Consider the following 72,089-nt stretch of genomic DNA (forward strand, 5'->3'; position numbering starts at 1 on the left):
CTCATGAGACTTATTCACTACCATGAGAACAGTATGGAGGAAACCACCCCCATGAATCAAATTATCTCCCATTGGATCCCTCCCACAACACATGGGAATTATGGGAGCACAATTCAAGATGAGATTTGGGTAAGGACACAACCAAACCATATCATTTCATCTCTGGCCCCTCCAAATCTCATGTCCCCACATTTCAAAGCCAACCATGCCTTCCCAACAGTCCCCCAAAGTCTTAACTCATTTCAGCATTAACCCAAAAGTCCACAATTCAAAGTCTCATCTGAGACAAGGCAAGTCCCTTCCACCTATGAGCCTGTAAAATCACAAGCAAGCTAGTTACTTCCTAGACACAATGGGGATACACATTTGGGTAAATACAGCCATTCAACATAGCACTGGAAGTCCTAGCCAAAGGAATTAGGCAAGAAAAAGAAATAAAAAGCATCTAAATTAGTAAAGAAGGAGTAAAATTATCTGTTTACAAATGTTATGATTTTATATATAAAAAAACTCTCAGGACTCAAAAAAGAAATCGCTGTTAAAACTATATTGGCATATAAAAATTAGTGGTATTTATATATACTAACAATGAACCATCCAAAAAATTTAAGAACACAACTCCATTTATGATAGCACCAAAGAGAATAAAATGCTTAGGAATAAACATAACCAACGAGGCAAAAATCTTGTACACTGAAAACTATAAAACATTGATGACAAGAATTAAAGAAGACACAAATGGAAAGATATTACATGTCCCTTAGTTGGAAGACCTAATATGTTAAAAATGTTCATACTACTGAAAGTGATCTACAGAGTCAATGCAAACTCTATCAAAATTTCAATGGCATTTGTTATATAAATATTAAGAAATCTAAAATTTATATAGAACCACAAAGGATTCAAATAGCAAAAACAATCTTTTTTTTTTTTTTTTTTTGGAGATGGTGTCTTGCTCTGTTGCCCAGGCTGGAGTGCAGTGGCATGATCTCTGCTCACTGCAACCTCCGCCTCCCAGGTTCAAGCAAATCTTCTGCCTCAGCCTCCCAAGTAGCTGGGACTACAGGTGCGTGCCACCAAGCCTGGCTAATTTTTATATTTTTAGTAGAAACGGGGTTTCACCATGTTGGCCAGGATGGCCTCAATCTCCTGACCTTGTGATCTGCCCGCCTCAACCTCCCAAAGTGCTGGGATTACAGGTGTGAGCCACTGCACCTGGCCAGCAAAAAGAATCTTGAGAAAGAAGAGCAGAGGTGGAGGCACCACTCTTCCTGAGTTCAAAATATATTACAAACTTATATAAACGAAAGCAGTATTGTGCTGGCATAAATACACAGACAATATAGATCAATGGAACAAAATAGTGAGGCTAGCAATAAACCCACTCAAGTATGGTTAAATAATCTCTGACAAGAGTGCAAAGAGTCACAATGGGGAAAGGATAGTCACCTCAACAAATGGCATTGAGAAAACTGAGTCACCACATGCAAAAGAATAAAAATGGACATTCATACCATACACAAAAATTGACTCAAAGTGTATGAAAGACTTAAACATAAGACTGGAAACTCAAAAACTCCTACAAAAAAACAGGGGGACACTTCATTACGTAGATATTGGCAATGATTTCTTATATATGACCTCAAAAGCACAGGCAACAAAAGTAAATATAGATGAATAGAATGACATCAAACTACAAATCTTCACAGCAAAGGAAACAATCAACAAAATAAAAAGGCAACCTACAGACTGGAAGAAAATATTTGCAAACCATATATCTGATAAGTCGTCAACATCCAGAACATATAAGGAACTCCTACAACTCAAAAGCAAAAAAAAAAAAATCTGATTTTAAAATGGGCAAAGGACTTGAATAGACAAATAATACATGTAAGTAGCCAATATGTACATTAAAAAGTGATTAACGTCATTAATCATCAGGGAAATGCAAGTCAAAAGTACAATGATAGGATGAGGAGAGAAAATGGTGGATAGGAGACAGAGCTAATGTGCAGCTTCCACTTGGACATGCAGAACAACGTGTGAAAACTCACACCATGAACTTCTCCAGGAACCACAGCACAAATGTGCCAGGAAGACTGAAAGGGTTCACTGATCCTTTGGAAAAAGCAGCTCACTATGCAAACTCTGTGAGACAGCAGAAAAACTCTGAGTTTTCAAAGTGTGAGAGGGCGAAACTTGCCTTTGAACACACATCCCCACTGGGGAACCTATAGAAGAAGCAGTGGGAAGAGTCCTGTAGGCACTCCCCGTCCCCAGTTTGAACCCAGGGAGGCCATCCCTTACTTTATCTCACAGAGAGGGTCCTTGGGCAAAACAGCCAGCCAAACTAGGGAGGGGGTCGCAGGGTGAAAGAAGCTTCCAACTGAACTTTGTAATTTCAACCAAGCATGAATTTTTGTGAGCAGCATATAGGGGTGAACAGGAATTGCTGCAGGTACCAGCACAGGAGACATGGCTGATAGTGTGGGCAGGTGGGAAGGGGCAAGGCCTGAAAGCCGTGCTTACTTTCTCAGTGGGGAGGCTTTTAGCCTGGGGCGAGGTCTGAGTCCTGCATGCAGGATGCTGGATATAAACACTGTTGGTGAGGCACAGCAGGAAGAAGACTAGCCTCACTGGCTGTGTGGAAGCTGGGTGAGGCCTGTCACTGCCAGCTTTCCGCCACTTCCCTGATGACCTATATGATGCTGGAGAGGCAGCTGTAATCCCCCTGGGAACATAGCTCCATTGGCCTGAGAACCACCTCCCCATCCCCCATCGTGGCTGCAGCAAGCCCCATCCAAGGAGATTCTGAGCTCAGACCCACCTAACCCTGCCCTCACCTGGTGGTTTTTCTCTACCCACCCTGGTAGCCAAACACAAAAGACATAAACTCTTGGGAGCTTTATGGCCCCTCCCATTGCCTGAGAAACCCAAATACTTATTCTGGCCAACTTAAAGCAAGCTTATATCCCCCCTCTAGTAATACAGCTGGTGCTTTCTTGAAAGCACCACCTCCTGGCTGGAAGCCAAACAAATCAAGCCATTGCAGCAAACTTGTAACAAAATAACCCTGCTCCAAGGAAGTAGAAAACAGCAGCGAATTCCTCTGCCTGCAACATTCTGGCTAACCAGAGGTCCTGAGTCTGTCTATGCGACAACTTCACTTCTAGCATAATCAGCATTCAAGAAAACCAGCACGCTAAACGAAACTTCAACCAAGGACTTTCACAGTCTACTTCACTCTCCTGCCACCTCCACCAGAGCAGATGCTGGTATCCATGGCTGGGAGACCTGAAGACAGACCACATCACAGGACTCTTTGCAGACATTCTGCAGTACCAGCCCAGAGCCTGGTACCCCACTGGTGGCTAGACCCAGAAGAGCAATAGCAATCACAGCAGTCCAGCTCTCCAGAAGCCCCCATCCCTAGGGGAAGGAGGAGAGCACCACATCAAGGGATCACCCTGTGAGACAAAAGGATCTGAACAGAAGCCCTTGAATTCCAGATCTTTCTACTGAAATAGTCTACCCAAATAAGAAGAAACAAAAAAAAAGTAATTCTAGTAATACGACAAAACAAGATCCTATAACACCCCGAAAAGATCTCACTAGCTGCTCCCCAGCAATGGATCCAAACCAAGAAGAAATCTCTGAATTGCCAAATAAATAATTCAAAAGGTTGATTATTAAGCTACTCCAGGAGGTACCAGAGAAAAGTTAAACCCAACTTAAAGAAATTAAAAAAAAAATGCAGGGTATGGATGAAAAATTTTCCAGAGAAATTGATATCATAAAGAAAAAAACAATCACAACTTTTAGAAATGGAAGACACACTTAGAGAAATACAAAATACACTGCAAAGTTTCAACAATAGAACAAGTGGAAGAAAAAACTTCAGAGTATGAAGACAGGGCTTTCAAATTAACCCAATCTGACAAAGACAAAGAAAAAAGAATAAAAAAAATAAACAAAGCCTCCAAGAAATTTGAGATTATGTTAAATGACCAAACCTAGAATAATTGGTGTTCATGAGGAAGAAGATAAATCTAAAAGTTTGGAAAACGTATTTGAAGGAATAATTGAGGAAAACTTCTCCAGCCCTGCTAAAGTTCTAGACATCCAAATACAAGAAACTTAGGCTACTCTGCCTATGGAGTAGCCATTCTGTATTCTTTTACTCTCTTAATAAACTTGCTTTCACTTAAAAAAGAAAAGAAGAAGAGGAGGAGGAGGAGGAAGAGGAGGAAAGAGGAGGAGGAGGAAGAGGAAGAGGAGGAAGAGGAGGAGGAGGAGGGGAGGAGGAAGAGGAAGCTCAAAGAACACCTGGAAAATTCATCGCAGAAAGATTATCAACTAGGCTCATAGTCATCAGGTTATCTAAATTCAAGATGAAGGAAACAATCTTAAGAGCTGTGAGGCAAATGTATCAGGTAACCTATAATGAAAAACCTATCAGATTAATGACAGATTTCTCAGCAGAAACCTTACAAGCCTGACGGGATTGGAGTCCTATTTTTAGCCTCCTCAAACAAAATAACTATCAGCCAAAAATTCTGTATTCAACAAAACTAAGCTTCATAAAGGAAGGATAGATACAGTCTTTTTTTCAGACAAACAGATGCTGAGAGAATTTGCCACTACTAAGCCAGCACTACAAGAATGGCTAAAAGGAGCTCTAAATCTTAAAACAAAAACTTGAAATACATCAAAATAGAACCTATTTAAAGTGTAAGTCTCACAGACCCTATTAAAAAATAACACAATGAAAAAAACATAAGATATTTAGGCAATAACTAGAGGGATGAATAGAATAGTACATCACATCTCAATACTAATAGTGAATGTAAATGACCTAAATGCCCACTTAAAAGATACAGAATGGCAGAATGGATAAAAAATCCACCAACCAAGTACCTTCTGTCTTCAAGAGACTCACTTAGCACATAAGGACTCACAAGAACTTAAAGTGAAGGGGTAAAAAAAGACATTCTATGAAAATGGAAACCAAAAGTCAGCAGAAGTAGCTATTCTTATATCAGACAAAACAGACTTTAAAGCAACAACAGTTTAAAAAAGACAAAGAGGAACATTACATAATGATAAAAGGATTAGGCCAACAGGAAAACATTACAATCCTAAATATAGGTGCACCTAACACAGGAGCTCCCAAATTTATGGAACAATTACTACTAGACCTGAAAAATGAGATAGATGACAACATAGTAGTAGTGAGGGACTTCAGTACTCCACTGACAGCACTAAACAGGTCATCAAGACAGAAGGTCAACAAAGAAACAACGGACTTAAACTATATCCTACAACAAATGGACTTAACAGATATTTACAGAACATTCTACCCAACAACTGCAGAATATACATTCTTTTCATCAGCACATGGAACATTCTTCAAGACAGACCATGTGATAGTCCACAAAACAAGTCTCAATAAATTTAAGAAAATTGAAATCATATCAAGTATCCTCTCAGACCACAGTGAAATAAAATCGGAAATTAACTCCAAAAGGAACCCTCAAAACTATATGAATACATGGAAATTAAATAATCTGCTCCTGAATTATCTTTGGGTCAACAATAAAATCAAGATGAAGATGTAAAAATTCTTTGAACTGAAAGATAATAGTGACACGACCTATCAAAACCTCTGGGATATGGCAAAAGTGGTGCTAAGAGGAAAGTACGTAGCATTAAATGCCTACATCAAAAAGTCTGAAAGAGGCCGGACGCAGTGGCTCATGCCTGTAAACGCAGCACATTAGAAGGCTGAGGTGGGTAGATCACTTGAGGCCAGGAGTTTGAGACTGGCCTGGCCAACATGGTGAAACCCCGTCTCTACTAAAAAAACAAAAATTATCCAGGCATGGTGGTGCATGCCTGAAATCCCAGCTACTTAAGAGGCTGAGGCATGAGAACTGCTCGAACCCGGGAGGCAAAGGTTGCAATGAACCAAGATCATGCCACTACACTCCCACTTGGTGACAAAGTGAGACTCTGTATCAAAACAAACAAACAAAAATCTGCAAGAGCACAATTAGACTATCTATGTTCACAATTAGACCTCAAGGAACTAGAGAAACAAGAACAACCCAAACCCAAATCCAGAAGAAGAAAAATAATAATAATAACAAAGATAAGTGCAGAACTAAATGAAACTGAAGCAAAAAAATACAAAAGATAAATGAAACAAAAACTGTTTGTTTGAAAAGATTTTAAAAAATTGATAGACCATTAGCAAGATTAACCAATTCTAATTGTTTCTCAATTAGAAACAAAATGGGAGATATTACAACTGATATAAAAGAAATACAAAAGATCATTCAAGGCTATTATAAACACCTTTATGCACACAAACTAGAAAACCTACAGGAGATGGATAAATTCCTGGAAATATACAACCCTCCTAGATTAAACCAGGAAGAAATAGAAACTCTGAACTGACCAATAACAAGTGACAAGATTGAAACAGTAATTAAAAAATTGCCAACATAAAAATGTCCAGAACCAGATAGATTCACAGCTGAATTCTATCAGACATTCAAAGAATTGGTACCAATCCTATAGAAACTATTCCAAAAGATAGAGAAAGAGGGAATCTTCCCTAAATAATTCTATGAAGCCAGTATCATCTTGATACCAAAACCAGGAAAGGACATACCACCAACAAAAAAAACTACAGACCAATATCTCTGATGAACCAAGATGCAATAATCTTCAACAAAATACTAGCTAGCCAAATCCAACAGCATATCAAAAAGATAATACATCATGATCAAGTGGGTTTCATACCAGGGAATGCAGGGATACTTTAACACACACAAAGTCAATAAATGTGAGACATCACATAAACTGAATTAAATACAAAATTCTTATGATTATCCCAAAAGACACAGTAAAAGCATTTGAGAAAATCCAGCATCCCTTTATGATTAAAACCTTCAACAAAATCAGCATAGAAGGCACATACCTCAGGGTAATAAAAGCCATCTATGACAAACCTACAGCCAACATTATACTGAATGGAGAAAAATTGAAAACATTCCTGCTGAGAAATGGAACAAGACAAGGATACCCAGTTTCACCACTTCTATTCAACACAGTACTGGAAGTCCTAGCCAGAGCAATCAGTCAAGAGAAAGAAATAAAGTGCATCCAAATGAGTAAAATGACGTCAAACTGTCGCTGTTCACCCACAATATGATGGTATACTTAGAAAATCCCAAAGACGGCCAGTCATGGTGGCTCACGCCTATAATCCCAGCACTTTAGGAGGCCAAGGTGGGTGGATGACCTGAGGTCAGGAGCTTGAGACCAGCCTGGCTGACGTGGTGAAACCTCGTTTCTACCAAAAATACAAAATTAACTGGGCATGGTGGCACATGCCTGTAATCCCAGCTGCTAGGGAGGCTGAGGCAGGAGAATCACTCGAACCCAGGAGACAGAGGTTGCAGTGAGCCAAGATAGTGCCATTGCCCTCCAGCTTGGGCAATAAGAGAGAAACTCCATCTCCAAAAAAAAAAAAAAAAAAAAAACTAAAAAACAAAAAACAAACAAAAAAACCCCAAAGACTCATCCACAAAGCTCCTAGATCTGATAAATATGCAGTAAAGTTTCAAGATACAAAATCAATGTACACAAATCAGTAGCACTGCTATACACCAATATTGACCAAGCTGAGAGTCAAATCAAGAACTCAACCCCTTTTACAATAGCTGCAAAGAATAAAAAATACTTAGGAATATGCCTTACCAAGGAAGGGAAAGATCTCCACAAGGAAAACCAAAAAACACTGCTGAAAGAAATCAGATGACACAAACAAATGGAAACATATCCCATGCTCATGGGATGGCTAGAATCAATATTGTGAAAATGACCATACTGCCAAAAGCAATCTATAAATTCAATGCAATTTCCATCAAAATACTATCACCATTCTTCACAGGGATAGAAAAAACAATCCTAAAATTCATATGGAACCAAACAAGAACCCACATAGCCAAAGCAAGACTAAACAAAAAAGAACAAATCTGGAGGCATCACATTCCCCAAATTCAAATATAGTACAAGGCTGTAGTTACCAAAACAGCATGGTACTGGTATAAAAATAGGCATGTAGACCAACGGAAGATAATAGAGAACCCAGAAATAAAGCCAAATACTTAAAGCCAACTGATCTTTGACAAAGCAAATAAAAACATAAAGTGGGAAAAGACACCCTATTCAACAAATGATGCTGGAATAACTGGCAAGCCACATGTAGAAGAATGAAACTGGATCCTCATCTCTCACCTTACACAAAAATCAACTCAAGATGGATTAAATACTTAAATCTAAGACCTGAAACCATAAAAATTCTAGAAGATAACATCAGAAAAACTCTTCTAGACATTGGCTTAGGCAAAGAGTTCATGGTCAAGAACCCAAAAGCAAATGCAAAAAAAGCAAAAATAAATAGATGGGACTTAATTAAACTAAAAAGCTTCTACACAGCAAAAGAAATAATCAGCAGAGTAAACAGACAATCCATAGAGTGGGACAAAATATTTGCAAACTATGCATCTAACAAAGGACTAATATCCAGAATCTACAAGGAACTCAAACAAATCAGCAAGAAAAAAAGGAACAATTCTATCAAAGAGTGGACTAAGGACATGAATAGAGGGTTCTCAAAAGAAGATATACAAATGGCCAACAAACATATGAAAAATGTTCAGCATCACTAATTACCAGAGAAATGCAAATTGAAACCACAATGCTATACACCTTACTCCTGCAAGAATGGCCATCATTTAAAAATAAAAAAATAATAGATTTTAGCATGGATGTGGTGAAAAGGAAACACTTTTACACTGCTGGTAGAAGCAGCAGTGTACAATTGTATACAATACAAGTCCCAGTGCCTAGGCCACAGACCGGTACTGGTCTGTGGCCTGTTAGGAACTCGACCACACAGCAGGAGATAAGCAGCGGGCAAACAAGTGAAGCTTCATTTGTATTTACAGCCTTTGCCATCACTCACATTACCACCTGAACTTGGCCTCCTGTCAGATCAGCAGCAACACTGGATTCTCATAGCAGCTCGAACCCTACTGTGAACTGTACATGTGAGGAATCTAGGTTGTGCGCTCCTTATGAGAGTCTACTGCCTGATGATCTGTCACTGTCTCCCGTCACCGCCAGATGGGACCATCTAGTTGCAGGAAAACAAGCTCAGGGCTCCTACTGATTCTACATTATGGTAAGTTGTATAATTCTTTCATTATATATTAATATTACAATGTAATAATTAAAGAAATAAAGTGCACAATAAATGTAATGCACTTGAACCATCACCAAACCATCCCCACCACCCACTACCCCATCCATGGAAAAACCATCTTCCACAAAACTGCTCCCTGGTGCTAAAAAGTTTGCGGACCCCTGATTTAAATCATAAATCATCCAGGTTGTTTCTTACCACAGCATAATGTCACCCATTCTGATGTGTACACATTCTCTAAAAGATATGACACACACATTATTTAAACCTGTTTGCCAGCCAGGCGTGGTGGCTCACGCCTGTAATCTCAGCACTTTGGGCAGCCGAGGTAGGTGGATCACTTGAGATCAGGAGTTCGAGACCAGCCTGGCCAATATGGTGAAACCCTGTCTCTATCAAAATACAAAAATTAGTTGGGCGTGGTGGTGGGCGCCTGTAATCCCAGCTACTCGGGAGGCTGAGGCATGAGAAGTGCTTGAACCTGGAAGGCAAAGGTTGCGGTAAGCCAAGATAGTGCCACTGCACTCTAGCATGGGTGATAGAGAGAGACTCAGTCTCAAAAAACAAAAACCTCTTTGCCTGTATTTGCTTATTCCTATAGAGTATTTATGTATATAAGTTTATTCCTTTTTAATGCTCAGTAGTATTCACTTATATACAATTGAATACAATTGAATACTACTGAGCATCAAAAAGGAATAAACTTGTACATAATTGCATATGCGTGTATGTGTGTGTATACAGCATATTTTGCTTAGTCACTCACTAGTTGATGGATAATTAAATTGCTTCCAGTTTTCTGAATATTACAAAAAATGCATTTAGAGACATTTTCATATTTTTCTTTTTTTTTTTTTTCTTTTTGAGACAAGGTATTGCTCTGTTGCTTGGGTTGGAGTGCAGTGGTTTGATCTCAGCTCAATGCAACCTTGGTCTCCAGGCTCAAGCAATTCCCCCATCTCAGCATCCCTAGTAGCTGAGTAGCTGGGACTACAGGTGCATGCCACCACACTGGGCCAATTTTAGTATGTTTTGTAGAAACAGAGTTTGTCATGTTGCCCAGGGCTGGTCTCGAACTCCTGGACCCAAGCAATCCACCTGCCTTAGCCTCCCACAGTGCTGGGATAACAGGTGTGAGCCACCGCACCCAGCCAATATTTACATATTTTTCAACTCTAGAATTTCCACTTTGTTTTTTCTAGTAGATTCTTTTTCTTTATTAATAGTTCCCACTTTTTAGCAATTGCCACCACATTTCCTTTAGTTCTTTGAGCATGTGTATACTGACCTCTTAAGTTCTTCAAAGATATTTATCGTATCTAATTAGAAATTTTTGTCTGCTAAATGCAACATTTAGACCCACTCAGAGACAGTTTTCATTGGCTGTTTTTATACTGAGTATAATTTACATTTTCCTATTTGTGTTCTTGCATGTTTTATAAACTTTTGTAGAAAACTAGACAATTCGGATAATATATTGTAGCAACTCTGGATTATCACTTTCTTTTTCTCTGAGGGTTTTTTGTGGGGGGTGTGTGTGTGGATTTTGTTGTTGTTTGCCTACCTGTTGTTTTTAAGTAACATATCTGAATTAAATCTGAGGAGTTTAGAAGCCCCGTGATGTGCAGCTGTTGATGCCTCTGCTTAACTTTTTTATTGTTTTTATTTTTTAACCTGGTCTCTTAGAAGTGACCCCTGGTTTTGCATAATTAAATGGTCCGTCAATGATTGAACAAAAGTTGTGTTCAGAAACGGTGGGCTATAAGGCTTTCACCCTCTGCTTGTGGATCTGTGTTTAGTTTGGGCAGTTTTCAAGTCTGCGTGGCCTTTTGTTGTTATTGTTGGCCCTCACGTCTCCACCATTCATGCACACAGGCTCCCAGGCAGCCAGGCATGTGTGGAATGTTTATCAAGTGCCTCAATTGCTATCTCCCTGCTAAATATCTTGCTGGTCTTACATTCTGTTACTTGCCCCAACCAGGACCATAACCTCATGCTGCAGGCTTTTCGTGTTCACTGCTGGGTGAGATTTTTCCATCCTCCACTCCAAATAAAATCAGTGGCCTCCAGCAGTGAAGGTGCTGGTTTTCATGGCCAGTTGGCCCTGGTAGAACTACTGCATCATCTGAGCTGAGGCAGGGCCAGTGGACAACTTCAGGCAAGAATGCCACAGACTTCCACTGTTTTCCCTAAAATTCAGTAGTTTTTTGTGAATATATGTCTCTTACGTTGTTGTTTGCCTTTTGTAGATTTCCAGAGCTTGCTTTTTTTTTTTTTAACTATTTTTGTCAGTTTCATAGTTGTTTTTTGGAGAGATGATTTGTGAATCTCTTCAGTCCTATATAGCTGGCAGTCCTGCCTATTTTCCCTTTTTTATATCAATGAATTCCACCTTTCACAACACTTAGATGCATATATATATTCAAACCTTTCAGGGTACTCAGCAGAATAAAGGGTGAATAGAGGGCACTTTATTTAACAGGATCCAACTTTTATAAAAGGTAGTTGGGGACTGGGCACCATGGCTCACACCTGTAATCCCAGTACTTTGGGAGGCTAAGGCGGGTGAATCTCTTGAGCTCAGAAGTTTGAGACCAGCCTGGCAACATGGCAAAACCCTGTTTCTAATATGTGTGTGTGTGTGTGTGTGTGTGTGAGAGAGAGAGAGAGAGAGAGAGACAGAGAGACAGAGAGACAGAGAGACTGAGAGAGAGAGAGAGAGCCCGGAAGGTCGAGGCTACAGTGAAAGCTATGTTCACACCACTGCACTCCAGCCTGGGTGACAGAGCAAAATCCTGTCTCAAAAAAAAAAAAAAAATGGCAATTAGAATTTAAAAATAGTATCATTTTTTTCTTTTCTGATAACAATAGCCCTATAAGCATTTCTGGTATAGAAAAGCCAAGTAGACTTGGCTATATGAGACATATTTTTTCCTTTTTATTTATAAATAATGAAAGAACAACAACACATACAACAGCTCAGATGCAGAGCAGCATTTCTTCAAGGCCTTCATTACCTCCGTCCAGAAACACTTTCTTTACTTAACTTCCTCTTCTGTGACTTCACTATTCTTTCTCTCCTCCTGGCCTCTGAATTTTGTGCACACTGCCAGTAAGTACTGGACTCTCTTCTATTCATTTTCTACACACGGACATATTTGGGGGTCACGTCTCATCTCTCAGGTTTAAACACCATCTTTAAACTGAGGCCCGGTTATGCAACCACTTCCTTGACACCTCTACTTGGATCTCCAATAGACAAAATTTAAAATATCTAAAACAAAACTCGTGGTTTAAGACCACACCCCAGATTTGCTCCTCTCTCAATCTTCCCATTCATCCAATTTTTCTGGCCAAAAACCTAGAATTCACCTGAGTTGACTCTGCTCCCTTTCACTCTACAGCCAATTCATGAGCATGTTCTAAGGGGCTCATAATTCAAAATGTATCCAGAATATGAGCTGATCATTTCCCTCACTGCCACCATTCTAGACTAAGCCATCTTCATCACTCACCTGGGCTCTTGCAATCGCCTCTGAAGTCTTTCTGCTCCAACATAGTCAAGTCTCTTTTTGAAAATGTAAATGAAATCTTATAATTACTTGGCTCAATTGTTTCTTGCAGAGTAAGATTCAAGCTTTGCACTATGTACTGGTCTGGCCTGTGCTCTCTGGCTTATTTCACTCCAGTCACCCTGTTTCTTTTGCATCCCAACCTCAGGCCCTTTGGCTTTTACTTATCTTTAAAACAAGTGAGGCAGAAATGGTAACCAGCCATTTGACTCACATTGCATTGGCAAGAATGCCATCACATCACGTTATCATCTGCAAAGGACTCAGAGAAATGTAATCTCTGCCAAGGAAGTCATATGATAACTTGAATTCTATTACTACAACACAGGAGATAATGGAATTTGGTGGACAGTCGGCAGTTTCTGACACAATATTTGGCTCTAGCCACCCCACTGTTTAGATGTAAATTTCCTTCCACAAATGGAACATACTTGTTCCCTTTCCAAAGTAGGTAAGCTAAAGTCTAATTCAGTTATTTCATCCAGCTCAAAGTTCAGGATCACTAGTTGAAACACAGTCCTCTCCACCAGATCAGTATGTTACCTCCCTCCAATCCCCAACCCACAAATAAACAGTAGCAGAGCAGGAATAGGATAAATGCAATATAAGCCACAATTTGGAAAAGGAAAACATGAGAAGCACACTACAGAGACTGATCTAGAGAAGTTATCACTGTGCTGGGTGGGAGTCATTCATCTGTCTGCTCTGGGAGGTGAGTGGGTTCTTGGTTGACCCGTCTGGCTGTCCCTGGTTCTACTCTCTGAGAGGAACTCCTTTGCCTGTGGTCATTGTGGCCTCTGACCTTGCCTTCTGGGCACTTATTTTGTGTCTTTTACATGAATATCAGAAGACTACTTCATGCCTCACGATTTTGCTTTTCCAAATTATGCTGATGGCTAATTTGGTAACGCAATCCATTGAAAACATAGTAACTGCAGGGGTTTTTTTCTTATAATTGATTGCATGTTTCAGTAACCATACCTCATTTTTTTAAAATTTAGTTTTAAGTGTATCTGCTTTCTGACTTTTATACTGTAACTATCTGTGTTAGGCTGTTCTTGTGTTGCTATAAAGAAATGCCTGGCCGGGCGCAGTGGCTCACACCTGTAATCCCAACACTTTGGGAGGCCAAGGTGGGTGGATCACTTAGGTCAGAAATTCAAGACCAGCCTGGCCAACATTGTGAAACCCTGTCTCTACAAAAATACAATAATTAGCCAGGTGTGGTGGTGCATGCCTGCAGTGCCAGCTACTTGGAGGCTGAGGAAGGAGAATCACTTGAACCCGGGAGGTGGAGGTTGCATGAGCCAAGATCATGCCACTGCACTCCAGCCTGGGTGACGGAATGAGACTCTGTCAAAAAAAAAAAAAAAAGAAGGAGGAAGGAAGGAAGGAGAAAAAGAAATACCTGAAACTGAGTAATTTATAAAGAAAAGAGATTTAATTTGCTTATGGTTCTGCAGGCTATATAGGAAGTGTGGTGCTGGGCATCTGAGGCTTCAGGGATCTTTTACTCATGGTGAAAAGCAAATTGGAAGCAGCGGTGAGAGTTGGTGGGGGGGCAGTGCACACAATTTTAAACAACTAGACCTCACGAGAACTCATTCACTATCATGAAGACAGTACCAAGCCATGGCCATGAGGGATCCACCTCCATGACCCAAACACCCGCTACCAGACCCCACCTTCAACACTGGGGATTACATTTCAACATGAGACTTAGAGGGAACAACATCCAAACTGTATGGCCATCTTCTCACACTATCTTTCTGGAAATTTCTAACCACTTCACCTAGAGGAACAAGCTCAGTGGGAAATGTGCTTGTCTTGCAAATCATCACATGTCATATTTTTACCAAATGTTTTCAACACATGACTGAGGGTAACCGTAGTTCCCATCTACTATATTTTGTCCTTTCTGTGTGTTACTTGATTTTCAAGCCAAAATCACATCTTTTCTGTTTTTGTGATGTCTATCTGCATCCCACTTTCAATACCAGTTTCTTCAACATTATGTCAAAAAGCTAAGCTACAGTAATAAAGAGATCCCAAAATATAGTCACTTCTCAAAATAAACATTTATTTGTTTCATATATAACCTAATAGTCCCCAAATGAGCAGTTCAGGGTTCCAAGGTGACTCTGCTCCACATAGCCATCCAGGAATCCAGATCTCTTCCTTTTTTTTTTCTTTTCAGCATCTCAGACTTTCTTCTTAACTTTATGGTCAAAGTTGGCTAGTGAACATATTTGTGTTCAGCTTGAAGAATAGGAAAATCAAGGCCAGCAATTTTCCTTTAAATTGTGGCAGAAATTTTACATATCACTGCTGCTCATACTCTACTGGTGAGAACTTCGTCACATGGCCATAACCAGGCAGTCTCTAACTTCGTGTGTGCAAAACATTATTCCTAGCATGTAAGCGGACTGGGATAACATTTTATTTGTGATAAGGGATTACAACAATACCACAAGGTAGATTATGTTGCATTTGAGGTATACTAATAAAGGTATCACATGTCAATTATCTATTACAGGTCAAGAGTGAGTGGCTGGTTTCCTTTTGACTTAGTTGTGTCTTACAGGTTTTTTTGTTTTCTTTACAATAGAGTCTAACTATTTGCCTGTTTGGACAGTAACATATGAGAACTTTTATGCTCATAAAGAATCCTCCTTTTAAGAATTTCCTGGAATAAGATAAAAAATATTATGGTATCTCTATAGGCCAAAGAGAAAATGAAACTTGGAAATGTATAAAAAATGATAATAACAAAGAGACGTGGAAAAGAATTCTAACTCAAGTTCCTTAACTGAAATCCACGGTTTGACTGTGAGATAAAGCTACCTCCAAGTGTGAATTCACTTCCCCAACATTACAAGACACCATACTGCTTTTAAGCTTGTGAGAATTAAGACACTCTTACAGTGGAGTCCACAATAAATAACAATTCATTGTATGAAATATGAAATATTATGTACCTTTTTGATCATTGTGAAGTTGTTATCAATTTTGCTTTATTTGTAATTTCTTTTAGATTTTTGGTTATACAATGACCCCATGCTGTAATTCTCAAGTATGACTCAGTCATCAGTCCATAGTAAAAAAGAAAAAATAGCAGGATAATCATCCAGGTAGCCTCCTGTTTCAACCAAGTAGAATTAACAATGCTTTGTTTAAACAAGTCTCATTTTCAGTAGTGAAAGACGGTCTTTTCTGTTCAGTGAGTCATACCCAACCAAAGACATGCCAGAATGATGCAGTGACTACATAGAAATAATACAGGCTCTGTCTTACCTCTCTGAGAAGGAAAAACGCAAACTATGTTGGTTAAATAAGTTTTTGATTAGGTGAGACATTCAATTGTCTCACCTAATCAAATGAATATAAATTTCTTCAAAATACGTTTAATAGTTTATTTTCTGATTACATGTGTGGCCTTAGTTCTGTTGAGTTCAACTTGATAGAATGTCAAATTCAGAGAGATTCACAGGTTTATAGTTCTTATGAAATGTCAGATTACGAGTAGGGTTGTTTTAAAACTCAGGGGAAGTAACACATTTTTAAAAAGAATTGAGCCTACTGATCTCTTAAGAGATTCGATTTTTTAAAACTTTCGTATATCAGAATCTCAGCCAGGCATGGTGGCTCATGCATATAATCCCAGCACTTCGGGAGGCAGAGGCGGGCGAATCACCTGAGGTCAGGAGCTCGAGACCAGCCTGGCCAATATGGCGAAACCCGATCTCTACTAAAAACACAAAAAAATCAACTGGACATGGTAGTATGTGCCTGTAGTCCCAGCTACTCAGGAGGCTGAGGCACCACTTGAACCTGGGAGGTGGAGGTTGCAGTGAACTGAAATCATGCCACTGCACTCCAGCCTGGGTGACAGAGCAAGACTCTGTCTCAAAACAAAACAAAACGAAGCAAACAAAAAAACTTCACTTAACAAGAGTTGGCAAAAAGACCAATAATGAAGTAAAAGGTATCTGACCTGTTAAGTCAATGTCATGAGATCAACGAACTTAAAGCTCATGCAATTCATGCTTCGAATTTTATATCTTCCTTCAGAAACTGTTTACTTTCAGTTTTCAAACTTTTAAGTGTTTTATTAAATCATTTTCAAATCCAGTGATGATTAGAAACAGCCAAATAGGAAAGAGAGTTAAGCACACTGCATATAAATAAAACAATGACTATTCATAATGTTGATCCTGAATTATTAACAAAAGGAGAAATTATATTAAGAGAATGCAGTATACCTTTTCAAGATTTTCATCTAATATTTTTTGTTTTAATTTTTGATTTCTATCTGAAAATTGAGCCTGACTGAAACCTGCTCTTTTCATATACCGTATCCCTGTATGTTAAAATTCTCTCTTGCAAATAATCAAATTGTCAAAAAATGTAACTAAAAAAAATTCTTTTCCATTATATTCATGCAATAAATTTAAAAACTGAAACCTAGAATACTAGCCTGTGAACCTAAGCTTGTATAATTAAACTATTACCATATGGAATAAAAATGTAAAATTAGGTGTTTAACAATGGGTGTTAAGGCCATATTATTAACACCAATAATAATCTTTCTATTTCACTGTTATTTCCACAATATTCTGTTAGCCAATTTAATCTTTATTCCTACTAGAAAAAAAGAAAACACATTGGAGATTAAAAGAGAGAACAAAGGTCGTCTGCAAACTGCCTGCTCTCTAGCCCCTATCTTTTATGCCAAGTTATGAGGGCAAGGAAGCGGGTAGTGGGAACAATCCACATAGATTAGGTCTCTGTCTTTGGCTTGCATCAAAATCATCTGGAGAATTTATTAAAATAGACCACTGAGCCACAACTCGAGAGTTTCTGGGTCCCAGGCCTGAGAAATCTGTATCCTAAGAAGAGATGCTCCCCACACACCATGGCACTGGATGGTTGGGTAGCAGAGGTCTCCTGAGCCTGTGTACAGTGCACAAGGATCACATATGCCCCAGATGATGTGTAGCCAGGATGCATGAGCCAGCCAACCCAGTCTTTTCCAGCTGATGGCCATCTTATTGCTCAGTGCCTGTGTCAAATGGGTTGCTAAATATTTTTTATATCACCCCTGTGCTTACTCTGAATGCTTCAGTAATAAAACTCTTAAAATTTGCAACATCCATGGAAACAAATAAAAATTAGCTACTAGATGGAGGATAGCAGCCTTATAGGTTTTTTTTTTTCATAGAGAGGGGTAGAATTTATAGCAGATAGGTTAATAAAAATTCAACATGAATCAAACATCTGCTTATCATGTAAAGTAGTTTCAAGCCACCTCAAAATATATATGCTTTTAAGTGGAAGTAATATCCTTACTGTAATCCACATCCCCTAGGTCTGTTTCCCTATCAGATTGCTATTCTAGCCCTTCCTGTGTAGATGCTCTGTCACTGTCCTTGTAGAGAGCGGTCAGGCCTGGGTCTCTGACAGGAAGACTTGTCTTAATGGAAGTCAGTGTGTACAGACCCTGCACCCAGTGGCTCACGCCTATAATCCCAGCACTTTGGGAAGCTGAGACAGGTGGATCATTTGAGCCCAGGAGTTCCAAACCAGCCTGGGCAACATGGCAAAACCTCATGTCTACAAAAAAATACCAAAAAAAAAATTAGCCAGGTGTGGTGGTGCATGCCTGTAGTCCCAGCTGAATGCGAAGATCATCTGAGCCTGAGAGTTCAAGGTTGCAGTGAGCTGTGATTACACCACTGCACTCCATCATGGGTAACAGAGTGAGACTCTGTCACACACACACACACACACACACACACACACACACACCAAGTAAATGAATGAGTTATGGATTACACCAATAAAAGCAGTTAAATTTGTGGAAGCAATGAACAAGTAAACAGCAAACTAGAATTACAAGTGCTGCATGTTTTATTTTCATTTTGTTATTGGCCATGATTTAGTTCATCTAGAAACAATTTTAAAATCAAGCAGAGATTTCAGCACTTATTCATATTCTTCATGTATTGCTATGAGAACACCTTTTTTCTCCTTAATAATCTTCCCCTTAATAATATTCTATCTACTTTCAGAGAGAATATAAACTTGAGACTGCAATTACTAGAAAACACTGCTATATTTTGCAGGGCTACTTTGTGCCCCACGTAAGTTATACTTACTGCTTATTCTGAATACGGCAAAAAAAAAAATGACATAATGAGCAGATTTTTTTCAGGGCAAGTCCAACAACATTTTCCAGCATGGGCCAGATTGGACAAGGACTGTGGTAATAAGTAACCTGTGAAATAGCAGAGGGAAGTCATGGAGATTGGAGGTTGGAATTTGGCATGGGAATAAAGAGGAAAAGCTTCACATAAGGGGAGCACTTGGCAAGGCTTGGAAACACAGCAGAGAAGAAAGAAGAGATCAAGATGATTTCAAGTTTCATGCATGCACAGCTGGAAGAGCTGTGAAGTCACTGAGATGGCTGTCTGCAGCCAGCCCACCTGAACGTGCTAGGTGCTGTCTGTGACCAGAGGAGTTAGGAGGTGCGAGTGCAGTTTTCTCTTCTGAGTGTGGTTGACCTTGTATTGGGACAGAGTGTGCTGGGGTGACAACATCACCACCAACAGAAAGGTGCAAACACAAGAATAGTAGCAAGATAAGAGGGCATGATAGAAAATGTTTTTGTGAATCTTTGGCACAGAAGTGAAAGTTGACACCACAAGCTTGAATGACAGTCCCAGAAGTGAAGGAAAAGGTGAACAAGAGAGCAGGGACTGAGCCAGTGGGACTGACTATCAACATGACAAATCTCATTTGGCTTTGTTTTAAATTGCTCTCCAATTCCATATGGATTTTTTAAAGGAAGGATGAGTTGCTTTTGACCAAAGTCATACAGTACAATTTGTAAATATGAGCTTATTATAGATAGAAAGGTAAATTGGGTTAGAACTAACACTTTTTTGGTTTTCAGTATTTTCATCTTATTACCAAATATTCAACAGTCATTAAAACAATTTAAAAGAAAGCTTTGGACAAAAGTTTAGGCATTAAATTCCCTAAGTACGAGTATCTTCTAGTTCACATAAATATTTGCAAAAGAATTTTTGTCATTTTCTTGGTCTTTACTAAGCACCTCTTGTTTTAAAATATCCAGAATGAACACTTCTATCTCAATATACTTCAAAGAAGGTATTTAGTTAAAAAAAATAGGAATGATTATTAGGGAGAAAATAAATATTCTCAATAGCAATACGAGAAGAATATGAATGAAAGCTAAAATCTCTGCTTGATTTTAAAATTGTTTCTAGATGAACTAAATTGTGGTCAATAACACAATGAAAATATAATATGCAGCATTCGTAATTCTAGTTTGCTCTTTATTTGTTCATTGCTTCCACAAGCATAACTGTTCTTACTTGTGCAATTGGTAACTCATCCATTTACTAGCACATTCAACATTATTAAGGACCTAAGATGTGTACTAGACACTTTAATCCCTGCTTCAGGGAGCCTACATTGTTAGGAACATAAGTGTGAGCAAACTCATTAGTTAAATCCAGATGATTTAAGTAGATTGGTCAAACTATGAAAATATCTACATGACAGAACAAAGTACAAGTATCTGTTCTTTTTTAAAAATATTTTCTTATACTAATTAACATACCTTAGAATTTAAATTGGGCACTTCTATGTGTCCTTTATTAATTTCAGCATCATGTGTTATTGATAGTGAATACATTTGAGAACTGCACTCAAACACTTGTGTCTATCAAACTTCTGAAACTACTGCAAAAATATGTGCTGCATCTCACTGTCATCAAAATAAAAAAAGGAATAGCCCCACTCTGAAAGAAGTTTAATGACCTAATAATTTGTTCCACCTCCAGTGTTTCCCATTGTGCTTACCTCAGAAAACCTCATTTTGATCACATCTTTTTCAGTGTCTATGAAGTTCATTATTTGTTGGTTTGTGTGTTCCTCAGGATTTTAAAAAATCATTTTGAATGATCAGTCTTTTTGTTCCTCCATATTATTCTATATCCTGAAGTCGTTTTGTAGTTATAGCACTTCAACCATCTTTGGCAAGAGAACTCTTGGGGAGGGAGTTAATGAATAGATAAAATTATGTATGTTTTTTTCTGAAAAGAGTATTCAATAGTTGATGAATGATAAAAATTACTTTGGCAACTAATATACCCTTGTTTGTAAGAAAAATAGAATGTGATAATATTTGATAATGATTTAACTCAGAATAGTCACATTATTTTTAAGGAGCATGAAACATCTATTCAGACACACATACATTACACATACACACTCTACCCTACTCCCTTGAAAATACCAGTCTACATTTTTTCATTTTTGTTTACCAATCTGTGGTGAGAGAATATAAACTAATATAGTACTGGCGTAAATAAACTTGATTTAGGATGTAAAATCTGCCATAATGTTGTGCACCAGTGTCATCTAGTAATGACTTTTGTGTTCACCACCTTCTTACTTCCAGTAGTGGAAATAGTGATGTGTTGGCGTACATGGCAGGAAGATCATCATTACTTGGGTGCCTAAGCAATGAAACAGCATGAATAGCATACTTGACAATTAGAGAGACAGCAAAAATAAATGAAGCATTAAATTAAACTAGCAGCGGCACTTGAAACAATATACCTGGCATGGTATGACAAAATTATTCTACTGAAATACATTTTAACTGTTGTTCAAGACCTATAAATATCACATTTAAATGGGATAGGTAGGTAGAGCATCCGGCCCATTTAGTGTTTCCAAGGATTGGGAAGCATGCCTAACAGATTTGAATGGAGATTACAAAATCTTCAGCTGAGCGCCAGGACGTTCCCATGGCTCCCTCTTCTTTTTGAGTCTTTTCACTCCAGGCCAGGGACCTGTCTGGCATACTTAGATGAAGAAATATGTGAGAGATATTTTTGTATTTTCTATGTGTTCAAAAATTCATATTTGTTTTACTATTGGGAGCCTATATTAAGGTCAACTGCAATTATCTCTGGGCACTAATTTCCTGGAGTGTAATTTACCTTTCATTAGAATTTCCCAATTAGAATGGGCGCGGTGGCTCACACCTGTAATCCCAGCTCTTTGAGAGGCCGAGGCAGCAGATTACCTGAAGTCAGGAGTTTGAGACCAGCCTGGCCAACATGGTGAAACCCTGGCTCTAATAAAAATACAAAAATTAGCCAGGCATGGTTGGTGGGCGCCTGTAATCCCAGCTACTAGGGAGGCTGAAGTAGGAGAATCGCTTGAACTGGAAGGCAGAGGTTGCAGTGAGCCCAGATCATGCCACTGCACTCCAGCCTTGGTGGCAGAGTGGAAAAAAAAAAAAAAGAAAAAAAGAAAAACAAGAATTTACCAATCAGCATCCACTTGGGATGGGTATATTTAAGCTTAACTGTTTAGACAAAGTTTGTTCTATTTTCTCTCTGTTTCTGAAGAACCGTAGAGCAACCAAGTAAATTACCAGTTACTATGTGTGGAAGAAGCCTTCCACAGAAGAAGGTTGAAAAGTGATTCCAATTTCATCAACTTCCTAATTACTTCCAAAATTAACTCTTCATGTTTGCCACCATATTTGTGTTAGGAGTTTGTATATGTTTCACATTAAACTCTGGATTTTAGGAGAAGTAGGAATATAGAAAAACTAACCTAGAAGAATTAAACAGACTGTGAAATAAAGATTAGTTGGAACCTCAAAATTCATTTCTTGGGAAAAAAAATTTAACTGAGCACTTGCTACGTGCTGGGCACTACACTAAGCATGCTATATGGATCATCTATTCTATTTTATTTTATTTTATTTTATTTTATTTTATTTTATTTTATTTTATTTTATTTTATTTTATTTTATTTTATTTTATTTTATTTTATTTTGAGACAGGGTCTCACTCTGTTGCTCAGACTGGAGTGCAGTAGCCCCATCACCACTTGCTGCAGCCTCAACCTCTTGGGTTCAAGTGATCTTCCCACTTCAGCCTCCCAAAAAGCTGGGACTATAGGTGCAAGCCATCACACTCGGCTCATTTTAAAAAAGAATTTTTGGGGGCTGGGCGCAGTGGCTTACGCCTGTAATCCCAGCACTTTGGGAGGCCGAGGCGGGTGGATCATGAGGTCAGGAGCTCGAGACCAGCCTAGCCAACATGGTGAAACCCCGTCCCTACTAAAAATACAAAAATTAGCTGGGTGTGGAGGTGCACACCTGTAATCCCAGCTACTCGGGAGGCTGAGACAGGAGAATAGCTTGAACCCGGGAGGTGGAAGTTGCAGTGAGCCAAGATCGTGCCACTGCACTCCAGCCTGGGCGACAGGGTGAGACTCCATCTCAAAAAAAAAAAAATTTTTTTAGAGATGAGGTCTCGCTATGTTGCCCAGGCTGGTCACAAACTCCTCGGCTCAAGTGATCCTCCTGCCTCAGCCTTACAAAGTGCTGGGATTATAGGTGTGAGCCATCATGCCCAGCCAGGCTCAAGGAGGACCAAAGAGGACTTTGGTCTTCACAACAATCTCATGAGTTAGATAAAATTATTACTTCACATTTCAGATGAGGTACTTGAGACTTGGCTACACTGAGTAACTTTCTTGAAGTCATACAACCAGTAAGTGGTAGAGGCTTATTTGAACCCAGGCAGGCTCTCTTTCCAGAGTTGGTGTTCTTAACCATTGATAGGCTGCCTTCAAGGACGTCCATTATTGAGACCTATGCAACACTTTGGAATCCTTAGCGAAAGACAGGCTAATAGTCATAGGAAAGGAGTGGAATTTGTTAACATTAGGCATCTATATTTAGTTACTATATTATGAATTGTTCTTCAGAAGCAAAGCACTTACTGGGTAATGGCAGGCATTTACAACTGCTTTTTCATAAAGAGATGAGCATGAAAGGAACCAAAGCACTATGTTATACCCCATGAGCCTGCTGAAAGAGTAGGTGAGCCTGCCTTTCTCATTCCCAGAACCCAAGTTACTGGTGTTGAAGAAGTGGGGCGGTATTTGTCTTTGTAGAGAAAATTCTAGTCCTCTGTCCCAAGCTTGACATGTTTTCCATTCATACTCTTCTTAATCATCATTTATATTCTCATGGAAACATGAAAAATCAGATAAAATGAATTTTAAATAAGCAAAGATACAGTTGCTTAAGTTAACCAACATAAACTAGAAATAATTTCCCAAATAAGGATGCATTCAGTATCACTTCATAACTTAAAGATGTAGTGCTCCATTTTACATTATTTTTATTTTTATTTTACTTTAAGTTCTGGGATACATGTGCAGAACATGCAGGTTTGTTACATAGGTACACATGTGCCACGGTGGTTTGCTGCACCTATTAACCCGTCATCTAGGTTTTAAGTCCCGCATGCATTAAGTATTTGTCCTAATGCTCTCCCGCCCCTCAACCCCCAATCCAACAGGCCCCCCAGTAGGCCCCAGTGTGCGATGTTCCCCTCCCTATGTCCATGTGTTCTCATTGTTCAGCTCCCACTTACGAGTGACAACATGTGGTGTTTGGTTTTCTGTTCCTGTGTTAGTTTGCTGAGAATGATGGTTTCCAGCTTCATCCATGACCCTGCAAAGGACATGAACCCATTCTTTTTTATGGCTACATAGCATTCCATGGTGTATATGTGCCACAGTTTCTTTATCCAGTCTGTCATTGATGGGCATTTGGGCTGGTTCCAAGGCTTTGCTATTGTAAATAGTGCCGCAGTAAACACATGTGTGCATGTGTCTTTATAGTAGAATGATTCACAATCCTTTGGGTACATACCCAGTAATGGGATTGCTGGGTCAAATGGTATTTCTAGTTCTAGATGCTTGATGAATCGCCACACCGTCTTCCACAATGGTTAAACTAATTTACATTCCCACCAACAGTGTAGAAGCATTCCTATTTCTCCACAGCCTTGCCAGCATCTGTTTTTTCCTGACTTTTTAATAATCGCCATTCTGACTGGCATGAGATGGTATCTCATCGTGGTTTTGATTTGCATTTCTCTAATGACCAGTGATTACTAAAACCAAATATATCCAAATTCTGAGAAAAAGCCTTTACCATCCTTTTTTCCCTCAGTGTTTTCTTTCTTTCTCACAAGATGCCCCGCTTAACTTCAACATAACATAAATGCATTCAGCACCTTGAAACCTCATGCTGTGTTTGCAAAGCATCATTATGGTGGCCCAGATTTCTACTCTTACCTTCTTCTTTAAAATTGTCCACTCTTTTTTCTTTTCTTCAAAACTCCCTTTTCTCAGGGAGATTGATACATCATACAGTCTCTGACTTAGAATGTTTTGACTTAGGTTTTTTCAGTGTTAAGATGACAGAAAGCAATATGCATTCTGTAGAAACTGTACTTCAAGTATCCATACAAAAATTTTGTTTTTCACTTTCAGTACAATATTCATTAATCACATAAGATTTTCCACACTCTATTATAAAATAGGCTTTGTGTTAGGTGATTTTTGCCCAACTGTAGGCCAATTAAGTGTTCTGAGCATGTTTAAGGTAGATGAGGTTAAGATATGATGTTCAGCAGGCAAGGTATAGTCAATGCATTTTCAACTTATGATATTTGCAACTTAGGATGGGTTTATTGGGACATAACCCCACTGCAAATTGAGGAGCATCTGTATCCAGCAGAAAATAGGTCTCAATAAAATAATTCATACTAAGGAGTGAATGAAATAATTCACACTAAGATATGAATAACTAAAAATGCTACTAGCTATATGTAAAGTGCACTGCCTTTAAAGTCAGACAGACTCAACTTTGAACCCCGTCTTTTCTCCCATTTACTAACTAGGAGGTTTCTCTAAGTCTCAGTTTCTTCATCTCTGTAGAATGGTAGGAATAACACCTCGTAGGTTTGTTGCAACAATTAAATATGACCATATTTATGCAAAGTATAGTGCCTGGACACTCCCGATTACAAATACACGCCATTTATCTTTTAACTTGAGTCTACGACAATATTTAAACATACTAAAGAAGGAATTTGCTTGCACACCTCAATCTCAAATTGGTAGTGTTTAGGGGTTTTGTGTTTGTTTTTGTTGTTGTTGTTGTTGTTTTGAGACAGGATCTCACTCCATCGCCCCAGCTGTAATGCAGTGGTGCCATCATGGCTCACTGCAGCCTAGACCTCCTGGGCTCAAGTCATCCTCCTGCCTCAGCCTCCTGAGTAGCTAGGACAATAGGTGTGCCCCACCATGCTTGGCTAATTTTTTTATTTTTTGTAGGGACAGGGTCTCACCATTGCCCAGGCTGGTCTTAAACTGAACTCAAGTGATCCGCTCACCTCAGCCTCCCAAAGTGCTGGAGTTACAGACAAGAGCCATGACACTTGGCTCAAATGGTAGTGTTTTAGTGTCAAGTGTTGACGTCATTATTGGATCACCCAGATTACTCTACTTCACTCTACCATAGGCTTTACAGCTATTATTTGGTAGTATGGATATTCATAAAACACATGCTATAAAGAAAATAGCTTTAGAGGTAGTTAGCAATCCATGCAACAAACCATTGGCTGGATCACTTCCTGCTTCAGGCACCATGCTGTGGCCCTTGTTACAGATAAAGACACCACAAGCTGTGGAAACAAGTAAAGGAAGCATCCAATCCAATCCTGTTGGAGAGGGGCTAAGCCAAGAGTCTTTAAAAATCATGTCGAAATTTTAATTTACTTGTTTTCTGTTTTCTTTACTTATTTTTACTTGTAAAAGACAGGGTCTTACTATGTTGCTCAGGCTGGAGTGCAGTGGCATGATCCTAGCTCACTGCAGCCTCAAATCCTTGAGCTCAAGTGATCTTCCCACCTCAGCCTCCCAAATAGCTGGGTGTATTTTTTCAATTACACCTCTCCTTTTAAGATTTAGGTGAAAGATACATGAAGGCACAGAATTCCTGCCAAATGAAAGTTCCCAGAAAACCATGTGAAATGATGGTTGTAAAAGGATTTATTTCTTAGCTCTTTTTTTGTCTAAGCAAATTGTATTCAAGTAAGAATAATACTTAAGAAATCAAGCATGCATATGCTTTGGTTTTTACAGTATAAGGAAGGTTGTTGATGGTGTGCATGTGCCCACACCTGTGTGTACAGTCTCCAAACAGGGCTTTATTGAGTAATATTTTATCATGATTTTCCCACAGTAACAAATGGCATATTTCCAACTTATCTGCATTTATTCAGTTTAATAGCACCACATACAGAGAAACTTTAAATCTACCTTTTGAATGGGATGTTTGAGGAAAAGTTATATCATGTTCTTCAGTTCATTTTTAAATATAGTTTTTAAGGATGAAAATTAAAAGAAATCCCATTTACTTTGTCAGAATATAAATTGTCTTTTCACCGTCCTCTCTATGTATAATTTTTATGTAAAGCAAAATTCTGTCTTCAAATGTGGCAATATCTCTTTAAAAGTCTTCACCAAACAGCCAGCAAACCAGCTTAGCAACTTTCCTGGGTGGATTCTTATGTGAATCATTAGCCTTGAGCAATGAAACTGTCCAGCAACACCTCCTCTTGAAAGCTTTGATCTGTCTGAGACTGCAGGAGTCACAAAAGAGGTGTTTGTTTCATGCAGCTTCAGAATATTGACAGGGAAAAAGAAATTCTCCTTTGTTTCAATGCACCAGCCTTAGGCACCCTGGTGGTGGTCTCTGCAATTGCACTGGATGGAGGTGGAGATGCGGGATTCTCCATTCCCAGGGGGCTGTTGCTGTCTCACTACCTGCCAGTCAGGAAATCTTTTCTAGTTTCTCAGACCCCACCTTCAAAAGCTGAAATTACATGACTCATATTTATTTTGATACCATCAAAGTTTTGCTGACAACATGAAATTTTTGCCTGCCCTGTATTAACAAGTATATTCCTGAAGTCATTAGAAAGATTCAGGCCTTGGGTAAGCACCTAGAAATGAAAACTTAATTTATTGTTTGCACTAGTTCCCCTCTTTTCCCCTCCTCAAGGTGGCTATTTGGGGATTAGCAAATTCTGTGACAAAAGATGGTCAAGTGTAGATACCTAGAAGAAGTCACATCCAGCAATTCCATCAAAAGCGCTCTCTAACCATGTTCCCATAGTGACATGTACCAATATCTTGGGTAAAGGGCACACAGGTGGATTAATTTGGTAGTGGATTTTTATAGACTGTACAATACACTTGACTCTTTACCAAAATATGAGTGCCTAATTTCTGTGTCTTTGGTGAACATGCCAAAGATTCAGTGATTTTATTCACGTAGGAGGAGGAATGATTTGGGGGAGTAGTTTCAGTGGACAGGTTTTATTGTACTTACTAGATAATAAATTCTTTGAGGCAAGAAGAGTGTTATCGTACTTTTTGTATTTATCACAACACCTAATGAGGTGCCTGACTTATTGGCAATCAATTAATACTATCTAGACAAATGGACTTGAGCAGGTGACCACCTGAAACTAACTAGCACACGATTACAAACACTTGAGCTGCACAGAAACCCAGGTTCTTATCCTGATTCATTCATTTATTGTGGTTTTGGAAAATTTGTAAATCACTTAAATGTACAGGGTTTTAATGTCTTTTAATGTATGAAAGTTATGCTGGATAGAGGTGCTTTCTGAAGTCTTTTTTTTTTTTTTCATTCAACAAACTTTAGCGCAAAGTAAAAGAGACAATGTTTCGCTTTCATGGAGTGTATACAATGGGTGAGGGGATGGGAAGAAACAAGTAAAAAGCAAGGTGATTTCAGAAAGTATTAAGTGCTATGCAGACCATACAACAGGGGAAAGAGATAAAGAGTTAAATCCCCTAAGACGGTCCTGGCTGTTTTTTGGCTTTATTTTTAATTTCTCCTTTTTCTCTAAATAGAAATCAACAGACTTTCTTGAAAAGAGGCCTTGATTATCAGAATCAACTGTGGAGTGTTTTACAAATACAGGTTTTCAATGCTCTACAGATTTTACAGGGTTGTAAACCAGAACCCTGAAAGCTCTAGTGTCTTCACAACAGTTCCCTTGAAAACACTGGTACTGCTAGGGGAACAAACAATTTACATATAAATAATTTATATTTTAGTTGTCTCTAAGTGTGAGACTGTAAGAAATTCATTTTGAAAACCACTCAAAGGTTTCCTGATTTTCATACTGTCCTTAGCCGATAAGCTCTTAGACTGATTTGACTTCTAAAATACCTTCTAACTTGAATTCATTTGAAAAGCCCGAAGTGTTAAAACTCACGGATTGAGATAACTAACCTTCCAATGGAGTCTAGCATATTGGAAACTGGACTTGGTCTTTGATCTCAGGGAGGTACGGGTACTACAGACGGGTCATTGTGCTTGCCCAGACAGGACACGAGGTAAAACTTCCTTACTTAAACTTGACACATACAGCATGGTCAGAAACAGCAGATGGGGTCATTTGTTATCTTTAACACTGTACGCCGGCCCAAGTAGGGCAGGACAGTGGGAATCCCATAAAACAGAGCCAGCTTTCATGCTAGGAGCAGTACTGTAGTCACCCAATCATACGGCAGAAATAGTAAAGGTCATGCTTCCTCCACAGTGGTGAGGCGCAGCAGCTTCCTTGGCAAATGACTTCTGCGTACTCTCCCCACATGGAGGAGATTGGTCATGCAAAGTAGGTGTTTTCAGGGTACAGGAAAGCTTTCCAAGATTGCTCCTAGAAGCTATGGCAAATTATTTTCAATTTAAATGTATCTTCATATTATCAGCACTTTAAATTTGCCATTTATCAGAAAGGGCCTTTTTCCTCTTTTCCTTCCTGCATTTGTTTTCTGTGTAGGTTTGCTTTTTGTTTGTTTGTTTTGGCCTTTGAGGAATGTGACTTACTAAGGACACCCTGGAAAACAAAGAAGCAAAACAAAACAAAAAAAGAACTCCGTTTTCACTAAAATGGAGTCTGAAGATGTGGGTTCAGTGCTTTATCTGGCTGTCTCTGTAACCTGGGGATCATATTCGTCTCATAGGGAAAGTTTTGTGAAGATCAAATAAGAAATAATTTGGATATGAAAATGCTCCCCAAGGTTCAAAGACCTGCACATTTAGAATGCTTGGCAGCCCCTGGTCTTTTTGTGTGTGCTGCACTTGGGACATTTATCAGAATCTGAACACATCAGAAACTGACCCAATGACAGAAAAGAACTGGAACTAGGGGTGATCAGAATAACCTCCTGAGAAGGCCGTCCCAATGGAGAAAGGAGTTAGTGTCCTGAGCTTTGTGGTCCTGCACCAGCTCTTGGCTAGTCTGCTGCTGAAGTATTCTGTCAGACCTGAAGAAAAATAGAGAGCAATAAGAATCGGTACTGACAAACAGGCCCAGGCACCACACTCCTGAAGACCAACACCATAAACAATCTGCCTGGCAGGGTTAGAGTCTGTAGAGGCTGGGGAGGCAGTAGTACCCAGAGAAAAACAACTCGAAAGTGGAACCTTTTGAATAACAGCCCATCTCACAGTAGAGTCCTTTACACCAACAAAAACGAGTCTTGGTCAGTGCCTCTAACATACATCTAATTTCCTAGACAAATCTTGCATCTCTTCATGATTTAGCTTCTTGTTTACAATGCAGCTTTCTTAAATGGAAAAGAAACTGCTGAATCCCAAATCGCTGTGTAGTTTGTCAGACAATGACATCCTTCACTGCCAGCGTTGAGCACACTCCCTTTTTAATCCATTTTGCCTGATGAAGCATAGCATTTTCTGCAGCCTTCTGAGCTGTTAAGAGAATATTTCAACTGTAAACACAAAGAAGAAATGTTTGAAGTGAAATGAACTATGGGCTAATCGGGAAGGGCTTGAATGAATGTCAAAATAAGAGCTCACCTACTGCACATTTTTAAAAAGAAGTCTATGTTAATGAAGTCAAAACACTGGCTTCAGTGTTTTATCTTTATTGATGAAATTACCACATTTGAAAAGTAAACACTATTTTATGTTATGTCTGATAGAAAATATATATACGCTACGGTAGGAATTTTGAAAATACAGAAAAGCAAAAACAAAATGATGAAATAAAATAATCTTTAACTTCCCACATTCAGATGTGAAGCACGGCTTATGTTTTGTTTTTATGATATAAAAAGAAGTCTGTAATGCAAGCTGCCCTTCCCTTAGCAGTCTGACAAATGTATTGCATTGGTGTAAAAGTAATTGCGGTCTTTGTCTTTACTTTTAATGGCAAAAAACACAATTACTTTTTCATCAACCTAATATATTTGGCTCGAGTTAAAAATATTTTTTAAATGATTAAAAGTAAACATTAATCTAGCATATAGGACTTACAGCTTAAAAATATTAAATACACAAATTTTCTGTCCTCAGTAAGCTAACATCTCAGGTTTTATATGACTTATATGAATGAAATGGCAATGTGTTATTTTTGAAAGCTTGTTAAAATAGTAGGAGAGTACATACGAAAACAAAATATGAGGTTTGGGGGCTTGACTCCTCCCTGAGAAAACACAAGAAGCTCTTTCTCAGAGGAGTCATACCTAAATAGCCTGTGTGGGTGCGGTTAGTGTTTTTATTTAAGTGGGTGGGGAATGGAAGCTTCTTTTGGTCTTGCTGAACATTTAGCTTGGATTTGTTTTATTTATATGGCTACCTAGTTTTTGCACTGATGGTATAAACCCTGGCTTTTATTTCAAAGTGTTTTTATTTCCATTTTTTAATTTAAAATAATCCCATAACTTCTTTAGTCTCAAGAGCCTATCCATGTCAACCTTATTAGTTCCTACTTGTTAATACTTTTAGAAGTTTGAATTTAGTTGGTACTTTGGATTAATGTCCTAACATAAAATATTCTATTTTATACCATGCTTGGAATCCGAAACTCTTATTCCAAAATGAAATCTGACATCTCACCAGCAAACCTTGTGCCTTGTATTTATATTGTGGAATATCTTAGAAACCAGTCCACTGGTACTGCTCAGTAATTATCTCAGGACAAGTAGGTGCTATTGATTTGTTAGCCACCATTGTCTTAAATTAAACTTGGATAGTGATATATGGGTACCAGGTTAAATGATCAGAGGAATGATGCTTAGAAGACAGAATGAACAGAATGGAAGTTGGAGGATCTATTAGAAATGGGTCTAGATAGGACACAGAAAACAGGAAGTGGAGACTAGATGCCCTCCCACCCTCCCCGACAACCCCAGAAAAAGATGGCTCAGATAGAGTGAGTCTGGCTGATAGCTTTGATCATTCAGCTGCCACAGTTTGGCTTATGTTTCCAGAAAACAGGAAGTAAAGCAGTCCTGACAACAGCCATAGACAAAAACTCTCAAGAATTAGAAGAAAAGAGGTGCTTATTAGCCTAGGAGCTTAGCTGAGCAGATTTTCCTCTAAGACTCACATATGCAGAAAAGCTGGAAGACTGCTTGCAGGAATGAGCCTTGCCTGAAAGCCCTGGAAAGAAAGAAAGAGCCAGAATTCTTGTGTGAAAGAAACAGGCTTTTTTGGCCAGGCGTGGTGGCTCATGCCTTAATCCCAGCAATTTGGGAGGCCGAGGTGGGAGGATCATTTGAGCTCAGGAGTTTGAGACCAGCCTGGACAACATGGTGAAACCTCAACTCTACAATAAATACAAAAATTAGCCAGGTATGGTGGCATGCACCTGTAGTTCCAGCTACTCGGGAGGCTGAGGTGGGAGGATCACTTTAGCCCAGGAGGCAGACGTTGCAGTGAGCTGTGATCGTGCCACTGCACTCCAGCCTTGGCAACAGAGTGAGACCCTGTCTTAAAAAAGAAAAAAGAAAGAAAAAAAGAAACAAGCTTTTTCAATTAAATTCCACAGAAATGATAAATCTTTGCGGTTGTAACAATACATAAAATGTGCAGTTCATTAAGATTTTAAATATTTGTATGCCTTAAGCAGTGGTGAAAAACAAGAATTAAGCCACTTAGAAATACTCCACAAGACTAATTCCATAAAAAAATTTATGGACTACAGAATAGAGAAAATGCTTTAATAATGGACAATATAGTTTATTGTCCCTCTCTTGGGAGAGAGGTAGCTTTATTCTCTAATAATTAATTTAGCTACCTTTAAGACAAGTCAACTGAGGAACGCTTCTTAGTTTTTCTTTCTTGCTCATGATAGAAAAAGTTTCTAAGAAATAAGCCTCTGTACTAAATACTAGTGAAATTCTGAAAGGCCCAGTCACTGGTACAACTAGCACCACAAGTCAGAGCTGCTAACTACCACTTAGGTACTAGAACCGCCTCCCTCGTGAAGTGTTAATGGCCTCAGCCCAGCTCCTAGCAGACATCTGTCTACATCACACACAAAATAAATTTAAATTGGCAGTGTCTGCAGAGAAAATGACATTTCGTGGATGTGGAAATAAACCAACCCTTCAGATAAGAAATGACCTCACATTCTAGAGATAGTCTCTTCAGGGTGAGCTCTGAGAAGCCAAACTTTTTCAATTCCTTTCTCACTATTTCCTGACCCATAAGGAACAGACAAAACAAACGATGCCCTCAGACCTTTTGCAATAAGAAACACATCAAACTCTATGAGCAATTAGAGCTATTGTGTAATAGTGGTGATGCACATCTCTAAACGTATTTCCACTTCTGTTTTACCTCAGTTAAACACTCATATATTCTCCTAATGGTATGGGGTAAGGGGAACCGTGCAGGTGTCAACTATAATTATTGTTTTCCCTGTTTTAATCAGAGATATTTGTCCCTCACCCCTGTTGAAGAAAACATACATAACCAGAATGGCAAATAAACTGGTTAGCACTTTGACATACTCTATTCTCTATCAACATGACCAATGCATTACAAATGAGCAGCTACATTTTAAAAATATTGATGGAAACCTCCAACAGTATCTTTGCTTCCATTTCGAATCATGCCACCTAAGATATGAGCACTACAGGTAATATTGATGAGAATAAACAATACCAAAGCATCTTATGCACATTATCCCATTTCAGCTTTCTCTTGGATGTTATCGAGTAGTAGTGTAGATTATTCACATTACCAATATGGGTGATAATTCACCAAAGCTTTTTGTTTGTTTGTTTGTTTTTATTTTTGTTTTTGTTTTTGTTTTTTGAGTCAGAGTCTTGCTCTGTTGCCCAGAGTGGAGTGCAGTGACACGATCTTGGCTCACTGGAACCTCTGTCTCCCAGGTTCAAGCGATTCTCCTGCCTCAGCCTCCTGAGTAGCTGGGATTACAGGCACCTGCCACCACGCCTGGTTAATTTTATTTATTTTTATTTTTTATTTTTTTGTATTTTTAATAGAGACAGAGTTTCACCATATTGGCTAGACTGGTCTTGAACTCCAGATCTCAGGTGATTCGTCTGCCTCGGCCTCCCAAAATGCTGGTATTACAGGCGTGAGCCACTGCACTTGGCCTCATAAAAGTTTTTTAAGCAAAACTAATGGACCACAGAGTTATTCATTCTTGACTCTAAGCATCAAACTTATACACATACTTGAGGTTTGTATATGAACATGCGTGAGCCTGCAGGGGAAGGCTATGGTGTTAGAAATAAAAGTCATTCTTGTTTGCCAGAAATGTATATCTGAAACTAAGTCACTTATATTAGTCAAGAAGTCTCCAGAGAAACAAAACCAAAAAGAGATTTAATATAAGGAATTAGCCCCCCTCCATAATTGTGGGCAAGTCCCAAGCTCTGCAGGGTGAGTTGATGAGCTGGAGACCCAAAGAGCAGATGATATAATTCCAGTCTTAGCACCAGCAGACTTGAGACCAAGGAAGAGCCAATGTTTCTGTTTGAGTCCAAGGCAGAAAAAAACCTGATGACCAAATTCAAAGGCAGTCAGGCAAAAGGAGTTCCCTCTTATTCATAGAGAGTCTGCCTTTTTCAGGCCTTTGACTGCTTGGATAAGGCACACTCACATTAGGGTGAGCAATCTGCTTTACTCAGTCAACCAATTCAAATGTCAATCCCATTTGAAAACACCCTCACAGAAACACCGAGAATGATGTTTCACCACATATCTGGGTGTTCCATAGCCCAGTGAAGTGGACACAAAATTAATCATTATACCAACACTAGTATCAGTACTGTTAGGATGATTCCTTTTCATCAGTAATGAGCCCAGAAATATGTTAAGATACAGATCAAATAGAAGATCATCATTCATCATATTGAATAATCTATTGATGGAGTAAAAAATGTTTCCTCTTCCACTGATTGTATTATAGGTGGTGTTTGGTGAGCTATACCTGTCATTTAATGCAAAAAAGAATTCAGATGATGCTGGGAAATTTTAATCACGAGTGTTCTTTACATGATAGGTACCATGATGGCAGTGAGGTTTGGAGTGAAATGTGTGGAGTGGGACTGAGGGAATGGTTCCAGGAAGAAAGAAAGCAAAAATAATGATGATAATAAAATAATCAGGTTGTTTTATCATGGGAGCAAAGCAGGCATCCATTTTTTTCTGCCTGAGCACAAGACAAACACCAAATAAACAGCAAAAGTTACTTAAAAGCCATTTCTTCAATTTCTCCCAAATAAGGCCAGAATTAGTTATAATTGAAACAGAAAAAATGTACAGATAGGTTTCCAGATATAACATCAGGATATTTAAAAATGATGGAATCCAGTCAATGTGTGAAAAATTTTTCAAAAGCTTAGGTGTCAACTGGTCAAAATTAGAATTCTGCATTGATAGGAAATTCTTCAGTTTATAAATCTTAACAAAAAATGGTTCCCTTGTTTTTACCAGCTAGAAGGAAATCCAAGAAGTTTGACTTTAATTCCTTCAAAAATACAGAAAAATCATAATCTTCTCTGTTCCTGTTTGTTACATAAGTTACAGATTCACATGAAGTCCCAGGATAGCTTCTGTCGGCTTTGGTGGCCTGTTGCAGCAGCCAGCAGCAGGAAACTTGAGGAGCTATCATCTCAGGAATGAACAGGGCCACATCAATAAGGTAAAACTAAGGTCACTCAAGTCCTAGACCCTCATTTTGCCTTATTTTTCTCACAAGGGATTTTTAAAATACCATAAAAATTGAACCATCAAAAAATCACGAAATAAACATGTTTGTAGTAATCATTAATACCATTCCCTAGACACTAAATAAAATCCCACATACATTAATCAAAGAAAATACTTTTTTCATTAGAATTCTAAGACGACACTTTCATCAACTTTCCTAAAATCTAAAATTTAATCATCCTTATTATTGACTTTTCACTAACTTGTTTCCTACACTGATTTATAATTATTTATTCCATATTCTATTATGCTCATTAGATGCAGACATTCACTGCATCTTATTAATTCCGACATTGAATCTATCTTTATAAGTATTGTTACTCTTATTATTGGAATGGTCAAAAAAAAGCAAAAAAAAAAAAACAAGAAATATTTACAGTTACATTATTTTGGTTTTTCTTCCTGTTGTGATATATAGTATTTTATTGTTTATTTTAGAAAAAAACAGTTTCTAGAATATAAATCAAAGAAACTATACTACATTTCAGGAGACCTGTAATGATGTGGCTCTAAATGTCAGCTTTAAAAGCCTGGGAATTGATAAAGGAAGAGAGAAGAAAGGGTGTCCCAGTTTTTCCACATGCCGAATGATTCAGCAAAATAATGTGAGCAAGTCAAGACTCTGGAAAATATTTTTAGATGCCAAACAAAAGCCTGGAGGTAAATCTCTGCTACATTGTCAGTTAGGTTCTTAGCATCCAGTTTGGTTTGTTGGACTTTAAAATGAATGGAAGAAATTATAAGGAGCACAGATAACTACAAATAATTCAAGGTTTGGGAAAACGAAATTGAATATAAAACTATGAAATGTTATAGTAGCTATAAAATCCTAGTTTTTCAGTGTAGAAGAGTAAAGGTTAAAGAATGACAGAAACTGTCTTGAAATAGACAAAAGGATATAAATATCACAATTATATCACTAGAGAAAACTTTAGATTTCTTTTCCCAACCCATATGCTGACTGTCTACCACCAACCACCATTTGACAGCAGAAGACACTGAGGCCAGGCAGGTGAAGCTGTTTGTTCAAGAACCAGAGTTGTTTCATGGGAGATCTAGAGATTAGAGCCCAAGCATCCTGACTTGTAGTTCTCTTTCCATTTCTTAAGATACAACCATTAGGTAATTTTATGGATTTTTTTTCCCACAAATATACCAGGATCTACGATTGATATGAGCATTCGCATCATTGTAACTGCTTCAGAAAGCTGGAATAATAGTTAGAACATTTTAAAGTACTTCTTTTGGAACTATTTGTAGACCCAATTTAAAAGCCACAAAAAGAAACTCACTACTCTATAATTTTTATTCTGAAATGTTTGCTTATGATCTATAATGCATTACCCGGCTTAAATAATAGATGAATCCAGCAACTTGTTTCTGAGTGACTTTTTGTCGTTGTTAAAAGTCAAATCCATCTTAGAGGACAGAGATTTTTCCCCAGAAACTCTGATGAAGGAAGGCTTTGAAAGTAATTCCAGGAAAGTCTTGAAATATTTTGAGATATGGCAACAATGTTGCCATAATGTGAATATTTTTCTTTTGAATATTTCTTTTAGTAATGCTATGGTATTAACAGTTTTTAAAATAAATCCTTTTCTTTTACAGCCCATTCCATTTGACTTGAGATATTAAAATCTTATGACAATCTATAAGCCAGACCAGTAGAAATGTGACAACCTCCTTATAGTCTTTAACTCTGCAACAGCTTTACAATTATAGAGATTAGAGAACCATTAGAATTGTGATACAAGTAATATAAGTATAGGTTTTAACACTGCCATCTGTCACTGCCATGTTCCTAACATATATAGATAAAGTATAGTTTTAAAAAAGGAATATAAAATACATTATTAATATGCTTTTAAAAGTAAATAAATACAGTTGTGGCCAGAAATTGGAACATTGTTTATGGATAGCTAAGGTATAGTAAAGTCATTGCTTTATTTTGGAGAAAGACAGAAAAATACAAGATAACTCTAGACTTCCTTACAAAAAAGATATATACACACACACACATTAAAATTCAAAGATAAACACTAAAATAATAGATAAGTAACTCTTGCTTCTAGAAGTGTCCCCCATGAGGTAGAGTACTACAGCCTAGCTAATTGCTTAAAGCTGCAATTAGGGACGCTGAAGTGGAAACACCCACCACCTTTGAAATGAGGTTTAAAAAGCTCAAATTAATTCTTGCTTATGGTGAAGGCTTATGCAAAGTCACTAGGGAAGCTAGAGAGAGCAGACACACTTTGCAGTCAGGAACTGACTCTACACCTAACTTAGTAACTGGGTCAGCATGTTGACGATAACAGCAGAGATGCTGTAAACCATGAATATAAGTCTTATAAATTAAAATTCCAAAAAGATGGCACAAAGAAAGAAAACCAACAAAATCAACAATCAGAAAGTAAATTGTTCCAGATAAAATGAGCATGTAAGAGCAATCTGAAAATGATTTGAAAATAAACATGATTAGGATACTCAAAGAAATAAAGAAGGACATTTCTGATAGAGAAAGAAATTATGAAACCAGACAAGACAGAAATGATACAAAAACAAAAGCATTTGAAAAAGAACACATTAGAAATCTTAAAAATCAAAATGTACTCATTGATGAAATTTTTAAAAAATCAACAGATGAGATATTCTCTAGACTGGACAGAAGGAGAGAGTTTAATAAATTAAAAGATAGTATTGTACACTTCCACCCAAATGCAACACAGAAAGATAAAAGGATTTTAAAGATACATGATGGAACAGTTAAGAATTAAGGAGGGGAGCCTGAGAGGCAGCACCATTCAGTGGGGCTCCCAGTGAAGAAAGAGCTGAGAATCTTTCAGAACTGAAAAAAGATGTAAATCCTCAAATCACTGGTGCTGACGGAATAAATGAAAATAAATCCACATATTTATTCTTGATTCCTAACTTGTTTTTAGGAAACGACTTTGAAGAAATAGATCATGGGGGTTAAATAGTAGAAGCAAGGAGGTCAGTAGAACACAATTTTAATTTTTGGCTTCCCACCATCCTTTTAAAATGCATTCACTGGCTGTAATCTCACCCTGCCTCTAGATAAAATTGGGCTTTTGGCTTATTCTTAGATGAATAGAACTTTAAGGCATAAAATCAGAAAATGCAATTCAAATTTAGAAATCCAAATGTCAAGAAATAATATAATAAATGTGTAAATGTATTGAGAGAGAGAGAGATGGTGCAAATAGGAGAATCAACTCTTCAATATTTATTCAATGCAAAGTTTTCTCCCCTTTTCCAGTTAATGACTCTATAATTCCAGTTTTGCCTCTGAGAATAAGAGTGCTATTGGCTTCCTTTCTCTTTTTACTTTGTTTCGATATTTTACATTTTTTAATACAAATTATATATATTTAAGGTGTACAATGTGATGTTTTGACATACATATACTACATAAACCTAGTGAACTGATTACTACAGTCAAGGTAATTTACATATCCTTGTAAATCAAGGTAATTTACATTTTTTTAACATAGTTACCTTTTTGTGGTGAAACTACTTAAGATATACTCTCAGTAAATTTCAAGTATACAACACAGTATTACTAACTATAGTCACTATGCTGTACATTAGATCTCTAGAATTTATTCATTTTATATAACTGAAACTTTGTAGCCTTTGACTGACATCTTCCCATTTTTCCCACCCACCCTTAACCCTGGCAACTACCGTTCTCACTCAGTGCTGCTATGACTATTTTAGATTCCACATATATGTGAGGTCAGACAGTATTTTTCTTTCTGTGCCAGGCTCATTTCACTTAGCATAATGTATTTTAGTTTCACCCATGTTGTAAATGGCAGAATTTCCTTCTTTTTTAAGGTTGAATGATATCTTATTGTATGTAGTTGTGTATATACATTTCTTCAGCCATGCATCTGTTGACAGACATTTAGCTTATTTCTATAATTTTGCTATTGTGAATAATGCAGCAATGGGTATTAGGAGCACAGTGTCATTGAGATATTGATTTTATTTCCTTTGGATATATATCCACTGTGGGACTTCTGAAATATATGGTAGTTCTAGGTTTAAGTTTTTGAGGAACCTCCATATTGTTTTTTAAAGCGGCTGTGCCAATTTATATTCTCACCAACAATGTATGAAAGCTCCCTCTTTTCCACATCGTCATCACTTTATCTTTTGTTTTTTAAATCATAACCATCCTAACAGACATGAAGTGATCTCTTATTATGGTTTTGATTTGCATTTTCCTGATGATTAACGATGTTGATCACCTTTTCATGCCCCTATTGGCCATCTGTATGTCTTCTTTGAAAAAAATGTCTATTCAAATCCTTTGTACATTTTTTTTAAATCAGGCAACTTACCACTATTGAGTTGGAAAAATTCCTTATATATTTTTGATATTATCCTCTTATCAGATATATGGTTTGAAAATTGCAAATATTTTCTCCCAATCTTTAGGCTGCGTTTTCACTTTCTTGATAGTTTATTTGGCTTGAGGAGCTTTTTAGTTTGATGTAACTCCGCTTGTTTATTTTTGCTTTTATTGCCTGTACTTTTGGTGTCATATCCAAAAAGTCATTGCCAAGATCAATGCCAAGGAGTTTTTCCCCTATATTTCCTTCTAGTCTTACAGTTTCAGGTCATATCTTATGTTTGTCTTTAATCCATTTTTAGTTGCTTTTTGCATGTGTTGGAAGATAAGGGTCCAATTTCACTCTTTTGCATGCGGATATCCAGTTTTCCCAACACCATTTATTGAAGAGGATATCCTCTCTCCATTGTATGTTCTTAGTGACCTTGTCAAACATTAGCTGGGTGTGTATATGCATGGGTCTGGCTTCTGCTCTGATGTTCCTCATTTCTAAGGGATGTTTGCAACCCTATCAGGGATAAAAGCAGGGGAAGGAAGGTGAGGTGAGAACTAGTACTTGATTGGGTGGCTTTACACGTTCTTGTCCTGGCCATACTTCTCTAAGTGTTTTTGAGGGATGTACAGGAGCTCCCGCAGGCCCATTTCACAACAATGCTCAGGGTACATGCAAAGGCCCAGCTTCACTGGTGGTTCTCGGCCCAGGAACACATGGTCAGAGTCCCTTCCCTCTTCCAGGACTCCATTCCAGCTCCCTCTCTGTATGGTCCACACATGTCCACAGGAAACACACATGTATCCTCCAGCTGAATACACTTGAGCTGCTCCAGCACAGCCACCCTTACTCTCCCACCAAGCAGTAAGTCATTAGCTTTCCCCCATGCTCCCCAGGAGTGGCATCAAAATAACAAAACAGAAACATCATTTAAGATGTATAAATCACCCTTATTAATCTGTCCAAAGGCTTTTCACTATTATTAGCAATCCAGAATAGTAAATATTTGTATGTAAATGAGGACATATGTGTGTAAAATAGTTTGGAATTTTTCAATTATCTTTGCTTCTCTCTGTCTCTCTCTTCTCTCTCTGTCTCTCTCTCTCTCTGTCTCTCTCTGTCTCTCTCAATTCTTGAGAATATATACATTCATCCAGACTGAGAATTTGTTGTATTTCAGAGCACAGCCTCACTCATCATAGTTTATTTGAATCACAGAGTGGACTATGTAGTTAAGGCTCACAGAGACGGCAGGTTAGATCTTGCCTTCAGCCTAAGGGCAATGACATCCCTTGTTTTGCCAGTACTGCTGATTGAAAGTGGAACTTGCAGAACACACCCTTGGCTCTTAAAAACATTAGAATGAGCAATGGAGTATTATTTCATCAGTATCAGTCTGTGCTGTCTTAAATTTTGATTTTGGTTTCTTTTTTGCTATTTATGATTGTTACTTAAATGTTTTTTAGCCAAAAGCCCAGTGGAAATGTTTACCCAATAGAAATATATAACTAACTTACTATGGAGCAGTGATAGACAGAGGAGTGAGAATGGCAACACCAACACCGCCATGCCCACCTCCCCTTCATAGTCACTATTTCACAGATATCTTCTCCAGAGCTTGTCAACACTTGCTAATCACACTTTCAGGGGACGACCCATTTCTTTGAGCATTCACTTATTTTCATATTGTTTTAAGAAAAATCAGTCAAATCCTAGAATTATTCATATACATATTCAAAAATTATTTGCCTTTTTCCCCAAATTTTGTAAACAATGAATATCTCCAAATATAGAGAAGAAAGAAAAGAAGTAGGGTATGCATCATGAAAAGAACTCCATGAGGCTTATGAATTGGTATTGGCCCTGAGGTATACTCATCACCTTTTAACCATGTTAGTGATCATGTTTATTTGGATTTGCTCACTGAGGTGTGAGAGAACACACTACACACTACACACCTTCAGAGCTTGCAGCTCAGAATCTGAGGTCCACCATGGAGGAGAGAAGAATTTATTTTATCACTCACCCTGAACTCCATTGGGGAAAAAAATGACTTTTTTTAATTGTATGAAATCCCCAAGTGTCGCAAAACATTTTCATTAAAAATTTTAAGAGAAACCTCATCTTTGATTTCATTCATTTATTCATTCAACCAATGCGTGTTTTTGGAATACCTATACCTGCTACCTATAACTATAGACACTTGAAGAGAGGTTGAAGATACAATAGTGAACAAGACAGTCTCTGCTCTCATGAAGCTCACCGCCCATTGGGTTCATTTAATCCACAGTCTTTACTAAGCACTTACCATATGCCAGATGTTTCAAGGGCTGGGACACAGAAAAGAGCCAGACAAGACATAAACAAGTTTTTTAAGTGTCATTTTAAAAACTAACATGTCCTATGAAGAAAATGAAACAGAGAAAAAATTTTAAAAGTGATAGCCAGTGCTATTTTTAATAAATTAAGCAAAGAAGTGATGCTAGAGCAAAGACCTGAATGATTAAGACAGTAAGTCAACCAAACATCTTGAGGAAGAGCATTTCAGGCAGAGAGAGCACAAAACAAGTCCTTGAACGAAGGAGGACAGTGGATTGCTTCCCTAAAATCTTGACAACACTTTTAAGCTCATATGAATAATTCCCAATTTTGCAATATTCAATTTTAAACCAATTTGCCATTAGATATATTATACACAACCAACTCTAACACATGCTTTTAACGTATGCTGAGTTTGAAGTTTGTGCAGCTTGACACTGCATGCTTTTCTCTGCTCGCTTATTTATTTGTTTTCTTAGATTTGTATATACTATCACCCCTGAAATTTCCAGAAGAAATGTACATTATTCAAATATCTCAGTAGCCTATTATTTTTTCTTGGGGACAAATTTCCTATAGTCCTCTGTCTGCTGATCTGAATGGTTGTTCTCTAAGCTGGTTGTCATCCTTGATCTTCCTTTAAGCAGCATCTTGATTATTTTCTTCTCTTGCGTTGGAACTCCTGATTTTTGATCCCATGTTATCCTCTTTTTAAAGATTATTTCTCATTTTGATGCATGACATCTTCTGCTAGCTTCCTACAAAAGGACACATGAGAGAAAAAATTGAGGACATGGAATATCTGAAGATGTCTGTATTCTATCCTTTATCATCTATACTAAACTGATAGTTTGTCTAGGAATAGTATTTCGAGTTGGTAGTCATTTTCTCCAAGTATTTCAAAGACATTTATCTTTTGTTTCTATTGTTCAGAGTTGCTAAGAAGTTTGATGCCATTCATATTTAAGAATGAAGCAACGAAAAAGCTGAATAGAAGTGCACTGTGCATGAACAGGGAGTGTCAATTTGTGGACTTTGTTACTGGGCAATCTAGCTAGGATATTACATTTGAGTACCCCAGATTCTTTTCTACAAAAGAATCTTTCATTTCTCTGCCCTGGAGAAATAATGCTGGCAGTCAACATCTTTGAGCTAATGAAGCAAAGTAGTCAGGATCTTAGCATTCAGAATACCTATATTTATTTAACCCATTTCACCATGGAGGTAATTGCAAGCTCAGAGTCTTTCTGAGATTTACTCAGTTACTCTCCAGAGAGTAACATTCTAATCTTCTCGGGTAAAGGAGGGACATCCATCAGCTGTGCAGAATTTGGAAGTTAGGGTACTAATTATTGCAATAATTAACTCTCAACCTTATTCTCTTCTCCCTCTGTATCTGTCTCCAATCCATGAGGCCTTTTAGGTTTTCAGATGTGAATGCATCTACTTTGGTTTCAACTCTCAGTCATCTACTGATTCAACTTCCACTTGTCCATTTGATTTCTAACTTCCAAAACGTCATTACAATTGTCTGCTTTCTCTCTATCTTTACCCTTGTACACTAACAATTGTTTTAATCTCATTACCATCATTTAGGTTTGATTTCAGGTATATTCAACCTGTGGTATCTCTGTTGTTTTCCTCCCACAGTCAAATTCCTTTTCACAAAGAATTCCTATAAATGTAATTTTTTTCTGTCTCATCTCAAGTAATTTCATCATTGTTTAAAGCTAACTGAAAGAAGCTTAGTTTCATATATGTACTATATTTGAGATACAGATAGAAATTACTAGGCTTGCCAAAAGCTGTGTATCTTTAGGTTCATTCTGATGCTTAGGGGATTTAAATCAGTTGCATATGTGAACAATTATAAGGTACACGAATGAGCTTAAAGGATGTGTTTTAAATGCTGAAAATGTATTATTGATAGTTATGTTTCATAGGTGGAGTATAATTAAGGATTTTACAATAGAACTTTTTCTACAACGAATAAGTTTATCACTAGTCTTTCAGAAATTTTAGTTTCAGAAAGTTTCAATAACATATGTTCAGAACTAAAGAACTTCTCATATAATTTTAGGCCATCATCTTAAAATTAAGAAGCGTAAAAACTAAGTAACTGCTCAAACAGAACAGCATAAAGTATTTTGGTAACTCAGAGTTCTCTGTATATTTTCTGGAACTCTCTTGACTCATTAACTTTCTTTTTCAATTGTGCAATAATGCTCCAATATCAAAATTTGTTTTTAGGCCGGGCACGGTGGCCCACGCCTGTAATCCCAGCACTTTGGGAGGCCGAGGCAGGTGGATCACCTGAGGTCAGAAGTTCAAGACCAGCCTGGCAAGACAGCGAAACCCCATCTCTACTAAAAATTCAAAAATTAGCTCATCATGGTGGCACACGCCTGTAATCCCAGCTATTTGGGAGGCTGAGGCAGGGGAATCGCTTGAACCCAAGAGACGGAGGTTGCAATGAGCCGAGATTGCACCACTGTACTCCAACCTGGGCAACAAAGTGAGACTCCATCTCAAAAAAAATTGTTTTTAAATAACAAAATTATTATTCATGTTAATAATAATGTGCTTCATGCCCACTGAAGCACAAATCAGTGTGTTATGTCTTGGCCTTAACAAGCAATCAAGCATACTTGAGCAGGTACAAAGCACTCGAGGGAACAAGAAATCAATGTAGTGTAACTAAAAAGGTTAAATATTGGAGTTTGAACACAAGTATTTATTCTTCTTGACAAAATGCCACTAAATGACACAATTTTCTGTTTTAATATATTTATTTAATATTTTTAAGACTGAAGAAGGAAATCTTTATTTTTTTTTAACTTTTATTTCAATAGTTTTGGTGGAACAGGTAGTGTTTGGTTGCGTGAATATGTTCTTTAGTGGTGAGTTCTGTGACTGTGATGCACCCACAATCACCTCAGCAGAGTACACTGTTCCCAGTGTATGGTCTTTTATCCTTCACCCCCACCCGCCCTTTCCCCAGAAACCCCAAAGTCCATTATATCATTCCTGTGCCTTTGCATCCTCACAGCTTAGCTCCCACTGATAAGTGAGAACACACAATATTTGATTTTCCATTCCTGAGTTACTTCAGTTAGAATAATGGTAAATAACACAGTCTTAGAAGTTAAAAGATAATGGGGCCATATATTTAAAATTCTGAGGGGAATTAATTTCTAGCTTAGACTTTGATATCTATCATACAATCAACGAAGTGTGAGAGTAAATAAAATCATTATAATGTATGTCAAGTCTCAAAATGATTACTTGCAATGCACCTCTTCTCGGAAGCTGCTCTCTCACAAGGAAATAAGTCAAGAAAACAGAAATCATGGGACCTGACAAGCAAGAGATCCAACAAAGGGGAGAACAGCAGAAAAATCTACATATGAAAGCTGGGCATGGTGGCTCAGGCTTGTAATCCCAGCACATTGGGAGGCTGAGGCAAGTGGATCATTTGAGGTTAGGAGTTCAAAAAAGCCTAGCCAACATGGTGAAACCCCATCTCCATTAAAACACCAAAAAAAAAAAATTAGCAGAGTTGGTGGCGTGTAGTTGAGGCAGGAAAATCGCTTGAACCTGGGAGGCAGAGGCTGCAGTGAGCCGAGATCGCACCACTGCACTCCAGCCTGGATGACAGAGTGAGACTCTGTCTCAAAAAAAAAAAAAAAAAAAAAAAAGTCTAAGGATGAGAATGAAGGGAAGTCCTAAGACGAATCTGATAAGGAGAGCAAGCAGCCCAAACTGCAGCCCAGGTAGAATACTCCAGGAGGGAAACTTAAAAAACAAATCAAGCAAACTAACAATTAAACAAATTTTTAAAACTGAGTGAATGATTACCTAAGCTTTCAGAGTTCTGCAAATGTTGAGGATGACTTAATGAAAAATACATAGAAATGTAAGCATCAATTGTTAACTAATTCCAAGAGAAATGAAAAATTACACAAAAAGGATATTACCTGGTTCAGCTGTAAATAATGCATATGAAGTCACAATAATATAAGCACTGAATTTTCATCTTAGTAAAAATTATGGAATAACCAAATTAGGAGGATGAGTCAAAAGATAAATATCTGCGTGAAACGAATTTTTCCACTTGTTGGTTTTAAAGAGAGCTAAATGATGGTCTCATTTTCTGTAGAAGGAATTTAATAGATTATATCTCAAATTTTGAACCGAAGAGAAGTCAACATAAGTACATTTAACAATGGGAAAGAAATCCCAGAAGATCAGAATTGAAAGAGGTTGCCTCTGGTGGGTAGGAATCAGGGATATGTAGGGATTGGACATAAGACTGCTACTTTTTCTCATACCCTTGTCATTTCGACATTTTAAAACATATTTTTTATAATTGTGGACTAGCAGTTGGCAGATCCCGATTTAAGTCCAGTCTGGTTATTCAGCAGTCCAAGCAGGTTTACTGGGTCCCTTGAACTGTATTCCCCAAATTCAAGAGCAGTTTCTAGAACAAAATAAGGAATCTCCAAATATTTGCTCCAAAACACCCTCAGGCATGTTTTGAGCATATTTTCTGAACCCAGAAGCCCCAAATTCTTGACAAAGTGTAGCATAACCATATCCTGTTCCCAAACCACGGATTGTAAAGATTTGTGCTCAGCCAGACTCCTGCCCTCTGCAGCCCCCTGTTAAATGGATTCAGCAGACTGAGAAACAGTAAGGCTCAAAGTGGCCCATCACTTTTAAGAGATTTCTCTGACAAGGTGGGGAATTTCCAAGGCATCTGAGGATTTCCTAAACTTTCAGAGACCCTGCAGGTTCAGGTTTCAACATGACTCCTTGAGACAATTCTGAATGACCAATAGAAGGGATGGTTCCACATGCCCAGAGCCAGGAGGACAGGACGGGAGGGCACGCTCCCTTACGGCATGGAGTGTCTATTGGGGTAAAGAAAGAGTAAGGTGATTCGTTCTTAACTCAAATATATATCCATGTACCCAACAAATGTTTTCACAATAACTTTTAAAATCTTATCTATCACACTTTAAAAGACTGAATATGCGTGTCCATTTAATTATTTTTAAAACTGGTGTTTTTGGAAATTTGAATATAAATAAAATAAAAAGGGAAGATGGAAGCAAATGGTGTCTGGCATCGTGTCTTATAGCACGCATCTCTATTTTTCTGTGTCTCATGATGGTTGCTATTTACAAAGCAAAACACACCTCCTTAACATTTCTCGCTCAACTACAGATCCGCATTCTTCCCTTATCAGGGTCTGGTTCCTCCTAATCAACCTAATGTTTAACTAAAGTAACTCATGCTTGTTTTACTTATTTGGCATGCTTTGCCTCCTCTGAGAAAATAATTTACACATTGAGCTGTTTTGAGTACACATTTTATTCAACTGTATATAGATATTTTATATTTATAAACATACATAATTTTATAATGTTTCAGCCTATTTAACTTAATTACAAATGGATATAGCAACTGTCTGCAAGTCGTATTACAGTTGTAAAGTAAGGATGCATTGGAAGAGCTTCCTATTAATATAAATTACTGTTAAAAAGCTGTTTTATATCAATACAAAAAGTCTTAAATTTTGAAAGCATTAATTGTATCTTTTATTCACAACACCCTGATATTGGGCAAGATTTCAAATCAAAAGAATCCAAACCCAATTATTCCAGTAGAGATGATCATTTCCCATTCTTTGGCTAGTGACTGGATTTTTAATAACCTAAAACCTCGTTGTCAATCTTTGACTATAGCAGCCTTCAGGGAGCTTTGTGGTTTGGATTTTCGGCTGCTATCCCTAGTTGCTATCAGTTAAGGATAGAGCCCTGAACCAACTAGAACCATGTGGAGGACTCTGATGCCATGTTTACTATTCCATTACCTCCCCGTATCAAAATAATGAATAAGCAAGAAAAAAATGATATAAATTACCTAGAGGAGAATGCACAAATCTTAGTAGTACAGCTCAATGAATTTTGACATACGTATATCCCCATATGTATATCCCCAAATTTGACATATGTATATCCCCAGGTGACAAATATCCAGATCAAGAACACATTGATCACCCGAGAGAACTCCTCCAGGCCTCTTAGTGGCCCTCCCCTGTCCCAGATATAAGTTCTTTTCTGATATCTATCACCATGAGTTAGTTTTGCGATTTTCAAACGAAGTTAATACAAGTGAAATTATAGTCTATACTCTTCTGTGCCTGTTTTCTTTTGAAATTAATATAACATTTTTGAGATAAATATAAGACCTAAGTATGGAAAAAACAAAGTAAAATGACCTTGCTTCTAAGACACCTTGATTATGTATTTAAAAGTCCAAAAGCATTTGGAATAAAACGCCTATAAATAGTGAGATATTTAGCGAGGTCAAGGGATACAACGTCACTATACAGTAATCAATTATATCTCACTATATGTTTTGAATAACTTTATGGTTGATCCAATAATAAATTATTTGCTGAAATGAAAGTGTTCTTAAATATACACTCAGTGACACATAGAAACATAACTCTAAAACAAACATGATTAATGAGGTGAAAAAAGACCTAACATATCCCTAATACCTAGTAGACAATTAAGGTTTGTTTTTCTTGTTTTTGAGACGACGTCTCGCTCTGTCGCCCAGGCTGAAGTGCAGTGGTGCAATCTAGGCTCACTGCAACCTCTGCCTCCTGGGTTCAAGCAATTCTCACGCCTCAGACCCTCAAGTAGCAGAGACGACAGGCACGCACCACCACGCCTTGCTTATTTTTGTATTTGTAGTAGAGACCATTTCACCATGTTGCCCAGGCTGTTCTGGAACTCCTGGAATCAAGCAATCCACCCACCTGGGCCTCCCGCAGTTTGAGGATTACAGGAATGGGTCCCCGTGCCTGGCCAAGATTTTTTTTTTTTTAAATAAAGTACTAGGCAATGCACAAAAGAAAATATTAGCTCTTATATTTATCATTTTGTCCTTCCTTTGAGGAACTTTTTAAATATTATATATAATATATGTCATATTATATATATCATATAATATATAGTGTATCATATATGTAATATATATTATATATTTATTATAATATAATTTAAAATGCCATATTATATATAATATTTTAAAATTACATTCACATAGAAATAAGGATATATGTATATATCTCTTTATCACAAAGTATTTCATAGAGTATGAACCACTGGAAATGGGACTTTGTGCTTCTATTCTCTGCTTTTAAAAAAAGATCATCTTATGAGTAAGGAATAAAATGGAAAACATTTAGATTATCTTAAAAACTGAACTACCTCTATACACTCAGGGTGCATCTGTGTGGATGTGCATGTGCACATGTTCTTTCTTTAGAAAGTATTAACACTCAGAAAAATAAATGGCCAAATGAAACAGGGGGAAGACTTAAATAGATGTAATCAAGTGAAGTAAAATGTAAGGCTGGCCGAAGACTTCGTAAAAAGCAAGGTTACCAGACAACTTATTTTCTATAACTAGATAAATGAATATAGGTGGCCATAAACACCTTTCTTTTGAGTTTTCTATGTGCTAGACAGTATGCTAAAGATTTCACATTCCTCATCTCATTTAGCCTCAATAAAAACTAAAACAGGTATTATTTCCTTATTTTATATACAAGAAACCAAGGTTTTGAGAGTTGAGGGGTTACTTCCCCAAGATTACACAATAAGTAAGTTAAAGAAACCAAGATTCAAATCAAGAGCTCACTTCTGTCTGGGTGTGGTGGCTCACGCCTGTAATCCCAGCACTTTGGGAGGCCGAGGTGGGTAGATCACCTGAGGTCAGGAGTTTAAGACCAGCCTGGCCAACATAGTGAAACCCCATCTCTACTTAAATAAAAAAAATTAGTGGGGCGTGGTGGTACGCACCTGTAATCCCAGCTACTTGGGAGGTTGAGGCAGGAGAATCGCTTGAACCCAGGAAGCAGAGGTTGCAGTGAGCCGAGATCGCGCCATTGCACTCCAGCCTGGGGGGACAAGAGCGAGACTTCTTCTGGAAAAAAAAAAAAAGAGAGCTCACTTCCAGGCCTGGACACCATCTTCTTTGCTGCCTTCCTAAATATAAGTGAATATTCTCCATTTCCTTTTTGATCATCCTCTAAGTGCGAGGGTAAATTGTTATTTATAAGAAAATGTTCTTAAGTGTCTCAACTGCAATGAAATAGATCCTCAAAACGTGTAAGAGCAATGTGATGGAGAGACTAGAGTCTAATAAATGAGGTCATAAAAACTGATGTAAAAAACTGTTATATGTTTGTTTAGCAAGCATTGACCTCCTATAACAGTCACTTTCATGTGTGATTTTCGTGTAAACATCATAGCAACGACATAGAAAATAATTCCACAATTTCACAAAGATGCACACTTGGGCTCAGAGAGGGAAATGACTTTTACTCAAAATCACAACCACTGTTTATAACTGGACAGTCACAGAGCTCCCACAAATTGAGGCACTCACTGAAAGGAAAATGCAAATGGTCAATAAAATATTTTTAAAGCCTTAACTTCATTAAAATCGGAGAAATTAACATTTCAACCACAAATCATACAAAGCTTTAACCATCAAACTGACAAATGTAAAGAGTTCAAACTTTTCCATTGATGAAAGGATGTTCAGAGAAAGTCACTGCACAAAAAGATGTTTAAAAGAGGTGTGAGGGGGATTCAGAGGTGGAGTACAAAGAAATAATTAACTTTGTGTAATTATTATGAAACTACAGTGGTTAAAATAAAACATGTTCCTTTTGTGAAAGAAAAAAGGACTCTAATAAGCTAATGTTTTTTGTATAGGTATACGTGTTTTGGAAGAATGTTAATTCAATGGAAACATAAAAATGTGACTATACATAGTAAGATATGTAAAGAAACACTTTTTAATTATTATTTTTCTATAATATTAGTCTTCAGGTCATGATGAGAATTGAGGAAACTGAGGAGTTTATTGTCAATTCTAAAACTCTTTTTAAATCCTTAGTTTTGGGCAAATTTACATTTGTGATGAGCTATGACTTTGAACAGTACTATTTCAACGCAGTATTAAGTGAAAATTATTTTTGAAATAAAAGCATGATTTACTTGATCACATCTTATGGAATTAATTAAGCATAACTATATTAATTGCTACATAATTGAGAGCAAATTAATTGTAAGTAAATTACTTTATCATTGAATCCCTTTTAAGCGGAATATTATTTAATTATTGATCACTTGTAGTGGTTAATATATTTTGCAAATTCAGGGATGATACTTAAAAGTATATAAAATTTGCATCATGTCTTTTTTAATGAAACATGTTTTTTTCTCAATGGAATAACAAAGCACATTTCAAATGTGTTCCAAAATAGAATTTTTAAATATTAACAGTACTTTTCAATTCTCTCTTATTAGGTAAAAAAAAAATTATAATTTGAGCACAGAGAATTTTCAATGCCCCTTAAACAGAAATGTCTTCCTTAATATCATAAATACAAATTATCATAAGGTAAAATTTCCTGAAGGTGGCAGCATCCTAAGCAAATCTGTCTCCAACCTTTGCAGCAGGCAGTTTTTATGTGTGGAGTAATGTTACATTTCCTAATAAAAGGGATTAACAACAATACCACTCATTAATAATTATGAAAACAATGTAATAGTACTCATCATGACATGATTTCTTGAAGATTTACACAGTATAGTCTATACTGAGGAATACATAAGTTGAACTCAATATAAATATTTTTTCAAGGTTTTTCTGAAATCTGTGAAGATTTCTGTTGATTCTCTGATTACACTAATTTTTTTTCTTGCTGAAACGTTATCTAAGTGAGAAAGTGACAGGCATACATTTTAACGTTCTAACTTTCATTTTGAGTCATACTTTAGACAAAAATAATAGGCCGGGTGCGGCGGCTCACGCCTGTAATCCCTGCATTTTGGGAGGCCGAGGCGGGCGGACCATGAGGTCAGGAGATTGAGACCATCCTGGCTAACACGGTGAAACCCCGTCTCTACTAAAAATACAAAAAGTTAGCCGGACGTGGTGGTGGACACCTGTAGTCCCAGCTACTCGGGAGGCTGAGGCAGGAGAATGGCGTGAACCCGGGAGGCGGAGCTTGCAGTGAGCTGAGATCGCGCCACTGCACTCCAGCCTGGGTGACGAGCGAGACTCTGTCTCAAATAATAATAATAATAATAATAATAATAATAATGCCAATTCCTTCTACATATTTCTTGAAATGTGAGGAAAATAATGATAACAAATGCTATGACTATGATTTTTGAAACTAAGAGTGGGCCCATAAATTGGGAAATAAATCTTAATTTAAACATTGGGTTTTAAAGTACTTACTCAATTCACTTCACAGTTACTTTGAAATAAAACCCCATAAACTTTTCTTATCTGACAATAAAATATAGTTTGATGATTTACTTTTGAAACTGTAATGCACTGCACAGGTGGTTGTGGCTGTTATCATTATTTTTAAAAGCCAAGTTTCCAGATCTGTACTTTGTGATCAGGGACTCTAATAGCAAGAAATAGTTGTATCATTGGTCAACAGAGTTATTTTGAACCTAGGTATTTTCCTTCAAAATGAGATGTGCTTTCCCCCATCATAATAATTTTGATTCCATCACTTCTTTGTTATTCCATCTCTAAAAATGAAGATAAACATCTAAATTCTACAGTGTTTGGTCAGTAACCTCCCTATTTAGATTTTAGTGCCCATTCATCATTATGCATATACTAAATTAGATTGCCGTATAATCAAATGTTTCTCAGAAAAATAATGAAACCCTTTATTTCATAGGTTCAGAGACATGTTGCCTCTTTGTAAATGGTAACTTGCAAGCCAGCTAACCCACGGTTAAGCAAAGATAAAGTCCCTGGAAGGCAACAGATGTAATCTCAGCATTATTTTTTCTTCAGAGTTTTCCCAACCAGAATTTTTGTCTCTATTCCTGTTGCATTTTCATGTTTTCCTTCTTTCTATTTCTTTCTTTCTCTTTCCCATACTCTTCTGCATATGATTATTTTCTTCCTTTTTTTTTTCTTTCTTTTTTTCACCTCTGTCCTTCTCTCTGCAGTTTCTGATGCTGTGAACCTAGTGAATATTAAGGGACTTTCCTGGGGTATTTCCCAGAGGTTGAAGAAAAGCACCAGGACTGTGAAGTCACAGAAGCAGCCACAACACAGACTCTGGGAAGATGGGAAATGGCTAAAGTCATGATTTAGCCAGATGTTACTGAGTACAGGAAAAATAGAAAGTGAAGACCGGAAAAGTTCTATGCACTTTACTGAAATTGAAAACCCAAAATTCTCAACATGTTCATCCAATAAATTTTGTATATATATTTGGGATAAGTAAATTAAAATTGTATAAAAGATTTGTCTTAAATTCCTCAGCTAATATAGACAAAGTAGTACGACTGCACAAGCGTTATCATAGATTCAGATGCGGGTGTGGAGAGAGAAGAACTGGTCTGCTTTATTATATATTTTGCCAAATAGAGCTTATGGAAGAGAAGATTTAAGAAAAATAATGAGGAACCTGTTTTAAACTGGATATGGGATAACTTCAGCATAAGTGATAGAATAGAAGAGAGAAAAGTAAAAAAAGGAGAAAACAGGCATGACTGACTAGTGTGGGAATGTGAAAGAAATAAGAAAGAAAAGTAGAAATGCAAAAAGCAATGGAAGGGTTCATATAAGTGATCAATAATCGCATCAGAATAAAATTAAGGGATATGGCCAATGGGGAAAAAGGATAATCAGGAGATTATCTGATTATAAAAGATAATGTTTGGAATAAGAGAGAGAGAGAGCAAAGGAAAGAGAGACAGAGAGAGAGAGATGATCAGGAGACCTGGGGAAAAGAATCTTGTTGACTGAAGTAGTAAGGCGGAAATAAATTTGGAAAGTAACATGGAAGAAGAAGCAGTAAAATGTTGTCATGAATAAAAGGAGAGCTGGTCTGAGATCATCTGCCAAGTGGAGGAGATGTGGACACCTGAGACAAAGGAAATATCATTGACTATTGAGCGAGGAGTTGGAGCTTTGCCATAAACCAAGTAAAGTGAAAACACTAGTTCTTGCCAGCAAGCTGACTTTCACATGAAAGGGCAACAAACACATAATTTAATTATCATTGAAAGCAAAAATGACACCAACTGTGTTTTAAACTCTTCCTGATCTCATGGGATGTGATAATAAGTGAATCATGGACAGCATCAAGCTCATTTCTGGTGCTTCACTAAAGTAACACAGTAAAAACATTAGCAGTCAAGAATTTGTGTAATTGTTCAGTATCATCTTCCTGGAAAATTTTAGATACTTTGCAATTGAGATGCATTTACATGTTTCCTGATTCCTTCTTCAAAATAAAGGTCCATATGCAGTTTTTTTGCCAAAACGAACAGAGAACGGAGAGGCAAAGCAGAACTACCCCAAGCTAACCTCCTTTGCCCATGGGTAGAACAGGCTTGTCACACCGAAAGTGAAAAACTCCCCATTAGAATATTGACTCTCCTCTGTAAACATCCAGTACAAGGAAATAAGAATACATGGATGCAAAGTAAACTCTTAGTTTCTACAATTGGTAGATAAAAGCTGGTGTTAATTTTTCTTTAAGCAGCCCAGGGTGCTTGACCTCCTTGAATCTACCTATGGTGTCGGAGGAATTCATTGACATAAAGGTCCCCGAGCTCAGCAAGAGATAAGCCAGGGAAACATTGGAGTTTATGGCCGGGTTCTCCTGATACTGTTAGAACACTAAACCTTAGGGAAAGGACTATTTTTTTTTTCTTCAAACTCCAGGGAGGCAGGCTTAGAATTAATTGCCCTTCCAGACAGAGAAGAGAGAATGTGATGCCTCTGGACACAGCAGTGTCTTGAACTTAAGACAAGGACATTGCAGAGTATTTTTCTGGCCGCCTTCTTTTAGTCAGTTCTAAAGGAATTCAAAAAGCTTTTTATAAAAGCAAATTTAGAAGAAGCTCTATCCAAACTCATAGAGTAAGTTTAATTACTTCTAAAATTAACATAAAATGTGGAAAAGTGCACCTGTTATAGGCATATACCTCAATAAATTTTTACCAGGTAACTAGACCCATGTAACCAGCTCCTTGATCATGATCTAGAACATTACTAGAAGGCCAGCCATCACTAACTCTCCAAATGTCACCACTGGCATGAATACTGATAACAAAGTTTTGCCTGTTTTTGTTTTTTGGTTTTTGTTTGTTTACATTAAATAAATGAAATAATGCTATATGTTCTCCTTTGTGACATATAGCTTCTTCCACTCAATAGTATGTTAGTCTGATTCATCCACATGTTTTGGGATTGTTTTGAGTTGGTTATTCTCATTGCTCTATAGTACTCCATTATATGAATGTGCCGTAATGTACTATTCAACCTATTATTGATGATGTTAAAAGAAAAACTTCGGCCAAATTAAACTTAAAGGAGGTTTATTGAACAATGAACAATTTGTGAATCAAGCAGCCCTCAGAATCACTGCAAATTCAGGGAGACTCCAGGGATGCCTCAAGGTCAGAACAATTCATAGACAAAAAAAAGGGAAGTGATGTACAGAAATCCAAAGTGAGGTACAGAAACAGCTGAATTGGTTACAGGTTGGCTTTTGCCTTATTTGAACACAGTTTGAACACTTGGCAGCGTATGAGTGGTTGAAGTATGGCTGCTGGGATTGGCCAAGACTCAGCGATTGTTACAGGCCCATACTCCTAAGTTAGGTTTTCAATCTTGTCTACCTATTAAGTTAGATTACTGTTCATCCACGATGACTCAAATATAGAAGTATGGAGCCATTCTCAGGACATATTTAGTTTGCTTTAACGATGGACGTTTGAATAGTTTCTAGTTTGGGGACATTATTAATAGTCCTGCTATGGATATGCTTATATGTGTCTTTCAGCGCGTGTATTATTCATTTCTGAAAGGGATAGGTGGAATTGCTAAGCCATAGGTTATGTATATGTTCCTATGTTTTACTAGATAGTGCCAAATAATTTTCCAAAGTATTTCTATCAATTTACATTTTAATTGTAATGTATGAGAGCTCCAACTGCTCTACATTTTTAATAACTCTTGACATTTTCCATCTTTTTATTTTAGTTTTCTAATGGGTGACCATATGGCTTTAGAGCTGTACTCTAGGAATAGTTCAGGAGTCTCAGACCAAATCCTGAAAATTCCAGTTGTAAATGATGTATTTGGGTCTCACATCCTACTCAGGTATGTGATTTTGGTGATTGAAAATAAATTGATTTCTAAAAAAATCTACCTAGCAAACAACTTTACTCATCAACAAAAACTGTGAAAAGCAGTTGTGGGGCCAATTCTTCAATTCATTACATCCAACAAACCTCCAGTTTCAAGGATTATATTTTTTCTAGTAATTTCATTTTTCTTCCAAATAGTTTTACTTTTAACCAGTCTAGTTATCTACTCTTTTATAGGTTTATCCAAAATGCTTTAGTTTTTCTCAAAGCCATAAAAGGAATCATTAGAAAACTTGTTATACATTAAAATGTTGTTCATTAAGTTATTACTATATGCTATTAATCGTGATAATTATCAGGGATCCAAAGATGAATAAAATAGAGTCCATTTTTCAGTGATTTACAAACTAAGGAGAAGATAATAATAGCTAACATTCTTTAAGTGTTTACTATGTACATTTTACATGTATTATCTCATTTAATACTTACAACAAATATACTAGTAGATTCTACTATTGTCCCCTATTATAGTTGAGGAAACTGAGGCACAGAGATGTAAAGAAACTTACCCAAGGTAGCAATGATGTTGAAATGTGATTCAAATCTGGGAAGTCTGATTTCAGAGTACACTTTAAACCATTACGCCACCTTATGACTATAACAAAAGGTACACTAGAATATGTTCTTTAAAATAGGGCTAAAAACAAAGTTATTGAGAAGATATAAGTGGGAGAGCTGAGTTCAGACTGTGAGAGTTGGGAACTTTATGGAAATGGCCAGGTCTTTAAAATTAGGTAGTACTTTCAAAGAAAAAATGAAGAGAAATGGAATTCACATAGTGGTAATAACACAGATTCTAAGCTCCTTGAGGGAAGGAAGTGTGCTTTTTGTTACTGTAAACTGATCGGCTAGAAAAAGGTCTGTGAGTGAGCTGATGTTGAATGAACATAGAGATTTGGGGCGTGTCAAGCATCATAGGCATCCTGTGGCCATATGCTACAGTTTAATGTCGCTGAAAGAACATGCATGAACATGTGAGTGGGTGAAGATTGATGTTCAGAGCATATTTGGGAAAGCAGTAGTTGTGGGTCAACATAACCAAAGAATAGGAGCTTAGCATAAGGTGTAAAATTTCTCATTCTGTACAATTTACTTTATACTGTCATGTTGGAATCTCTGATTGAAATGATTTCTTCCAAAATTCTATCAGTGGTTTTTCCAAAGAAGCATTAAATTTATTTGCATATAAACTAGGCCAAATTTTATACTGTTCTCAATAATGTTATTTTCATATAATAGCTTTTATATCTTAAGTACCCTAAGGAAATTATTGACCCCAAATATTACTTCAGTGTTAAAGAGGAAAAATGAATATAAAATATGCTTCAAATAACAAATATTGAGCAGATATAAAATAAGATGAATAAATAAACCAACAATGGCTAAGTAAAGATATTTTACAATTAGGAACCTAATAGTAGTTGAAAAATGTTTATCTTTGCCTATAATTTTTAAAATGTAAAATGTAGATTATAACAACCTTGAGATAGTATGTTACACCTGTAAGAGTGACAGAAATATTTTCAATGATAATGCTGGCTATGTTGTGATCAAATTGGCCAAACGAAACATTGTTAGTAACTTTATAAATTATAAAATCCTTTTGGAAACAATATGTTTCAACAATCATGAAAAAATTCATATCATAGTTATATCGTTTTTGGAAATTTGCTCATTTATTTACTTAACAGATTTTTATTGAGCACCTATGCTGGTGGCCTAGAACAAAAATATCAGCGATATGTATCACCTTCCTTCAAAAAGCTAATATACTAATTGAAGGCTTGAAACAAATCATAAAATACTTTTAGTTGAGTAATAGCTTTAATAAGGTATAATATGCATGGGAAAAAAAGAAAACCAAGAATAAATTATCCTTAGGAAACCGTTTTATTTAAACAGCAAAAGGTGGATTCATGAAGATGTCTGCAATAACAAAACATAATAAAGGGATACAAAACTCCTGAAACCTAAAATATATTGACTTGATAAGACAGTTTAAAGCATTCAGATAAGACAGGGTAGAATATGACAATACTTTTATAATTGCAAAACCATAGTAAATAAAAGGATAATAAAATGGCATTTAATGTTATGTTTTTTTCCAGTAAATGTTAAACTTTATTTATTTGATGGTTCTTGGAAAGTTGAAGAAAAATCTCTTTGAATTATAAAATTATAGAGATTATACCTAAATAAAATTGAAAACTCTGCTATGTTAAGTTGTGGAATGTTAAGGCAAATTAGTATTACCTTTGCACCATATATTCCAAGAAATTCAAAATTGCTCTAAATTATAAGCACAGTATTTCTTTCAAATAAGTGGGTATTGTTTGGTGGCTATCTCAATATTTTTCATGCAAGAAAAATGAAGCCGAGATTATTTAAATGACGTGTCACTTGTTTGATACAACAGGAGAGGCTCTTTAACTCAACTTAACAATGATTTCCAATGGGTTCAGCAGCATCTAACCAGAAACTTTCAAAGCAACCTTTTCTTTATCTGCCAGACTTTGAATATGGAACACGGTGTGTTTTTTTTCACCAGGTATTATATTATAGCACTATAAAGTCATTCTGGATGTCTAACTATGACACTTCTTTGTACAAAGTTCACAGATATAAAATTTTGAAAAAATTTTGAGCCAGTAAAATTTCTTCCAGAAGGCAAAATTCTGTGAGGTTTTGTTTTTAATATCTGCATACACACAGTTTTCCTCATCAAAGCAAGTTAATAGTATTGCAAGAAAAATAACTCTCAGAATTATACTATAATCAGATAGACTTTTCAGCATTGACCCCTGCTGTTATTAGGTGGAATACTACTTTAAGTATGGCTACAAACACTTGTACCTAATTGCACTTGTGAAGTAAATAACAATGCTTGGATTGTGCCCTTTCCTGCTCCAAAGCTGTTTGCAGTTGTACCAACAAGTTGATAGGTACGATTTGACCTCTGGCTCACAAGTTTGAAAACAAATGGCCCGTGCACATTTCAGACAATTATTTCTTTAGAACAATTTATATTGGTCCCAGCTTTTACGTAAGTATTCTATAAAAGAAAGGTGTTACATAGTATAATGTTTCTACAGAAATCTTTAACTCTTTAAAAGTTGGAAAGAAAAGTTATGTCTTCAAATAAGTTATTTTTAATTTTTCAAAGAAAATGCTTCCTGATTATTTATTTGACTTTGCACAGTCTAAATTGAAAACTGAAACAAGTCTTTTTACTTAGAAAAAAAGAATTATCAATTCTTTGAATAGATCTAATAATACTGAATAGGCCTAATGTTTTAGAACTATATCTATCTGTGCTTTCACAGAGCCAAGTTTGTGAGATAGACACAACACTAATATTTCTCTTATTCTTTTAAAATGGGAAAAGTAATAAAGGTATTAGCCAATTATGTTTCTTATTGCTCTCCTTATGTTCTCAGACATTTAGCTGTCCCTGATTTAGCCTTCTCTCCTGCCTGCTTGCTTACAAACTCCCAAGTTCATATTTTAAGCAATTTCAATCAGGACAGATTAATAAATCCCAGCCTATTCATGGGAATTAACTAATTCAGAATGAATCTTTCCTAATTGTTTTGTGTTCACATGGGTGTTTGCTTTGGCCCCTCTCCAAGCCTCCAGCCAAGGGAGAAAATTGTCTCACCACACCCAACTAAAAACAGAGTCAAGGAATGATTCCTTTGGTGAAAGCGTCACTGAATAAGCAGTTTTAGCTTGGTGCGTGTGTGTGTGTTTTTTAAAAGGAGATCTGTTTGTAGATTGTCAACAAAGCAGTTTCCACATAGAATAATACCAATTCCTATTCTTGCTTTTTTTCCTAGCAATAACATTCTGAAATTTGCAATCTTTAGCACCAAGTTTTTAAAATCCTAAATGACATGTTGTTTTTTCCTGTATGAAAGTTTTCTTAAAAAGCAAATTGTAATTATTTTCTCAATCGTTTTCTTTTTGTTTTTCACCTCTACCCTTCCAAAATAACATAATTTCTGATAGTATCATCTTTTAAATTTTAAAAGCACATTCCTGAGTTAGCTCTTTCTTTTCAGAAGGCAAACATTGGTGCTCCAGTATAAAAAATAAAAGGTCCTGACACTATTATGGCACAGAACTTTTTACATAGTTTCTTGCCCTTCTGCATATGAAAGTCCAGAATTAGTTATTACATGGTTGGATCTGGGAACTGTGTCTGAGCCCACCAGAGAAGCCTGGTCCAAGCTTCCCATATCAGGGATCTCTTAATTTTTGAAGAATAATGCAGATTGGGTGCTTATAAAAAAAAAAGAGAGAAATATGCCCATGAGCTGAATTGATATTCTAGAGAAAAGTGGAGAGGCTTTCATAGAGAAATGAGGAAGTGCTAGTGAGGTTTTAGAGCCTCTGGTTCCTCTCCAAATCTACATCCAGGAAGTATCACCACCACTTTCCAAGGTGATGAATCAGACAATCCACTCCTCTCAGGAGCGGTTTCTACAGTGGTGGCTGGCAAAGCACTTAGCTTGAGGGTTCATAAACACTTTTTGAAAATGGTAGTGATGACAGGCTCGGTGGTCTTTTGCCATAAGGCTTATGGGAGAAGGATTTTAGTCGTAGGGTTTTAAATAAATGCCACTGATAAGAGCTCAATGAGATAAAAAATATGTGTAGATGTAAAAACACAAACAGAAATTTGAAAACATCTTTGTCTTCCACAAGGTCATAAGAATCATAAGAATTTACTTTTGACCCAGAAAGTGAATGACTGACTTCCTTTCATGGTATGTTAATGCTGACTTAAGATAAAATATATAAACATCAAATAAGTATGTCATGTGTATGCTTTCAGAGTGTGGAGGAGGTGTCTGATCCTGCAACATAAATGTTCTGGTGGTATTTACCAAGTAACCTCTCATTTGGAAAAATAAAAACTTATCTGTCTCTTATTTTCTAAAAATTCTCCCCATTTTATAATGTTCTCCCATTAAGAAAACTAGGTCTCTTTAACTCCTTTAGGGGACACCAAAAGCCAAATCAGACTAGGTAAGTTTCTGCTTTATTTTTCACAGCACAAATTTAAATATTGCCAAGTCTCATAAACCACGCCCTGTTTGTGAATGAATCTCAGGGAACATTTCAAAAACAACAGAGCAGACCTTTTGATTTTCCTTATCCACATTCTTTATTCTTCTCTTATTTCATATCCCTTTTTTGTACTTTCTTGATTAAAAAGAGAAACATAAACATTCTGTTCTAACACCTCCAATCCAATCTATATAAATGATGCTACCTGACTGCACTTCGCAATACTTAGTAAACTGTGCTCCCACGTTGCTCTGTATTTGTTTTTTATGTTTTTATATTTATTTTTTATATTGCTGTATTTATTTTTTATATTGCTTTTCACTATTCGGGAAACAATCCACAAGCATTTACTAAGCACATTCCACCTATTTAGTCTCTAGTATTAATTTCTTCCTTCTTGGAAAACTTAAGTTACACTGTGAAGGGCTCTGTGAAAGATGAGAAGGTTCTAACCCCTTTATCCTGGAAGCTAACGTGTGCGTGCGTGCACGTGTGTATAAAAGAGCAGGGTGAGTACATGAGGGATATATGTGTAAACAATCAACTGCACTTCAAGTCAGAATGAGGAAAGTGATCACAGTATTTTAGATGTGTCTCTTCTGATTGTAAGACACATACCCACAAGGTCTATGAAGCAGGCAGCTTGAGAGGAAGAAGATGGGCAGAGAATGAGGAGGAGGAGGCATTCTCTCCTGAGGCAGGGGAGTGATGGGCAAGTGCCCTGAGTGAGGGAGCTGAGCTGCCTGCGTAGGTGATTTAGTGCATGCCTATTTGCCTTTATCTCTAGGACATCGAATGTGTCCATGAGATGGCCTCTGATATGGCTTGGATGTTTGCCCTTGCCGAATCTCATGTTCAATTGTAATCCTCAATGTTGAAGGTGGGGCCTGGTGGGAGGTAACTGGATCATGGGGCTGGTTTCTCATGGTTTAACACCATCCCCTTTTGGTGCTGCCATCGAGATAGTGAGTTCTCATGAGATTTAATTGTTTAAAAGTGTGTGGCACCTCCTCCCTCTCTCTCTTGCTTGTACTCCTTCCATGTGATGGGTGTGCTCCCCCTTTGCCTTCTGTCATGGTTGTAAGTTTCCTGAGGCCTCCCCAGAAGCTGAGCAGATGCCAGCATTATGCTTACTGCACAGCCTGTGGAACCATGAGCCAATTAAACCTCTTTATTTTCATATATAAATTACCCAGTCTCAGGTATTTCTTTATAGCAATGCAAGAAGGAGCTAATACAACCTTGATGACCACACAGGATGCTCAAGTTAATACATTGTAATATACACATCGTCCTGAATGAGTGGGTTTTCTTTCATCTCTGTCAGAATGTAGCGTCTCATTCAAACACTATTTTCTTTGTAGTCAAAAGTGTCCCATTGAGTTTAGACCTTAGGGAGATAATGTTCTGAACCTGGTTTGAGCCTTAAATTTCATGTGCTTTTAGGTCTTCAGTTTTTTAAACAAAAAACCTTAAAGCTAAAAATACTCAACAATAAATTCAGAAAACGTAAGATGATTTCCTAGGATTCTTTTTGGGAGGCTGAGGGGAACGTGAAAGAGAGTTCCTTGAACTTCCTTTGTGGACTTACAACGTCACTTTCTCCTGATTCTCTGATCACTTTTTTTCTTAAAGGATTAAAAGTCATTTGTTATTTCACCAACGTGTTCATTTACTCAGCATTTATGGTAGCATATTGCAGTCCAAGCATTGTGAGAACTCAAGGAGCTCAAAGAGTACTTTTGGTTTGTCATTTTTTCCTTTTATTTTGGTTTTTAGGCTGAAACTAAAAAAAATAAAATAAAATGAGATAAATGCTCTGCCAGGAGAAGCCCAGAGCACCCAGGGAGCCTGGAGGAAGAATCTTTACTTCCTGTCCAGAGAAGTCAGGAAGAACTCCAGAGCTTAGTCCAAGCTGAGCCTTTGAAGATTAAGAAGTGGTCAAGAACAGGGCACAGAATGTGAAAGTATATAAAGGCAAGAGGGAATATGAAAAGTGGTGGGAAACTGAGGATGATAGAAAGGGCCAACCAAAAAACAGCCAAAAAAATGCAGTGGGAGTGGCTGCTGATGCCACTCAACTGGGGGAAAGATGGCAAGTTAGAGGAAAGCAGGCTGAGTTTGTGCTGCCTGGGGCCACCCCTGTTTACTCTTGTTTTACTCCCTGGACTCCGTATTTGAATATTGTCAGAGATGACTATAAGAGGACCAAGTGCAAATTCCATAGAAGGCATTCAAGGCCCTGCTATCCTATCTCCAGTGACAACTTTCCAGCCTGACCTTCACACTCCCGATCTCCCTGCTCTCAAGCACACCCTGCAAGCTCAAACTCTGAGCCTTTGCTTATCTAGGCTCAGCTGAGCTTTATGCTACTTGGTGAAGTCTGACTCATTCTGCAGGGTCCATTTAAATGTACCTTCTGTGTAAAGCACTCTGGGACTCCTTATAAGCCCTAAATCAAAATGAATAACTGTCTCCTGTATGCTGCCATGATACTGTACTTTAATCTTCTTCCATTAAATGAGCACTTATAACATTGGACTCAGAATAGCTAGTAAGTAGCTGTAGATACTATGTGCTATGTATAAGTTATTTCTTTAACTATGCTAGCTCATTTAATATTCATAACTGATCTGTGAGGATCATACTATTACCTTATTTTACAAATATGCAAACTGGGGCAGAGAAAATTGAAGTAACCTACCCAAGACCACACAGCTAACAAATAAGAAAGCCAGGATTCAACGCAGCCAGCCTGGCTTTAGGGTCCATACTCCTATGGTGAACTCTCCTATAATGAACTCCGGAAAACTAAGACTGGGTTTCACTCACCCTTGTATGCCCACTAGCTCTAGGGCTGGAAATACTCCATGACCATCTGTTACATTATTATTTATGTTAAGACTTTTAAAAGTCAGATGATAACTTTTAATAACTTCCTGTGATAATATCTTCTGGTCTCACTGCTGTATGATCAGGAAGCTGTTTATAATATTTATCTTTAATCTTCCTTACTATTGTCAAAATACATCCTCTCTGGTTCAATAATCACTGGACCACCAAAAAACTCTTCTGTCTTCAATTCAAAATTCAATTCTGTCTTCAATTTTAGAAAAAGCCTTCCGTCTCTACTGGATCCTCCCCATCAATGTACAAATGTACTTCTGTTTTTTCCCATCTTAAAAATTTTGTGAAAAAATACCAAAATCTGTTACTCCCACTTTTCTTCCCTGCTACGTCTCCATTTTTCTTACCCTTTAGAGCAAAACTCTCAGCAAGATTTGCACATACCCACTTTCACATTTCCTCTCCTCTCATTCTCCCTTAAACCCATTCCAATCAGGCTTTCATCCCCACTATTTCTCAGAAACTGGATGCAACTAATGGTCATTTTCCTATCAGTCCTATGGTGTGGCCTATCTGCATTATTCAATCGAATTGATCATCTTTCTTTAAAATGGTTTCTTCATTTGTGCCACAGTGTTCCACAGGTTTCTCTCTTCTTACTCTTCACCACTTTGTCGATTCATTTCCTGTGTCTGCTTCTTTTTCCTGAGTACTCACATTTAAAATTCCACAAGATTTAGCCCTTGGTTCTCCTTTCTTGCCACACTCCATTGATTGTATCCTCTGGTCTCAAGGCCTGAAAAACCATGTGGACACCAACGACTATCAAACTTACATCTCCAGCCCAGACCTCTTTCCTGAACTCCGTCTGTATTTATCCAACAGCTTATTCAATATCTGCTCTTAGATGTCTGACAGACATCTCAAACTTAACATGTCCCAACTGAATTCATCTTCAGCACCCTCATTCTGTCCCCAAATCATGACCTTCATTGTTTTCCCCATCACAATAAATTGTAACTCCATCCTTTCCATCATTCAGACCAAAAATCTTAATAACATCTTTGCCTCCCCTGTTTCTTTCATACCCCATATCCAACCTGTCTGTAAAGCCAACTTCCAGACTTTATTCAGGACCACCTTCTCCCACCTCAATTACTACAATGTTAATGTTAGCAACCAAGATTACTCACCTGGATTACTGTGAAAACCTCTTAGCTACATGACTGCCACTCTTCCACATCTCTTTTCTGTTTTCCACATTGCAGTGAGAGGCATCCTCTGAAAATAGAAGTCAAATCACATCATGTCTCTGTTCAAAATCCAGCAACACTTTACCATATCCAGAGCAAAAGTCAAATTCCTAATGATGTCTTTACAAAGGCCCCATATCATCTGTTCCGCTCTTCCCTTCAGTTTTCTGACCTACTCTCCTTCTCCTCTATTTGTTTTAGGTATTTCTGCTTTAAGATATTTACTTTGGATGTTTCCTCTACCTGAGAGGTTCATCCTTCAGATATCTGCATGGAAAATTCCCTTGACGGTTCGATGTTATGTGCTCAAAAATCATGTGTTCAGTACAGCTCATCCTGATCATCCTATTTAACAGTGGCTGGTCCCCGCTCTTTTAAATTCCCCTTCCTCTGCTCTAACCTTCCCATGACACTCAATACTTTCCTAAATACTATGTAATTTACTTATTATTTTATTGTTCTTGTCTGTCTCCTTCCACTAGACTGAAAGCCTCAATAACTCAGGGATTTTAACTATTTTATTTACTTCTGTATCCTAAATACTTAGAATACTTACTAGCACATGGTGAGAACTAATAAATGTTTGCTAAATGAATAGATAGGAAAATAACTATCCTCCCTCAGGCTTTAACTTCCTAGACTGAATAAACAGAGTTCATTAACTTTTAAGTCTAACTTCCAACATGAATACTTTTTTTTATGATTCTCCTCTGGCTTGTCTCCACATTCTTAGTGTTTATTACATGTTAGAATTCAAAATTGAATTCAGAATTTCAATAAAGCTTGTATAGTCTGAGAGTAGAAGCATATTGACACTGAAATTCTCTAACTATTGATCCATATTTATCATGGAATTGCTGCTTGATTTCTGACATCATTCCAGAAACTAAAAACAAACTTCTCCTAGAGGAAGCAACAGTAAACTTGAATTCCTTCTTCAATGGTAAATATGCCTGACCTTTGATAACCATATGGTTTGAATGGGCAGATTACTTGTTCACTAGCATAACAATTTCCTGACCCCCTGTAGATGCCTTACACTAGGAAGCCATACATTTTAACATTATAAAACCTTCAATTACTATCTACTGGTTTCATGTACCATTCCACATGCTTAGAATCTGTGGTTCCAAAAAAGATAAGTGGGTTTTTCCTTTTACCTTCTCTTATAGCCAGCAACACTTAAATTACTCTGGAATATTTATGAGAATCTTATTTTGTTATTTGAAAATAATTATGCAGTTGTCAAAGAAACTAAATGTGACCAAATTTTAGAGCTAACAAAATTTAATCTTGAGTCTAGCATGATTTTTACCTTGGTGCCTCATTGACACAATTATCTATCAAAGTTTTTAAAAACATGCTTTTTTACTTGATGGGCAGGTGGGTGGAGGGGTCGGTAGGGTGGCAGAAAGGCACAGTTTGAGGGGTGTTTGTTTTGATTTTTTCATGCATTTTCATAAAGCATGATGTTTTGGCAGCAGAACTTGATGATAATTTTGTCTGGTTAAAGGTACATACTAGTTTTCCTTGTTGAGATTTTATAAGAGATGTTCTCAGAGAGAGCAACTAAGGCATAATTTCTTCTGCCTTGTAGTCAGCTCTGTTCACATCAAAGCCTGAGAGAAAATAGGGCATCTTGGAATCAACAAGGGCTTTATAATCACTCACATTGTGATTTGAATACAATTTGCACTACTTCATTCAATAAATATTTATTGATATCTATTTTATGCCAATTCTGGTTTGAATGCTGGAGATAAAGTAGTTCACAAGAAACACGAGTTTTCTGTTTTCATGCAGCTTAAACCCTGCACTTAAAAATCTCTTTGGTTAAACCTGATAGTGTAATTGAGAGTTTGAGATAACTTAGGTAAAGTACTGAGATAAAACTTACGTCAAGTGCCTAGACAGTATTTCAGTTTCTGGGGTGAATTTCAGTTTCAGCATCCCTATCTCTACCATAGCAATGCCTAACCATGGTTACACAAAGCATTTCCAATTTAGTGTTCACAGTGTTAATTTGTTATTAATGAATTGATTTAAGCATTTTTTAAAACAATTTAGTTGTCTAGCCACACACCATTTCTTGGGAGTAATTTTTTTCTGAACTGTTCTATTGGGTAATGGATAGAACGCTAGAAAGAGAGTAAGGCTTATGCTACCTCAAGCTTTTGTGAAAAGATGAGTCTGTCTTTTTACCTCTCTAGGTCTGCGTCATACGGAGAATAAAAAAGTAGAACTTGATCTAATGACATCAAAGTTCCTTTGCAGTTGCAAGCTTTTGTGATTCTACTTCCTTTTATTATCCAAAACTTGCCCTTTTAAGCATCAAAGGATATTCTAAATTTGTTACACTATGTTCATTCATATTCAATGTTCACTCATATATTTTATAATTATATAAATTTAGAATATATTTTTAAAGTTTAACACTTTTATTTTTATTTTTTTCTTCAACTTTTATTTTCAGTTCCAGGGTACGAGTCCAGGATGTGCAGGTTGTTACATAGGTAATTATGTGCCATGGTGGTTTGCTGCACCAATCATACCATCACCTAGGTATTAAGCCCAGCATCCATTAGCTATTCTTCCTGATGCTCTCCCTCCCCCAACTTCCCCTCTCCAACAGGCCCTAGTGTGTGTTGTTCCCCAACACATGTCCACGTGTTCTCATCATTCAGCTCCCACTTACAAGTGAGAACATGTGGTTTTGCTTTTCTGTTCCTGCCTTATTTTGGTGACGATAATGCCTTCCAACTTTATCCATATCCCAATGACATAATCTTTTTCCTTTTTATGGCTGCATAGCATCCCATGGTGCACATGTACCACATTTTCTTTACCTAGTCTATGGGCATTTAAGTTGATTCCATGTCTTTGCTATTGTAAATAGTGCTGCAATGAACATATGTGTGCATGTATCTTTATAATAGAATGATTTATATTCCTCTGGGTATATACACAGCAATGGGATTGCTGGGTCAAATGGTAATTCTGCCTCTAGGTCTTTGAGGAATTGCTACCTACACTGTCTTCTACAATGGCTGAATTAATTTACACTCCCACCAGCAATGTAAAAGCATTCCTTTTTATCCACAACTTCACCAGCATCTGTTGATTTTTTACTTTTTAATAATAGCCATTCTGACTGGCATGAGATGGTATTTCATTGTTTATTTGATTTGCATTTCTCTTATGATCAGTGAGGCTGAGCTTTTGTTCATATGTTTCTTGGCCACATGTATGTCTGGTTTGGAGAAGTGTCTGTTCATGTCTTTTGCCCAATTTATAATGGGGTCATTTGTTTTTTTCTTGTAAATTTGTTTAAGTTCCTTGTACATTCTAGATATTAGACCTTTGTCAGATAAATAGATTGCAAAAAAAATCTCATATTCTGTAGGTTGTCTGTCAATCTGATAGTTTCTTTTGCTGCACAGAAGCTCTTTAGTTTAACTAGATCCCATTTGTCAATTTTTGCTCTAGTTGCAATTGGTTTTGATGTTTTTGTCATGAAACATTTGTCTGTGTCTGTGTCCGAAATGATATTTTTCACTCATGTCTGTGTATAGAGACCACCAAGCAGGATTTGTGTGAGCTGCTAGGCTGTTTATTTCACCTGGGTGCAGGTGGGCTGAGTCTGAAAAGAGAGTCAGCAAAGGGAGATAAGGGTGGGGCCGTTTTATAGGATTTGGGTAGGTAGTGGAAAATTACAGTCAAAGGGGGATGTTCTCTGGCTGGCAGGGGTGGGGGTCACAAGGTGCTCAGTCGGGGACCTTTTGAGCCAGGATGAGCCAGGAGAAGGAATTTCACAAGGTAATGTCATCAGTTAAGGCAGGAACAGGCCATTTTCACTTCTTTTGTGATTCTTCAGTTACTTCAGGCCATCTGGATGTGTATGTGCAGGTCACAGGGGATATGATGGCTTAGCTTGGGCTCAGAGACCTGACATTCCTGTCTTCTTATATTAATAAGAAAAATAATGTAAAATAGTACTGAAATGTTGGGGCAGCAAAAATTTGGTGGGTGGTATGGGGAGATAATGGGCGATGTTTCTCAGGGCCGCTTCGAGCAGGATTAGGGGCAGCATGGGAATCTAGAGTGGGAGAGATTAAGCTGAAGGAAGATTTTGTGGTAAGGGGTGATATTGTGGGGTTGTTAGAAGGAGCGTTTGTTGTATAGAATGATTGGTGATGGTCTGGATATGGTTTTGGATGAATTGAGAAACTAAACGGAAGACACAAGATCCAAATAAGAGAAGGAGAAAAACAGATATTAAAGGACTAAGGATTGGAAGGACCCAGGACATCTAATTAGAGAGTGTCCAAGGGGGTCCAAGGGGGTTTAGCCTAATTACTTGCTTGGTAGGCAAGTTTTTAGGCTCCATATTTGAGGGGTTTTTTTAATGTTGTCATATACCAGGCCAGATTGATTTAGGTAAAAACAGCACTCTTCATTTAAAAATATACAGAGTCCCCCCAACCTTTTTTTTTTTTTAAGCGGTAAGTAAGTCAAGGCCTTGGCGATTTTGGGGGAAAGAGAAATGCAAAGCCAGCAATTGTTTGTTAAAGAAGGATTAGAAACAACTAGGAGAGAGTGGCTGAGATGGATAGTGTGGCGGACATAGCTGGGGAGAGGTAGAGGGTGGCATAAGAACAGAAACGAGAATAAGAGTTAGTATAAAAGTAAAGAATAGGACTTCATCAGGGTGAAAGTATTGGAGTGTACTTTGTCACTGAAGATCTATCCACTTAAAGAGAGACTTAAGGGTGGCAGTTTGAGGTAAAACCAGGTGCCGGTGAATACCAAGAGCCTGAGAAACTGTTTGAGTGATTTGACTAATAAAGGCCAGTTCATTATTAGACTGTATAGAGGTGGGAAGGCCAAACTGAGGAATTATGTCTTACAGAAGGGAAGAAATGACCGTGGTGGACTTTTCAGACCCTATGGGAAAGGCCTCTACCCAACCAGTGAAAGTGTCTACCCAGACCAAGAGGTATTTTAGTTTCCTGACTCGAGGCATGTGAGTAAAGTCAATTAGCCAGTCCTGGGCAGGGGGGAATCCCTGAGCTTGATGTGTAGGGAAGGGAGGGGGCCTGAACAACCCCTGAGGAGTAGTAGAATAGCAGATGGAACACTGAGAAGTGATTTCCTTAAGGATAGATTTCCACCATGGAAAGGAAATGAGAGGTTCTAAGAGGTGGGCTAGCAGCTTGTAACCTACATGGAAGAGGTTATGAAATGACGACAGAATAGAATGGGCCTGTGAGGCTGGAAGGAGATATTTTCCTTGGTCCAAGAACCACTTGCCTTGTGTGGGAAGAGATTGATAGGTGGAAGTTTCAGTGGGAGAGTAGGTGGGAGTGACTGATGAGAAGGAGAAAAACTGGCCATGGGGGATAGAAGTTGGAATGCTAGCTGATTCTTTAGCTACCTTATCAGCATTAGCATTGCCCTGAGCGATGGGATCTAATGCCTTTTGATGGCCCTTGCCATCAAAAGTGAATGACTCCAGCTTCCTTTGGAAGTAAAGTGGCCTTGAAAAGAGTTTTTATTAAGGAGGCATTAATGATGGAGGACCCTTATGTAGTGAGGGAACCTCTTTCTGCCCATATAACAGCATGGTGGTTCAGGATATGGAAAGGATATTTAGAGTCAGTATAAATATTGACGCATAGTCCTTTTGCAAGAGTAAGAGCTCGAGTTAAGGAAATGAGTTCAGCTTGCTGAGAGGTAGTGGAGTGGGGTAGAGCAGTACCTCAATGATAGATGTGGTAGATACTATAGCATAGCCTGCCTTTGCTGGTGAGTGGCGATGAGGCCTGGTGGAACTGCCATCAATAAACAAAGTGTGTTCAGGGTGAGGAACAGGAAAGAAGGAAATATGGGGAAATGGCATGAATGTCAGGTGGATCAGAGAGATACAGTCCTGGGGGTCAGGTGTGGTACGCGGAATAATGTGGGAGGCCGGGTTGAAGTCTGGGCCAGGAACAATGGTAATTGTGGGAGACTCAACAAAGAGTGAGTATAGCTGAAGGATCCGGGGAGCAGAAAGTATATGTGT

Source organism: Gorilla gorilla, chromosome 17, assembly GCF_029281585.2.
Source record: "Gorilla gorilla gorilla isolate KB3781 chromosome 17, NHGRI_mGorGor1-v2.1_pri, whole genome shotgun sequence".
Classification (NCBI taxonomy): Eukaryota; Metazoa; Chordata; class Mammalia; order Primates; family Hominidae; genus Gorilla; species Gorilla gorilla.